Below are 55,691 nucleotides of genomic sequence, written 5' to 3'. Positions count from 1 at the left end.
GGGTTCATAAGTAGTTTTTGAACCAAACTTCGTCCAAATTTTAGTCATACAGACTTGTTCTTGTGGAAATCCAAAGTTCATCCTTTTCGGACTCTTTCTCGAGCTTTGTGCTTACGTTCTTCCACAATGGTACAAACTACTTTCCAGGTTTCCTAAGTACCTTTCTTTACGTTTCCAAAAATAGAAAACTGAAGTTCGTTATTTTTGGACTCTTTCTTGACGTTTTGGTCCCAAGTTCATCAATAATTTTTAACCAAACTTCAACAAAATTTGGATTGAGTACACATTTTGACACGTAGAAACCCAAAGTTCGTCTTTGCGGTCTCTTTCTCGACCTTTTGTTTCAAAGTTCGTCCACAAAGGAACAAAAACCCCTCTCCAGAGTTCATAAGTATCTTTTGAACCAAACTTCTGCCAAATTTGGACTTGAAACACATTTCGATACGTAGAAACCCAAAGTTCATTCTTTTTATACTCTTTTTTGACATTTTGTGCCAAGGTTCATCTTTTCTAATCTCTTTCTTTACCCTTTGTGCCAAAGACGTCCACGTAGGTACAAAATTGTCTTTCTAGGGTTCGTAAGTAACTTTTGAACCAAACATCATTCAAATGTTAGCCATAGCAGACTTTCACTTTTAGAAATCCAAAGTTCGTCCTTTTCGAACTCTTTCTCGGCCTTTTTCCCTAAGTTAGTCCACAATGGGACAAAACTACTTTCCAGGGTTTATAAGTACCTTTTGAAGCAAACATCATCCAAATTTTTAGTCATAACAAACTTCCACTAGTAGATATCCTCATAATTTAATTATTCTCTTAATTTTAAACTTTAATTTAAAGTAAAGTATTATTATTATTTCTTTATAATTTTATCTGTTTTTTTAATTGACTTGGATGATATGATTACAATTTCATAATGATGATTTCTTAGTTGAAAAAAACATATTTGATTATCCTTCTAATTTTAATATTTTTTTTCAAATGTTAATTCCAACAAATATATAATTATTTTCTATGTGAATAGAAACCCTACAAACTTAATATATTTTTATTTGCAATGATCTTCTTCTTGATTTTAAACTATATTTTAGAAATCCAAAGTTCGTTGTTTTCGGACTCTTTCTCGACCTTTTGTGCCTAAGTTCGTCCACAATGGTACAAATACTTTCTAGGGTTCATAAGTACCTTGTGAACGAAACTTCGTCCAAAATTTTAGTCATAGCAGACTTCCACTTGTAGAAATCCAAAGTTCATCGTTTTCGGACTCTTTCTCGACCTTTTGTGCCTAAGTTCGTCCACAATGGTACAAAACTACTTTTCAGGGTTCATAATTACCTTTTCAACCAAATTTCGTCCAAATTTTTAGTCATAGTAGACTTCCACTTGTAGAAATCCAAAGTTCGTCCTTTTCCGACTCTTCATGGACCTTTTGTGCCTAAGTTCATCCATAATGATACAAAACTACTTTCAAGGGTTTACAAGTACATTTGAACAGACCTTCGTCCAAATTTTTAGTCATAGCAAACTTCCACTTGTAGAAATCCAAAGTTAGTCTTGTTCGGACTCTTTTTCGACCTTTCGTGCTTCGTCGACAATGGTACAAAACTACTTTCTAGGGTTCATAAGTACCTTTTGAACCAAAGTTCAACCAAATTTTTAGTCATAGCAGACTTCCACTTCTAGAAATCCAAAGTTTGTTCTTTTCGGACTCTTTCCCGATCTTTTGTGCCTAAGTTCATCCACAATGGTAAAAAACTACTTTTCAAGGTTCATAAGTATCTTTTGAACCAAACTTCGTCCAAATTTTTAGTCATAGCAGACTTCCACTAGTAGAAATCCAAACGTCGTCCTTTTTGGACTCTTTCGCGACCTTTTGTACCTAAGCTCGTCCACAATGCTACAAAACTACTGTTCGTTCCTTTCAAACTCTTTCTCGACCTTTTGTGCCTAAGTTCGTCCACAATGGTACAAAACTACTTTCCAAGGTACAAAGTACCTTTTAAACCAAACTTCGTCCAAATTTTTAGTCATAGTAGACTTCCCCTTGTGGAAATCCAAAGTTCGTTCTTTTTGGACTCTTTCTTGACCTTTTGTGCCTATGTTCGTCCACAATGGTACAAAACTACTTTCCAGGATTGAAAAATACCTTTTGAACCAAACTTCGTCCAAATTTTTAGTCCTAGCAGACTTTCACTTGTAGAAATCGAAAGTTCGTCCTTGTCGGTCTCTTTCTCGACCTTTTGCACCTAAATTTTCCCCAATGGTACAAAAGTACTTTCCAGGGTTCATAAGTAGCCTTTGAACCAAACTTCGTCCAAATTTTTAGTCATAGCAGACTTACACTTGTAGAAATCAACAGTTCGTCTGTTTCGGACTCTTTCTCGACCTTTTATGCCTAAGTTCGTCCACAATAACACAAAACTACTTTCCAGAGTTCATAAGTAACTTTTGAACTAAACTTCCTCCAAATTTTTAGTCGTAGCAGACTTCAAGTTGTTGAAATCCAAACTTCGTCCTTTTTAGACTCTTTCTTAAACTTTTGTCTACTTCTAGAAATCCAAATTTCGTTTTTTTCGGACTCTTTCTCAATCTTTATTATCGAAGTTCGTCAACAATGGTACAAAACTACTTTTCAGGGTTCATAAGGTTTTGAACCAATCTTCGTCCAAATTTTTAGTCATAGCAGACTTCCACTTGTAGAAATCCAAAGTTTGTCCTGTTCGGACTCTTTCTCGACATTTCGTTCCTAAGTTCGTCCACAATGATACAAAACTAATTTCTAGGGTTCATAAGTACGTTTTGATCCAAACTTCGTCAAATTTTTTAGTTATAGCCAACTTCCACTTGTAGATATCCAAAGTTCGTTCTTTTCGGACTCCTTCTCGACCTTTTGTGCCTAAGTTCGTCCACAATGGTACAAAACTACTTTACAGGGTTCATAAGTACCTTTTGGACAAAACTTCGCCAAAGTTTTTAGTCATAGCACACTTCCACTTATAGAAATCCAAAGTTCGTTCTTTTTGGACTCATTCTCGACCTTTTATGGCCTAAGTTCATCCACAATGGTAATAAACTACTTTCTAGGTTTCATTACCTTTTGGCCCAAACCTCGTCAAAATTTTTAGTCATAACAGACTTGCACTTGTAGAAATCCAAAGTTCATCCGTTTCGGAGTCTTTCTCGACCTTTTGTCCCTAAGTTCGTCCACAATGTTACAAAACTACTTTCCAGGGTTCATAAGTACCTTTTGAACCAAAATTTGTCCAATTGTTTGGTCATTGCAGACTTCTACTTGTAGAAATCCAAAGTTTGTTCTTTTCGGACTCTTTCTCTACCTTTCATGCCTAAATTCGTCCGCAATGGTACAAACTAGTTTTGAGGGTTCATAAGTACCTTTTGAAGTAAACTTCGTCAAAATTTTTAGTCATTGCAGACTTCCACTTGTAGAAATCAAAAGTTCGTCCTTTTAGGACCCTTTCTCGACCTTTCGTGCCTAAGTTCGTCCATAACGATATAAAACTACTTTCTAGGGTTTATAAGTACCTTTTGAACCAAACTTCGTCTAAATTTTTAGTCATAGCTGACTTCCATCCACTTGTATTAATCCAAAGTTCGTTCTTTTCGGACACTTTTTCAACCTTTTGTGCAGGTTCATCCAAAAAGGTACAAAACTACTTTCCAGGGTCCATAAGTACCTTTTGAATAAAACTTCGTCCAAATTTTTATTCATAGCAGACTTCCACTTCTAGAAATCCAAAGTTCGTTCTTTTTGGACTCTTTCTGGACATTTTGTGCCTATGTTTGTCCACAATTGTATAAAACTACTTTCCAGGGTTCATAAGTACCTTTTGAACAAAACTTCGTCCAAATTTTTAGTCATAGCAGACTTCCACTTGTATAAACCCAAAGTTCGTTCTTTTCGGACTCTTTCTCGACCTTTTATACCTAAGTTCGTCCACAATGGTACAAAACTACTTTCCACGGTCTATAAGTACCTTTCAAACCAAACTTCGTCAAACTTATTAGTCATAGCAGACTTCCACTTGTAGAAATCCAAAGTTCGTCCTTTTCAGACTCTTTCTCGATCTTTCGTGCCTAACATCATCCACAAAGGTACAAAACTAGTTTTGAGTGTTCTAATATACCTTTTGAACCAAACTTCGTCAAAATTTTTAGTTATAGCAGACTTCCACTTGTTTACCCAAAGTTCATTCTTTTCGGATTCTTTCTCGACCTCTTGTGCTTAAGTTCGTCCACAATGGTACAAAACTACTTTCTAGGGTTCATATATTCCTTTTGAACAAAACTACTTCCAAATTTTGAGTCACAACAGACTTTGACTTGTAGAAATCTAAAGTTCGTCCTTTTTGGACTCTTTCTCTACCTTTCGTGCCTCAGTTTGTGCACAATGGTACAAAACTACTTTTGAGGGTTCATAAGTATTTTCTGAACCAAACATCGTCAAAATTTTTAGTTATAGCGAACTTCCACTTGTAGAATTCCAAAGTTCGTCCTTTTCGGACTCTGTCTCGACCTTTGGTGCCTAAGTTCATCCATAATTATACAAAACTACTTTCCAGGGTTCATAAGTACCTTTTGAACCAAACTTCGTCAAAATTTTTAGCCATAACAGACTTCCACTTGTAAAATCAAATGTCCGTCCTTTTCGGACTCTTTCTCGAGCTTTTGTGCCTAAGTTCGTCCACAATGGTACAAAACTACTTTCCAATGTTCATAAGTGTCTCTTGAACCTAAATTCTTCCAAATTTTGACTTGGAGCACATTTCGACAAGTAGAAACCTAAAGTTCATCCTTTTCAGTCACTTTCTTTACCTTTTGTTCCAAAGTTAGTCCACATAGGTACAAATTCCTTTCTTGGGTTCATAAGTGCCTTTTGAACAAAACTTTGACCAAATTTTCACTTGTAGCACATTTCGGAAAGTAGAAAACTGAAGTTCGTTATTTTTGGACAGTTTCTTGACGTTTTGGTCCCAATTTCATCAATATAGGTAATAAAATTTTGTCCAAAGTTCATAAGTAACTTTTATACCAAATTTCGACCAAATTTGGACTGAGAGCACATTTTGACACGTAGAAACCCAAAGTTCGTCCTTTACGGACTCTTTCTCAACCTTTTGTGTCAAAGTTCGTCCACAACAGTACAAAAACCCCTCTCCAGAGTTCATAAGTATCTTTTGAACCAAACTTCTTCCAAAAGTTCATTCTTTTAGACACTTTCTTGACATTTTGTGCCAACGTTCATCCTTTCTAGTCTCTTTCTTTACCCTTTGTGCCAAAGTTCGTCCACGTAGGTACAAAATTGTCTTTCTAGGGTTCATAAGTATCTTTTGAACCAAACTTCATCCAAATTTTAGTCATAGTAGACTTCCACTCGTAGAAATCCAAATTTCGTCCTTTTCGGACTCTTTCTCGACCTTTTGTGCCTAAGTTCGTCCACAATGGTATAAAACTACTTTCCAGGGTCCATAAGTACCTTTATAACAAAACTTCGTCCAAATTTTTAGTCCTAACGAACTTCCACTTGTGGAAATCCAAAGTTCGTCCATTTCGGACTCCTTCTCAACCTTTTCATCCTAAGTTCATCCATAATGGTATAAAACTACTTTCCAGGGTTCAAATGTGTCTTTTGAACTAAACTTCCTCCAAATTTTTAGTCCTAGCAGATTTCCACTTGTAGAAATCCAAAGTTCGTGCTTTTCGGACACTTTCTCGACCTTTGGTGCCTAAGTTCGTCCACAATTGTACAAAACTACTTTCCAGGGTTCATAATTACCTTTTGAACCAAACTTCGTCAAAATTTTTAGTCATAGCTGAATTCCACTTGTAGAAATCCAAAGTTCGTCCTTTTCAAACACTTTCTCGGCCTTTCGTCCACAATGGTACAAAACTACTTTCCAGGGTTCATAAGTAACTTTTGAGTCACACTTCGTTCAAATTTTTAGTGATAGCAGACTTCCACTTGTAGAAATTCAAAGTTCATCCTTTTCGGACTCTTTCTTGACCTTTGGTGCCTAAGTTCATCCACAATGCTACAAAACAACTTTCCAGGGTTCATAAGTACCTTTTGAACAAAATTTCGTCAAAATTTTTAGTCATAGCATACTTCCACTTGTAGAAATCCAAAGGTCTTTCTTTTCGGACTCATTCTCGATCTTTTGTGCCTCAGTTCGTCTAGAATGGTAATAAACTACTTTCCAGGTTTCATAACTAGCTTTTGGCCCAAACTTCGTCCAAATTTTTAGTCATAGCAGCTTGCACTTGTAGAAATCCAAAGTTCGTCCTTTTCGGACTCTTTCTCGATCTTTTGTTCCTAAGTTCATCCACAATGGTACAAAACTACTTTCCAGGGTTCATAATCACTTTTTGAACCAAACTTCGTCCAAATTTTTAGTCATAGTAGACTTCCATTTGTAGAAATCCAAAGATCGTCCTTTTCGGACTCTTTCTCGACCTTTTATGCCTAAGTTCATCCATAATTGTGCAAATAATTTTCTGGATTCATAAGTACCTTTTGAACCAAATTTCGTCAATATTTTTAGTCCATAGCAGACTTCCACTTGTAGAAAACTACTTTCAAGAGATCATAAGAACCTTTTAAACCAAAGTTCGTCCAAACTTTTAGTCATAGCAATTTTCACTTACAGTAAATCCAAAGTTCGTTCTTTTCTAGACTCTTTCCTTTCATGCTTAAATGTTCATTCCAAAGAGGTACAAAACTACTTTCCAGGGTTCACAAGTACGTTTTGAACCAAACTTCGTCCAAATTTTTCCTCATAGCAGACTTCCACTTGTAGAAATCCAAAGTTCGTCCTTTTCGGACTCTTTTCTCGTCCTTTTGTGCCTAGGCTTGTCCACAATGGTACAAAACTACTTTCCAGGGTTCACAAGTACGTTTTGAACCAAACTTCGTCCAAATTTTTCCTCATAGCAGACTTCCACTTGTAGAAATCCAAAGTTCGTCCTTTTCGGACTCTTTTCTCGTCCTTTTGTGCCTATGTTCGTCAACAAAAGAACAAAACGCCTTTCCAGAGTTCATAAGTACCTTCTGAACCAAAGTTCGTCCAAACTTTTAGTCAAAGCAAACTTCCACTTGTAGAAATCCAATGTTCATCCTTTTCGGACTCTTTCTCGACATTTGGTGCCTAAGTTCGTCCACAAAAGTACAAAACTAGTTTCCAGAGTTCATAAGTACCTTTTGAACCAGAGTTCGTCCAAACTTTTTGTCAAAGCAGACTTCCACTTGTAGAAATCCAAAGTTCGTTCTTTTCGGACTCTTTCTCGACATTTGGTGCCTAAGTTCGTCCACAACGGTACCAAACTACTTTCCAGGGTTTATACTTACCTTTTGAACCAAATTTCGTCAAAATTTTAAGTCATAGCAGACTTCCACTTGTAGAAATCTACTACGTAGTCTTTTAGGGACTTTTACTCTACCTTTTACGTGCCTAACGTTCTTCCACAATGGTATAAAAACTTCTTCTTGAGGAATCATAAGTATTTTATGAACCAACATAGCCAAAATTGTGAGTCATAAGAAGACTTCCACTTGTAGAATTTTAAGTTCGTCCTTTCCGGACTCTGTCTCGACCTTTTTTGTCTAAGTTCATCATAATTGTACAAAACTATTTTTCAGGGTTCATAAGTACCTTTTGAACAAAACTTCGTCCAAATTTTTAGTCACAGATGACTTCCACATGTAGTAATCCAAAGTTCGTTCTTTTCGGTCTCTTTCTTGACATTTTCTGTCTAAGTTCGTCCACAATGGTACAAAACTACATTCCAGGGTTCATAAGTACCTTTTGAACCAAAATTCGTCAAAATTTTTAGTCATAGCAGACTTCCATTTGTAGAAATCCAAAGTTCGTCCTTTTTGGATCCTTTCACCTTTTGTGCCTAAGTTCGTCCACAATGGTACAAAACTACTTTCTGCCTAAGTTCGTCACCTTTTGTACATTTTTAAGCAAACTTCGTCCAAATTTTTTGTCATAGCAAACTTCCACTTGTAGAAATTTAAAGTTCGTCCCTTTCGGACTCTTTCTTTACCTTTTGTGCCTAAGTTCGTCCACAATTTTACAAAACAACTTTCCAGGATTCATAAGTACCTTTTGACCCAAACTTCGTCAAAATTTTTAGTCATAGTAGACTTCCACTTGTAGAAATCCAAAGTTCGTGCTTTTTGGACTGTTTCTCGACCTTTTGTGCCTAAGTTCGTTCACAATGGTACAAAACTACTTTCTAAGGTTCATAAGTACTTTTTGAACCAAACTTCGTCCAAATTTTTAGTCATAGCAGAATTCCACCTGTAAAAATCCAAAGTTCGTCCTTTTTGGACTCTTTCTCGACCATTGGTGCCTAAGTTCATCCACAATGGGACAAAACTACTTTCCAGGTTCAATATACCTTTTGAAAAAAACTTCGTCAGAATTTTTAGTCATTCCAGATTTTCACTTGTAAAAATCCAAAGTTCGTACTTTTCGGACTTTTTCTCGACCTTTCGTTCCTAAGTACCTCCACAATGGTACAAAACTACTTTCCAGGATTCATAAGTACCTTTTGAACCAAACGTCGTCCAAATTTTTAGTCATAGTAGACTTCCACTTGTAGAAATAAAAAATTCGTTCTTTTCGGACTCTTTTTCGACCTTTCGTGCCTAAGTTCATCCAAAAAGGTACAAAACTACTTTTCAGGGTTCATAAGTACCTTTTGAATAATACTTCGTCCAAATTTTTAGTCATTGCAGACTTCCACTTCTAGAAATCAAAAGTTCGTTTTTTTTGGACTCTCTCCCAACCTTTTGTGCTTACGTTCGTCCACAATGGTAGAAAACTACTTTCCAGAGTTCATAAATACCTTTTGAACCAAAGTTCATCCAAACTTTTAGTCATAACAGACTTTCACTTGTAGAAATCCAAAGTTCGTCCTTTTCGGACTCTTTCTCGACATTTTGTGCCTTAGTTCGTCCACAATGTTGCAAAACGACTTTCTAGGGTTGATAAGTACCTTTTGAACCAATCTCGTCCAAATTTTTAGTCATTCCAGATTTCAACTTGTAGAAATCCAAAGTTCGTACTTTTCAAACCCTTTCTGGACCTTTCGTGCCTGAGTTCGTCCACAATGATACAAAACTACTTTTTCAGTGTTCATAAGTACCTTTTTACCCAAACTTCGTCAAAAATTTTAGTCATAGTAGACTTCCACTTGAAGAAATCCAAAGTTCGTTCTTCTCGAAATCATTCTCGGCCTATTGTGTCTTTGTTCGTCCACAATGGTCCAAAACTACTTTCTAGGATTCATAAGTACATTTTGACACAAAATTCACCAAATTTTTTGTCATAGCAGACTTTCACTTGTAGAAATCAAAAGTTCGTTCTTTTTGGACTCTTTCTCAACCTTTTGTGCCTAAGGTCGTCCACAATGGTACAAAACTACTTTCTAGGGTTCATAAGTATCTTTTTAACCAAACGTCATCCAAATTTTTAGTCATAGCAGACTTCCACTTGTAGAAATTTAAAGTTCATCCTTTTCGGACTCTTTCTCCACAATTTGTGCTTATGTTCGTCCGCAACGGTACAAAATAATTTTCCAAGGTTCATAAATATCTTTTGAACCAAACTTTGTCAAAATTTTTAGTCATAGCAGACTGCCACTTCTTTCCAAAGTTCTTTCTTTTCGAACACTTTCTCGAACTTTTGTGCCTAAGTTTGTCCAAAATGGTACAAAACTACTTTCCAGGGTTCATAAGTACCTTTTGAACCAAAATTCGTAAGTTCGTGCACAATGCTACAAAACTAATTTCCAGGGTTCATAAGTCCCTTTTGAACCAGACTTCGTCCAAAGTTTTAGTCATAGCACAGTTCCACTTGTAGAAATCAAAAGTTCGTCCTGTTCGGACTCTTTTTGGATCTTTCGTGCCTACGTTCGTCCACAATGGTACAAAACTACTTTCCAGTATTCATCAGTACCTTTTGGACCAAACTTCGTCCAAATTTTTAGTCATAGCAAACATCCACTTGTAGAAATCTGAAGTTCGTCCTTTCCGGACTCTTTCTCGACCTTTTGTGCCTAAGTTTGTCCATAATGGTACAAAACTACTTTCCTGGATTCATTAGTATCTTTTGACCCAAACTTCGTCAAAATTTTTAGTCACAGCAGACGTCCACTTGTAGAAATCCAAAGTTCGTCCTTTTTGGACTTTTCTCGACCTTCATGTCTAAGTTCTTCCATAATGGTATAAAACTACTTTCCAGAGTTCATAAGTACATTTTGAACAAAACTTCGTCAAAATTTTTAGTTATAGCAGAGTTCCACTTATAGAAATCCAAAAAATTCATCCTTTTTGGACTCTTTCTCGACCTTTTGTGTCTAAGTTCGTCCACAATGGTACAAAACTACTTTCCAGGGTTCATAAGTACCTTTTTAACCAAACCTTGTCAAAACTTTTAGTCATAGTAGACTTCCACTTATAGAAATCCAAAGTTTGTTCTTCTCGGAATCATTCTCGGCCTATTGTGTCTTTGTTCGTCCACAATGGTACAAAACTACTTTCTAGGATTCATAAGTACATTTTGACACAAAATTCACCAAATTTTTTGTCATAGCAAATTTCCACTCTTAGAAATCCAAAGTTCGTCCTTTTCTCACATTTTCTCGACATTTCGTGCCTAAGTTCGTCCATATTGGTACAAAACTACATTCCAAGGTTCATAAGTACCTTTTGAACCACACATCGTCCAAACTTTTAGTCATAGCGTACTTCCCCTTGTGGAAATCCAAAGTTCGTTCTTTTCGGACTCTTTCGCGACTTTTTGTGCCTAAGTTCATCGACAATGGTACAAAACTACTTTCTAGGCTTCATAAGTACCTTTTGAACTAAACTTCGTCCAAATTTGTAGTCATAGTAGACTTCCACATGTAGAAAGCCAAAGTTCGTCCTGTTCGGACTCATTCTCGATCTTTTGTGCCTAAGTTCGTCCACAATGCTACAAAACAACTTTCCATTGTTCATAAGTGCTTTTTGAACAACACTTCGTCCAAATTTATAGTCATAGCAGACTTTCATTTGTAGAAATCCAAAGTTTGTCCTTTTCGGACTCTTTCTCGACCTTTTGTTCCTAAGTTCGTCCACAATGGTGCAAAACTACTTTCCAGGATTCATAAGTACCTTTGGACCAAAACTTCGTCCAAATTTTTGTCATAGAAGACTTCCACTTGTAGAAATTAAGAGTTCGTCCTTTAAGAACTCTTTCTCGTCCTTTTGTGCCTAAGTTCGTCCACAATGGTACAAAACTAATTTCCAGAGTTCATAAGAACCATTTGAACCAAACTTTGTCCAACTTTGGATTTGTACCATTGTGGATGAATTCCGCACGATAGGTCGAGAAAGAGTCCGAAAAGTACGAACTTTGGATTTGTGCAAGTGGAAGTCTGCTATGACTAAAAATTTTGAAAAAGTTTGGTTCAAAAGGTACTTATGAACCCTAGAATGTAGTTTTGTACCCTTGTGGACGAACTTAGGCACAAAAGCTCGAGAAAGAGTCCAAAAAGAACAAACTTTAGTTTTCTACAAGTGGAAGTTTGCTATGACTAAAAATTTGGACGAAGTTTTGTTCACAAGGTACTTATGAACCTTGGAAAGGACCATTGTGGACGTACTTAGGCACAAAAGCTCTAGAAAGAGTTCGAAAAGGACAAACTATGGATTTCTATAAATGGAAGTTTGTTATGACTAAAAATTTGGACAAAGTTTGGATCAAAATTATCTTATGAACCCTGGAAAGTAGTTTTGAACCATTGTAGACGAACTTAGGTACAAAAGGTGTGGAAAGAGTCCGAAAAGAACGAACTATTGATTTCTACAAGTGGAAGTCTGCTATGAGTAAAAATTTGGACGAAGTTTGGTTCAAAAGGTACTTATGAACCTTGGAAAGTAGTTTTGTACCATCGTGGACGAACTCAGGGATAAAAGGTCGAGAAAGAGTCCGAAAAGAACGAACTTTAAATTTCTAGAGATGGAAGTCTGCTATGACTAAAAATTTGGACGAAGTTTGGTTCAAAAAGTACTTATGAACCCTGGAAAGTAATTTTGTACCATTGTGGACAAATTAAGGCACAAAAGGTATAGAAAGAGTCCGAAAAAGACGAACTTTGGATTTCTACAAGTGGAAGTCTGCTATGACTAAAATTTGGAGGAAGTTTTGTTCAAAAGATATTTATGAATCCTAGAAAGTAGTTTTGTAACATTGTGGACGAACTTAGGTACGAAAGGTAGAGAAATTGTCCGGAAAGGGCAAACTTTCTATTTCTACACGTGGAAGTTTGCTATGACTAAAAATTTGGAGAAAGTTTGTTTCAAAAAGTAGTTTTGAACCCTGGAAAGTAGTTTTGTACCATTGTGGATGAACTTAGGCATAAAAGGTCGAGAAAGAGTTCGAAAAGAACGAACTTTGGATTTCTACAAGTGGAAGTCTGCTATTATAAAAAATTTGGACGAAGTTGGGTTCAAAAGAAACTTATGAACCAGAAAGTAATTTTGTACCACTGTGGACGAACTTAGGCACAAAAGGTCGAGAAAGAGTTCGAAAAGAACAAACTTTGGATTTCTACAAGTGGAAGTCTACTATAACTAAAAATTTGGACAAAGTTTGATTCAAAAGGTACTTATGAACCCTGGAAAGTAGTTTTGTACCATTGTGGACGAACTTAGAAACAAAAGGTCGAGAAAGAGTCCGAAAAGGACGAACTTTGGATTTCTACAAGTGCAAGTCTGCTATGACTAAAAATTTGGGCGAAGTTTGGGCCAAAAAGTAGTTATGAAACCTGAAAAGTAGTTTATTACCATTGTGGATGAACTTAGGCTCAAAAGGTCGAGAAAGAGTTCGAAAAGAACGAACTTTGGATTTCTACAAGGGGAATTCTGCTATGACTAAAAATTTGGACGAATTTAGGTTCAAATAGTACTTATGAACCTTGGAAAGTAGTTTTGTACCTTTGTGGACGAACTTAGGCACAAAAGGTCGAGAAAGAGTCCGAGAAGGACGAACTTTGGATTTCTACAAGTGGAAGTCTTCTATGAGTAAAAATTTTAACGAAGTTTGTTTCAAAAGGTACTTATGAACCCTGGAAAGTAGTTTTGTCCCATTGTGGACAAACTTAGGCACAAAAGGTCGAGAAAGAGTCCGAAAAGGATGAACTTTGGATTTTTACAAGTGGAATTCTGCTATGACTAAAATTTTGGACGAAGTTTGGTTCAAAAAGTACTTATGAACCTTTGGAAGTAGTTTTGTACCATTGTGGACGAACATAGGAACAAAAGGTCGAGAAACAGTCCGTAAAGAACGAACTTTTGATTTCTACGAGTGGAAGTCTACTATAACTAAAAATTTGAACGAAGTTTGGGTCAAAAGGTACTTATGAATCCTGGAAAGTTTCTTTGTACCATTATGGACGAACTTAGGCACAATAGGTCGAGAATGAGTCCTAAAAGAACGAACATATGATTTCTATAAGTGAAAGTTTTCTGTGATAAAATTTTTTTACGAAGTTCGGTTCAAAAGATACTTATGAACCCTGGAAAGTAGTTTTGTACCATTGTGGACGAACGTAGGCACAAAAGGTCTAAAGAGTTCGAAAAGGACGAACTTTAAATTTCTACAAGAGGAAGTCTGCTATGACAAAAAAATTGGACGAAGTTTGGTTAAAAATGTACTTATGAACCCTGAAAAGTAGTTTTGTACCATTGTAGACAAACTGAGGCACAAAAGGTGAAAGGGTCCGAAAAGGACGAACTTTGGATTTTTACAAGTGGAAGTTTGCTATGACTAAAAATTTTGATGAAGTTTGGTTCAAAAGGTACTTATGAACCCTGGAATGTAGTTTTGTACTATTGTGGACGAACTTAGGCAGAAAAGGTCGAGAAAGAGTCCGAAAAGGACGAACTTTGGATTTCTACAAGTGGAAGTCTTCTGTGACTACAGATTTGGACGAGGTTTGGTTCAAAAGGTACTTATGAACCCTGGAAAGTAGTTTTGTACCATTGTGGATGAACTTAGGAAAAAAGGTCGAGACAGAGTCCGAAAAGGACGAACTTTAGAATTCTACAAGTGGAAGTCTGCTATGACTAAAAATTTTGACGAAGTTTGGTTCATAAAATACTTTTGAACCCTGGAAAGTAATTTTGTACCATTGTGGACGAGCTTAGGCAGAAAAGCTCAGAAAGTGGTCGAAAAGAACGAACTTTGGATTTCTACAATTGGAAGTCTGCTATCACTAAAAATTTGGACGAATTTTGATTCAAAAGGTACTTATGAACCCTGGAAAGTAGTTTTGTACCATTGTGGACGAATTTAGGAACAAAAGGTCGAGAAAGAGTCTGAAAAGGACGAACTTTGGATTTCTACAAGTGCAAGTCTGCTATGACTAAAAATATGGACGAAGTTTGGGCCAAAAGATTCAAATACAATTAATTGCAAAATGTAGAATAATAACACCTAGAAACTTGAAATTTAATTGCATACTAATTTATAAGTCAGAATGAAAAAGTAGAAATGTAGAAAGTCTTTAAATTTTCTTAAATATCTCCTCTAGAAGGTGACAAAGTAAATGTGCATGTTTGACTGTTTGACATCACATTTCTCCTTGCATTGCACACTTGACAACATTTTTTTCACAAAATCTACACACTTTTTTTTACCACCATAGCAGAATTCCACTTGTAGAAATCAAAAGTTCGTCCTTTTCAGATTCTTTCTCGACCTTTTGTGCCTATGTTCGTCCACAATGGTACAAAACTACATTCCAGAATTCATAAGTACCTTTTGAACCACACTTCGTCCAAATTTTTAATCATAGCAGATTTCCACTTGTAGAAATCCAAACTTCATCCTTTTTGGACACTTTCTCAACCTTTTGTACCTAAGTTCGTCCATAACTGTACAAAACTACTTTCTAGGATTCATAAGTACCTTTGAACCAAACTTCGTCCAAATTTTTAGTCATCGTAGACTTCCACTAATAGAATTCCTAAGTTCGTTCCTTTTGGACTCTTTCTCGACCTTTTGTGCCAAAGTTCGTTCACAATGGTACAAAACTAATTTCCAGGGTTCATAAGTACCTTTTTAACAAAACTTTGTCAAAACTTTTCGTCATAGCAGACTTTCACTTGTTATCCAAAGTTCGATCTTCTCGGACTCATTCTCGACCTATTGTTCCTAAGTTCGTCCATAATGGTACAAAACTACTTTCTCGGATTCATAAGTACCTTTTGACCCAAACTTCGTCAAAGTTTTTAGTCATAGTAGACTTCCACTCGTAGAAATCCAAAGTTCGTCCTTTTCGGATTCTTTCTCGACCTTCTGTGCCTATGTTCGTCCACAATGGTACAAAACTACATTCCAGGGTTCATAAGTACCTTTTGAACCAAACTTCATCTAAATTTTAAGTCACAGTAGACTTCCACTTGTAGAAATCCAATGTTCGTTCTTTTCGGACTCTTTCTCGACCTTTTGTGCCTACGTTCGTCCACAATGTTACAAAATAACTTTCCAGGATTCATAAGTACCTTTTGACACAAACTTGGTCAAAATTTTTAGTCATAGCAGACTTCCACTTGTAGAAATCCAAAGTTCGTTTTTTTCGGATTGTTTCTCGACCTTTTGTGCCTAAGTTCGTCCTTGTATAAAACTAAGCCAAGGTTCATAAGTAACTTTTGAACCAAACTTCGTCCAAACTTTTAGTCATTGCAGACTTCCACTTTTAGAAATTAAAAGTTCATCCTTTTTGGACTCTTTCTCGACCTTTCGTGCCTAAGTTCGTCCACAATGGTACAAAACTACTTTCCAGGATTCATAAATACCTTTGAACCAAACTTCGCCTAAATTTTTAGTCATAAATGACTTCCACTTATAGAAATCCAAAGTTCGTTCTTTCCGGACTCTTTCTCGACATTTTATGCGTAAGTTCGTCCACAATGGTACAAAACTACTTTTCAAGGTTCATAAGTACATTTTGAACGAACATCGTCAAAATTTTTAGTCATAGAAGACTTCCACTCGTAGAAATCAAAGTTCGTCCTTTTCGGACTCTTTCTCGACCTTTCGTGCCTGTGTTCATCAACAATGGTACAAAACTACTTTCCAGGGTTCATAAGTACTTTTTGAATAAAACTTCATTAAAATTTTTAGTCATAGCAGACTTCCACTTGTAGAAATCCAAAGTTCGTTCTTTTCAGACTCTTTCTCGACCTTTTTATCCTAAGTTCGTCCACAATGGTACAAAACTACTTTCTAGGGTTCATAAGTACCTTTTGAATCAAACTTCGTCAAAATTTTTAGTCGTGGCAGACTACCACTTGTAGAAATCAAAAGTTCGTTCTTTCCAGACTTTTTCTCTACCTTTTATGCCTAAGTTCATCCGCAATGGTACAAAACTATTCCCAGAGTTCATACTTACGTTTTGAACCAAACTTTGTCCAAATTTTTAGTCATAGCAGACTTCCACTTGTGGAAGTCCAAAGTTCGTACTGTTCGGACTCTTTCTCAACCTTTCGTGCCTAAGTTTGTCCACAATGGTACAAAACTACTTTCCAGGGTTCATATGTACCTTTTGAACCAAACTTCGTCCAAGTTTTTAGTCATAGCAGATTTCCACTTGTAGAAATTAAAAGTTCGTTCTTTTCGGACTCGTTCTCGATGTTTTATGCCTAAGTTCATCCACAATAGAACAAAACTACTTTCCAGGGTTCATAAGTACCTTTTGAACCAAACTTTGTCTAAATTTTTAATCATAGCAGACTTCTACTTGTAGAAATCCAAAGTTCGTACTTTTCGACCTCTTTTCGACCCTTTGTGTCTAAGTTCGTCCACAATGGTACAAAAGTACTTTTTTATTGTTCATAAGTACATTATGAACCAAACTTGGTCAAAATTTTTATTCATAGCAGACTTCCACTTGTAGAAATTCAAAGTTCGTTCCTTTCAGACTCCTTTTCATCCTTATATGTCCATGTTTGTCCACAAAGGTACAAAATTTTCTTTCTAGGGTTCATAAGTACCCTTTGAACAAAACCTGGTCCAAATTTTTAATCATAGCAGACTTCCCTTGTATAAATCTAAAGTTCGTTCTTTTCGGACCCTTTCTCGAGCTTTTGTTCCTAAGTTCATCCACAATGGTACAAAACTACTTTCTAGGGTTTATAAGTACTTTTTGAACCAAACTTCGTCAAAATTTTTAGTCGTTGCAAACTACCACTTATAGAAATCCAAAGTTCGTTCTTTTCGGACTCTTTCTCGACCTTTTGTGTCTAAATTCGTCCCCAATGGTACAAAACTACTTTCCAGGATTCACCAATTCCTTTAGAACCAAACTTCGTCCATATTTTTAGTCATAGCAGACTTCCCCTTGTGGAAATCCAAAGTTCGTTCATTTCGAACTCTTTCTCGACCTTTTGTGCCTAAGTTCGTCCACAATGGTACAAAACTACTTTCCAAGGTTCATAAGTACCTTTAGAACCAAACTTCATCCAAATCTTTAGTCATAGTAGGCTTCCCCTTGTGGAAATAAAAAGTTCGTTCTTTTCAGACTCTTTCTCGACCTTTTGTACCTAAGTTCGTCCACAATGGTTCAAAACTACTTTCCAGGGTTGATAAGTACCTTCTGAACCAAACTTCGTCCACATTTTTAGTCATAGGAGACTTCCATTTGTAGAAATCATAAGTTCGTTTTTTTCGGACTGTTTCTCGACCTTTTGTGCCTAAGTTCATCAACAATGGTACAGAACTACTTTCTAGGGTTCAAAAGTACCTTTTGAACCAAACTTCGTCCAAATTTTTAGTCGTAGCAGACTTCCACTTGTAGAAATCCAAAGTTCGTTCTAGTTGTACTCTTTTCATCTTTTGTGCCTAAGTTCTTCAACAATGATACAAAACCACTTTCAGCATTGATAGTCAAAGAACACTTCCACTTTTAGAATTACAAAGTTCGTCCTTTTCAAACTCTTTTTTGAACTTTTGTGCCTAAGTTCCTCCACAATGGTACAAAAGTACTTTCCAGGATTCATAAGTATCTTTTGAACCAAACTTCATCCAAATTTTTTGTCCTAGCAAACTCTCACTTTTAGAAATCCAAAGTTCGTTCTTTTCGATCTCTTTCTCGACCTTTTGTGCCAAAGTTCGTCCACAATGGTATAAAACTACTTTCCAAGGTTCATAAGTACCTTTTGAACAAAACTTCGTCAAAATTATTAGTCAATTTCATACTTTTCGGACTCTTTCTCAACCTTTTGTGCCTAAGTTCATCCACCATTGTACAAAACTATTTTCAAGGGTTGATAAGTACCTTTTGAACCACACTTCGTCCAAATTTTTAGTCATAGTAGACTTCCTCTTGTAGAAATCCAAAGTTCGTCATTTTCGGACTCTTTCTCGACCTTTTGTGCCTTAGGTCGTCCACAAAGGTACAAAATTACATTCTAGGGTTGATAAGTTATTTTGAACCAAACTTCGTCCAAATTTTTAGTCATAGTAGACTTCCTCTTGTAGAAATCCAAAGTTTGTTCTTTTCGGACACTTTCTCTACCTTTCGTGCCTAAGTTCGTCCACAATGGTACAAAACTACTTTCCAGGGTTCAAAGTACCTTTTGAACCAAACTTCGTCCAAATTTTTAGTCATAGCAAACTTCAACATGTACAAATCCAAAGTTCGTTCTTTTCGGACTCTTTCTCGACCCTTTGTGCCAAAGTTCGTCCACAATGGTAAAACATCCAGGGTTCATAAGTACTTTTTGAACCAAACTTCGTCAAAATTTTTAGTCATAGCTGAATTCCACTTGTAGAAATCCAAAGTTCGTTCTTTTCGGACTCTTTCTCAACCTTTTGTGCCTAAGTTCGTCCACAATGGTACAAAACTACTTTTCAGGGTTGATAAGTACCTTTTGAACCAAACTTCGTCCACATTTTTAGTCATAGGAGACTTCCACTTGTAGAAATCATAAGTTCGTTCTTTTCGGACTCTTTCTCGATCTTTTGTGCCTAAGTTCTTCCACAATGGTACAATACTACATTTCAGGGTTCATAAGTACCTTTTGAATCAAACTTCGTCAAAAAATTTAGTCATAGCACACTTCCACTTGTAGAAATCCAAAGTTCGTTCTTTTCGGGCTCATTCTTGACCTTTTGTGCCTAAGTTCTTCCACAATGGTAATAAACTACTTTCCATGTTTCATAACTACATTTTGGCCCAATCTTCGTCCAAATTTTTAGACATATAAGACTTGCACTTGTAGAAATCCAAAGTTCATCTTTTTCGGACTCATTCTCGACCTTTTGTGATTAAGTTCGTCCATAATAGTAATAAAATACTTTCAAGGTTTCATAACTACCTTTTGGCCTAAACTTCGTCCAAATTTTTAGTCATAGCAGACTTGTACTTGTGGAAATCCAAAGTTCGTCCTTTTAGTCATAGCAGACTTCCACTTGAAGAATTCCAAAGTTCGTTCTTTTCGGACTCTTTCTCGACCTTTTGTGCCTACGTTCATCCACAATGATACAAAACTACTTTCCAGAGTTCATAAGTACCTTTTGAACTTGTTCATCAAAACTTTTAGTCATAGCAGACTTCCACTTGTAGAAATCGAAAGTTCGTCCTGTTCGGACTATTTCTCGACCTTTTATGTCTAAGTTCGTCCACAGTGCTACAAAACTAATTTCCTGGGTTCATAAGTACCTTTTGAACTAGGCTTCGATCAATTTTTTTGTCATAGCACACTTCCATTAGTAGAAATCCAAAGTTCGTCCTATTCGAACTCTATCTGGACTTTTCGTGCCTACGTTCGTCCACAATGGTACAAAACTACTTTCCAATGTTCATAAGTACCTTTTGAACACAACTTCATCCAAATTTCATAGCAAACTACTTTCCAATGTTCATAGCAGACATCCACTTGTAGAAATCCAAAGTTCATTCTTTTCGGACTCTTTCTCGAGCTTTTGTGTCTAAGTTCATCAACAATGATACAAAACTACATTCCAGGGTACATAAGTACCTTTTGAACCAAACTTCGTCCAAATAGTCATAGCAGACTTCCACTTGTAAAAATCGAAAGTTCGTCCTTTTCAGACTCTTTCTCGAGCTTTTGTGTCTATGTTCGTCCACAATGGTTCAAAACTACTCTCCAGAGTTCATAAGTACCTTTCTAACCAAATTTCGTCAAAATTTTTAGTCATAGTAGGGTTCCACTTGTAGAAATCTAAAGTTCGTCCTTTTTGGACTCTTTCTCGAGCTTCTGTGTCTAAGTTCATCCAAAATGGTACGAAACTACTTCCCAGGGTTCATAAGTAGTTTTTGAACCAAACTTCGTCCAAATTTTAGTCATACAGACTTGTTCTTGTGGAAATCCAAAGTTCATCCTTTTCGGACTCTTTCTCGAGCTTTGTGCTTACGTTCTTCCACAATGGTACAAACTACTTTCCAGGTTTCCTAAGTACCTTTCTTTACGTTTCCAAAAATAGAAAACTGAAGTTCGTTATTTTTGGACTCTTTCTTGACGTTTTGGTCCCAAGTTCATCAATAATTTTTAACCAAACTTCAACAAAATTTGGATTGAGTACACATTTTGACACGTAGAAACCCAAAGTTCGTCTTTGCGGTCTCTTTCTCGACCTTTTGTTTCAAAGTTCGTCCACAAAGGAACAAAAACCCCTCTCCAGAGTTCATAAGTATCTTTTGAACCAAACTTCTGCCAAATTTGGACTTGAAACACATTTCGATACGTAGAAACCCAAAGTTCATTCTTTTTATACTCTTTTTTGACATTTTGTGCCAAGGTTCATCTTTTCTAATCTCTTTCTTTACCCTTTGTGCCAAAGACGTCCACGTAGGTACAAAATTGTCTTTCTAGGGTTCGTAAGTAACTTTTGAACCAAACATCATTCAAATGTTAGCCATAGCAGACTTTCACTTTTAGAAATCCAAAGTTCGTCCTTTTCGAACTCTTTCTCGGCCTTTTTCCCTAAGTTAGTCCACAATGGGACAAAACTACTTTCCAGGGTTTATAAGTACCTTTTGAAGCAAACATCATCCAAATTTTTAGTCATAACAAACTTCCACTAGTAGATATCCTCATAATTTAATTATTCTCTTAATTTTAAACTTTAATTTAAAGTAAAGTATTATTATTATTTCTTTATAATTTTATCTGTTTTTTTAATTGACTTGGATGATATGATTACAATTTCATAATGATGATTTCTTAGTTGAAAAAAACATATTTGATTATCCTTCTAATTTTAATATTTTTTTTCAAATGTTAATTCCAACAAATATATAATTATTTTCTATGTGAATAGAAACCCTACAAACTTAATATATTTTTATTTGCAATGATCTTCTTCTTGATTTTAAACTATATTTTAGAAATCCAAAGTTCGTTGTTTTCGGACTCTTTCTCGACCTTTTGTGCCTAAGTTCGTCCACAATGGTACAAATACTTTCTAGGGTTCATAAGTACCTTGTGAACGAAACTTCGTCCAAAATTTTAGTCATAGCAGACTTCCACTTGTAGAAATCCAAAGTTCATCGTTTTCGGACTCTTTCTCGACCTTTTGTGCCTAAGTTCGTCCACAATGGTACAAAACTACTTTTCAGGGTTCATAATTACCTTTTCAACCAAATTTCGTCCAAATTTTTAGTCATAGTAGACTTCCACTTGTAGAAATCCAAAGTTCGTCCTTTTCCGACTCTTCATGGACCTTTTGTGCCTAAGTTCATCCATAATGATACAAAACTACTTTCAAGGGTTTACAAGTACATTTGAACAGACCTTCGTCCAAATTTTTAGTCATAGCAAACTTCCACTTGTAGAAATCCAAAGTTAGTCTTGTTCGGACTCTTTTTCGACCTTTCGTGCTTCGTCGACAATGGTACAAAACTACTTTCTAGGGTTCATAAGTACCTTTTGAACCAAAGTTCAACCAAATTTTTAGTCATAGCAGACTTCCACTTCTAGAAATCCAAAGTTTGTTCTTTTCGGACTCTTTCCCGATCTTTTGTGCCTAAGTTCATCCACAATGGTAAAAAACTACTTTTCAAGGTTCATAAGTATCTTTTGAACCAAACTTCGTCCAAATTTTTAGTCATAGCAGACTTCCACTAGTAGAAATCCAAACGTCGTCCTTTTTGGACTCTTTCGCGACCTTTTGTACCTAAGCTCGTCCACAATGCTACAAAACTACTGTTCGTTCCTTTCAAACTCTTTCTCGACCTTTTGTGCCTAAGTTCGTCCACAATGGTACAAAACTACTTTCCAAGGTACAAAGTACCTTTTAAACCAAACTTCGTCCAAATTTTTAGTCATAGTAGACTTCCCCTTGTGGAAATCCAAAGTTCGTTCTTTTTGGACTCTTTCTTGACCTTTTGTGCCTATGTTCGTCCACAATGGTACAAAACTACTTTCCAGGATTGAAAAATACCTTTTGAACCAAACTTCGTCCAAATTTTTAGTCCTAGCAGACTTTCACTTGTAGAAATCGAAAGTTCGTCCTTGTCGGTCTCTTTCTCGACCTTTTGCACCTAAATTTTCCCCAATGGTACAAAAGTACTTTCCAGGGTTCATAAGTAGCCTTTGAACCAAACTTCGTCCAAATTTTTAGTCATAGCAGACTTACACTTGTAGAAATCAACAGTTCGTCTGTTTCGGACTCTTTCTCGACCTTTTATGCCTAAGTTCGTCCACAATAACACAAAACTACTTTCCAGAGTTCATAAGTAACTTTTGAACTAAACTTCCTCCAAATTTTTAGTCGTAGCAGACTTCAAGTTGTTGAAATCCAAACTTCGTCCTTTTTAGACTCTTTCTTAAACTTTTGTCTACTTCTAGAAATCCAAATTTCGTTTTTTTCGGACTCTTTCTCAATCTTTATTATCGAAGTTCGTCAACAATGGTACAAAACTACTTTTCAGGGTTCATAAGGTTTTGAACCAATCTTCGTCCAAATTTTTAGTCATAGCAGACTTCCACTTGTAGAAATCCAAAGTTTGTCCTGTTCGGACTCTTTCTCGACATTTCGTTCCTAAGTTCGTCCACAATGATACAAAACTAATTTCTAGGGTTCATAAGTATGTTTTGATCCAAACTTCGTCAAATTTTTTAGTTATAGCCAACTTCCACTTGTAGATATCCAAAGTTCGTTCTTTTCGGACTCCTTCTCGACCTTTTGTGCCTAAGTTCGTCCACAATGGTACAAAACTACTTTACAGGGTTCATAAGTACCTTTTGGACAAAACTTCGCCAAAGTTTTTAGTCATAGCACACTTCCACTTATAGAAATCCAAAGTTCGTTCTTTTTGGACTCATTCTCGACCTTTTATGGCCTAAGTTCATCCACAATGGTAATAAACTACTTTCTAGGTTTCATTACCTTTTGGCCCAAACCTCGTCAAAATTTTTAGTCATAACAGACTTGCACTTGTAGAAATCCAAAGTTCATCCGTTTCGGAGTCTTTCTCGACCTTTTGTCCCTAAGTTCGTCCACAATGTTACAAAACTACTTTCCAGGGTTCATAAGTACCTTTTGAACCAAAATTTGTCCAATTGTTTGGTCATTGCAGACTTCTACTTGTAGAAATCCAAAGTTTGTTCTTTTCGGACTCTTTCTCTACCTTTCATGCCTAAATTCGTCCGCAATGGTACAAACTAGTTTTGAGGGTTCATAAGTACCTTTTGAAGTAAACTTCGTCAAAATTTTTAGTCATTGCAGACTTCCACTTGTAGAAATCAAAAGTTCGTCCTTTTAGGACCCTTTCTCGACCTTTCGTGCCTAAGTTCGTCCATAACGATATAAAACTACTTTCTAGGGTTTATAAGTACCTTTTGAACCAAACTTCGTCTAAATTTTTAGTCATAGCTGACTTCCATCCACTTGTATTAATCCAAAGTTCGTTCTTTTCGGACACTTTTTCAACCTTTTGTGCAGGTTCATCCAAAAAGGTACAAAACTACTTTCCAGGGTCCATAAGTACCTTTTGAATAAAACTTCGTCCAAATTTTTATTCATAGCAGACTTCCACTTCTAGAAATCCAAAGTTCGTTCTTTTTGGACTCTTTCTGGACATTTTGTGCCTATGTTTGTCCACAATTGTATAAAACTACTTTCCAGGGTTCATAAGTACCTTTTGAACAAAACTTCGTCCAAATTTTTAGTCATAGCAGACTTCCACTTGTATAAACCCAAAGTTCGTTCTTTTCGGACTCTTTCTCGACCTTTTATACCTAAGTTCGTCCACAATGGTACAAAACTACTTTCCACGGTCTATAAGTACCTTTCAAACCAAACTTCGTCAAACTTATTAGTCATAGCAGACTTCCACTTGTAGAAATCCAAAGTTCGTCCTTTTCAGACTCTTTCTCGATCTTTCGTGCCTAACATCATCCACAAAGGTACAAAACTAGTTTTGAGTGTTCTAATATACCTTTTGAACCAAACTTCGTCAAAATTTTTAGTTATAGCAGACTTCCACTTGTTTACCCAAAGTTCATTCTTTTCGGATTCTTTCTCGACCTCTTGTGCTTAAGTTCGTCCACAATGGTACAAAACTACTTTCTAGGGTTCATATATTCCTTTTGAACAAAACTACTTCCAAATTTTGAGTCACAACAGACTTTGACTTGTAGAAATCTAAAGTTCGTCCTTTTTGGACTCTTTCTCTACCTTTCGTGCCTCAGTTTGTGCACAATGGTACAAAACTACTTTTGAGGGTTCATAAGTATTTTCTGAACCAAACATCGTCAAAATTTTTAGTTATAGCGAACTTCCACTTGTAGAATTCCAAAGTTCGTCCTTTTCGGACTCTGTCTCGACCTTTGGTGCCTAAGTTCATCCATAATTATACAAAACTACTTTCCAGGGTTCATAAGTACCTTTTGAACCAAACTTCGTCAAAATTTTTAGCCATAACAGACTTCCACTTGTAAAATCAAATGTCCGTCCTTTTCGGACTCTTTCTCGAGCTTTTGTGCCTAAGTTCGTCCACAATGGTACAAAACTACTTTCCAATGTTCATAAGTGTCTCTTGAACCTAAATTCTTCCAAATTTTGACTTGGAGCACATTTCGACAAGTAGAAACCTAAAGTTCATCCTTTTCAGTCACTTTCTTTACCTTTTGTTCCAAAGTTAGTCCACATAGGTACAAATTCCTTTCTTGGGTTCATAAGTGCCTTTTGAACAAAACTTTGACCAAATTTTCACTTGTAGCACATTTCGGAAAGTAGAAAACTGAAGTTCGTTATTTTTGGACAGTTTCTTGACGTTTTGGTCCCAATTTCATCAATATAGGTAATAAAATTTTGTCCAAAGTTCATAAGTAACTTTTATACCAAATTTCGACCAAATTTGGACTGAGAGCACATTTTGACACGTAGAAACCCAAAGTTCGTCCTTTACGGACTCTTTCTCAACCTTTTGTGTCAAAGTTCGTCCACAACAGTACAAAAACCCCTCTCCAGAGTTCATAAGTATCTTTTGAACCAAACTTCTTCCAAAAGTTCATTCTTTTAGACACTTTCTTGACATTTTGTGCCAACGTTCATCCTTTCTAGTCTCTTTCTTTACCCTTTGTGCCAAAGTTCGTCCACGTAGGTACAAAATTGTCTTTCTAGGGTTCATAAGTATCTTTTGAACCAAACTTCATCCAAATTTTAGTCATAGTAGACTTCCACTCGTAGAAATCCAAATTTCGTCCTTTTCGGACTCTTTCTCGACCTTTTGTGCCTAAGTTCGTCCACAATGGTATAAAACTACTTTCCAGGGTCCATAAGTACCTTTATAACAAAACTTCGTCCAAATTTTTAGTCCTAACGAACTTCCACTTGTGGAAATCCAAAGTTCGTCCATTTCGGACTCCTTCTCAACCTTTTCATCCTAAGTTCATCCATAATGGTATAAAACTACTTTCCAGGGTTCAAATGTGTCTTTTGAACTAAACTTCCTCCAAATTTTTAGTCCTAGCAGATTTCCACTTGTAGAAATCCAAAGTTCGTGCTTTTCGGACACTTTCTCGACCTTTGGTGCCTAAGTTCGTCCACAATTGTACAAAACTACTTTCCAGGGTTCATAATTACCTTTTGAACCAAACTTCGTCAAAATTTTTAGTCATAGCTGAATTCCACTTGTAGAAATCCAAAGTTCGTCCTTTTCAAACACTTTCTCGGCCTTTCGTCCACAATGGTACAAAACTACTTTCCAGGGTTCATAAGTAACTTTTGAGTCACACTTCGTTCAAATTTTTAGTGATAGCAGACTTCCACTTGTAGAAATTCAAAGTTCATCCTTTTCGGACTCTTTCTTGACCTTTGGTGCCTAAGTTCATCCACAATGCTACAAAACAACTTTCCAGGGTTCATAAGTACCTTTTGAACAAAATTTCGTCAAAATTTTTAGTCATAGCATACTTCCACTTGTAGAAATCCAAAGGTCTTTCTTTTCGGACTCATTCTCGATCTTTTGTGCCTCAGTTCGTCTAGAATGGTAATAAACTACTTTCCAGGTTTCATAACTAGCTTTTGGCCCAAACTTCGTCCAAATTTTTAGTCATAGCAGCTTGCACTTGTAGAAATCCAAAGTTCGTCCTTTTCGGACTCTTTCTCGATCTTTTGTTCCTAAGTTCATCCACAATGGTACAAAACTACTTTCCAGGGTTCATAATCACTTTTTGAACCAAACTTCGTCCAAATTTTTAGTCATAGTAGACTTCCATTTGTAGAAATCCAAAGATCGTCCTTTTCGGACTCTTTCTCGACCTTTTATGCCTAAGTTCATCCATAATTGTGCAAAATTAGTTTCTAGGATTCATAAGTACCTTTTGAACCAAATTTCGTCAAAATTTGTAGTCATAGCAGACTTCCACTTGTAGAAAACTACTTTCCAGAGTTCATAAGAACCTTTTAAACCAAAGTTCGTCCAAACTTTTAGTCATAGCAGATTTTCACTTACAGAAATCCAAAGTTCGTTCTTTCTAGACTCTTACCTTTCATGCTTAAGTTCATCCAAAGAGGTACAAAACTACTTTCTAGTGTTCATAAGTACCTTTTGAATAAAACTTCGGCTAAATTTATAGTCATAGTAGACTTCTACTTGTAGAAATCCAAAGTTCGTTCTTCTCGGACTCTTCCTCGACCTTTTGTTCCTATGTTCGTCCATAATATTACAAAACTACTTTCCAGGGTTTATAAGTACCTTTTGAACCATCTTTATCCAAATTTTTAGTCATAGCAGACTTCGACACAAAGTTCGTTCTTTTCGGACTCTTTCTCGTCCTTTTGTACCTAAGTTCGTCCATAATGGTAAAAAAACTACTTTCCAGGTTTCATAAGTACCTTTCGAACCAAACTTTGTCCAAATTTTACTCATAGTAGACTTGCACTAGTACAAATCCAAAGTTCGTTCTTTCGGACTCTTTCTAGACCTTTTGTGCCTACGTTCGTCCACAATGGTACAAAACTACTTTCCAAAGTTCATAAGTACCTTTTGAACCAAAGTTCGTCCAAACTTTTAGTCATAGCAGACTTCCACTTGTAGAAATCCAAAGTTCGTCCTTTTCGGACTCTTTCTCGACCTTTCGTGCCTAGTTCATTCACAATGGTACAAAACTACTTTCCAGGGTTCATATATACCTTTTGAACAAAACTACGTCAAAATTTTTAGTCACAGTAGACTTCGACTTGTAGAGATCTAAAGTTCGTCCTTTTAGGACTTTTACTCTACCTTTCGTGCCTAAGTTCGTCCACAATGGTATAAAACTACTTTTGAGGAATCATAAGTATTTTATGAACCAAACATCGCCAAAATTTTGAGTCATAGCAGACTTCCACTTGTAGAATTTTAAGTTCGTCCTTTCCGGACTCTGTCTCGACCTTTTGTGTCTAAGTTCATCCATAATTGTACAAAACTATTTTTCAGGGTTCATAAGTACCTTTTGAACAAAACTTCGTCCAAATTTTTAGTCACAGATGACTTCCACATGTAGTAATCCAAAGTTCGTCCTCTTCGGTCTCTTTCTTGACATTTTCTGTCTAAGTTCGTCCACAACGGTACAAAACTACATTCCAGGGTTCATAAGTACCTTTTGAACCAAAATTCGTCAAAATTTTTAGTCATAACAGACTTCCACTTGTAGAAATCCAAAGTTCGTCCTTTTCGGACTCTTTCTCGACATTTTGTGCCTTAGTTCGTCCACAATGTTGCAAAACGACTTTCTAGGGTTGATAAGTACCTTTTGAACCAATCTCGTCCAAATTTTTAGTCATTCCAGATTTCAACTTGTAGAAATCCAAAGTTCGTACTTTTCAAACCCTTTCTGGACCTTTCGTGCCTGAGTTCGTCCACAATGATACAAAACTACTTTTTCAGTGTTCATAAGTACCTTTTTACCCAAACTTCATCAAAAATTTTAGTCATAGCAGACTTCCACTTGAAGAAATCCAAAGTTCGTTCTTCTCGGAATCATTCTCGGCCTATTGTGTCTTTGTTCGTCCACAATGGTCCAAAACTACTTTCTAGGATTCATAAGTACATTTTGACACAAAATTCACCAAATTTTTTGTCATAGCAGACTTTCACTTGTAGAAATCAAAAGTTCGTTCTTTTTGGACTCTTTCTCAACCTTTTGTGCCTAAGGTCGTCCACAATGGTACAAAACTACTTTCCAGGGTTCATAAGTATCTTTTTAACCAAACGTCATCCAAATTTTTATTCATAGCAGACTTCCACTTGTAGAAATTTAAAGTTCATCCTTTTCGGACTCTTTCTCCACAATTTGTGCTTATGTTCGTCCGCAACGGTACAAAATAATTTTCCAAGGTTCATAAATATCTTTTGAACCAAACTTTGTCAAAATTTTTAGTCATAGCAGACTGCCACTTCTTTCCAAAGTTCTTTCTTTTCGAACACTTTCTCGAACTTTTGTGCCTAAGTTTGTCCAAAATGGTACAAAACTACTTTCCAGGGTTCATAAGTACCTTTTGAACCAAAATTCGTAAGTTCGTGCACAATGCTACAAAACTAATTTCCAGGGTTCATAAGTCCCTTTTGAACCAGACTTCGTCCAAAGTTTTAGTCATAGCACAGTTCCACTTGTAGAAATCAAAAGTTCGTCCTGTTCGGACTCTTTTTGGATCTTTCGTGCCTACGTTCGTCCACAATGGTACAAAACTACTTTCCAGTATTCATCAGTACCTTTTGGACCAAACTTCGTCCAAATTTTTAGTCATAGCAAACATCCACTTGTAGAAATCTGAAGTTCGTCCTTTCCGGACTCTTTCTCGACCTTTTGTGCCTAAGTTTGTCCATAATGGTACAAAACTACTTTCCTGGATTCATTAGTATCTTTTGACCCAAACTTCGTCAAAATTTTTAGTCACAGCAGACGTCCACTTGTAGAAATCCAAAGTTCGTCCTTTTTGGACTTTTCTCGACCTTCATGTCTAAGTTCTTCCATAATGGTATAAAACTACTTTCCAGAGTTCATAAGTACATTTTGAACAAAACTTCGTCAAAATTTTTAGTTATAGCAGAGTTCCACTTATAGAAATCCAAAAAATTCATCCTTTTTGGACTCTTTCTCGACCTTTTGTGTCTAAGTTCGTCCACAATGGTACAAAACTACTTTCCAGGGTTCATAAGTACCTTTTTAACCAAACCTTGTCAAAACTTTTAGTCATAGTAGACTTCCACTTATAGAAATCCAAAGTTTGTTCTTCTCGGAATCATTCTCGGCCTATTGTGTCTTTGTTCGTCCACAATGGTACAAAACTACTTTCTAGGATTCATAAGTACATTTTGACACAAAATTCACCAAATTTTTTGTCATAGCAAATTTCCACTCTTAGAAATCCAAAGTTCGTCCTTTTCTCACATTTTCTCGACATTTCGTGCCTAAGTTCGTCCATATTGGTACAAAACTACATTCCAAGGTTCATAAGTACCTTTTGAACCACACATCGTCCAAACTTTTAGTCATAGCGGACTTCCCCTTGTGGAAATCCAAAGTTCGTTCTTTTCGGACTCTTTCGCGACTTTTTGTGCCTAAGTTCATCGACAATGGTACAAAACTACTTTCTAGGCTTCATAAGTACCTTTTGAACTAAACTTCGTCCAAATTTGTAGTCATAGTAGACTTCCACATGTAGAAAGCCAAAGTTCGTCCTGTTCGGACTCATTCTCGATCTTTTGTGCCTAAGTTCGTCCACAATGCTACAAAACAACTTTCCATTGTTTATAAGTGCTTTTTGAACAACACTTCGTCCAAATTTATAGTCATAGCAGACTTTCATTTGTAGAAATCCAAAGTTTGTCCTTTTCGGACTCTTTCTCGACCTTTTGTTCCTAAGTTCGTCCACAATGGTGCAAAACTACTTTCCAGGATTCATAAGTACCTTTGGACCAAAACTTCATCCAAATTTTTGTCATAGAAGACTTCCACTTGTAGAAATTAAGAGTTCGTTCTTTAAGAACTCTTTCTCGTCCTTTTGTGCCTAAGTTCGTCCACAATGGTACAAAACTAATTTCCAGAGTTCATAAGAACCATTTGAACCAAACTTTGTCCAACTTTGGATTTGTACCATTGTGGATGAATTCCGCACGATAGGTCGAGAAAGAGTCCGAAAAGTACGAACTTTGGATTTGTGCAAGTGGAAGTCTGCTATGACTAAAAATTTTGAAAAAGTTTAGTTCAAAAGGTACTTATGAACCCTAGAATGTAGTTTTGTACCCTTGTGGACGAACTTAGGCACAAAAGCTCGAGAAAGAGTCCAAAAAGGACAAACTTTAGTTTTCTACAAGTGGAAGTTTGCTATGACTAAAAATTTGGACGAAGTTTTGTTCACAAGGTACTTATGAACCTTCGAAAGGACCATTGTGGACGTACTTAGGCACAAAAGCTCTAGAAAGAGTTCGAAAAGGACAAACTATGGATTTCTATAAATGGAAGTTTGTTATGACTAAAAATTTGGACGAAGTTTGGATCAAAATTATCTTATGAACCCTGGAAAGTAGTTTTGAACCATTGTAGACGAACTTAGGTACAAAAGGTGTGGAAAGAGTCCGAAAAGAACGAACTATTGATTTCTACAAGTGGAAGTCTGCTATGAGTAAAAATTTGGACGAAGTTTGGTTCAAAAGGTACTTATGAACCTTGGAAAGTAGTTTTGTACCATCGTGGACGAACTCAGGGATAAAAGGTCGAGAAAGAGTCCGAAAAGAACGAACTTTGGATTTCTAGAGATGGAAGTCTGCTATGACTAAAAATTTGGACGAAGTTTGGTTCAAAAAGTACTTATGAACCCTGGAAAGTAATTTTGTACCATTGTGGACAAATTAAGGCACAAAAGGTATAGAAAGAGTCCGAAAAAGACGAACTTTGGATTTCTACAAGTGGAAGTCTGCTATGACTAAAATTTGGAGGAAGTTTTGTTCAAAAGGTATTTATGAATCCTAGAAAGTAGTTTTGTAACATTGTGGACGAACTTAGGTACGAAAGGTAGAGAAATTGTCCGGAAAGGGCAAACTTTCTATTTCTACACGTGGAAGTTTGCTATGACTAAAAATTTGGAGAAAGTTTGTTTCAAAAAGTAGTTTTGAACCCTGGAAAGTAGTTTTGTACCATTGTGGATGAACTTAGGCATAAAAGGTCGAGAAAGAGTTCGAAAAGAACGAACTTTGGATTTCTACAAGTGGAAGTCTGCTATTATAAAAAATTTGGACGAAGTTGGGTTCAAAAGAAACTTATGAACCCTGGAAAGTAATTTTGTACCACTGTGGACGAACTTAGGCACAAAAGGTCGAGAAAGAGTTCGAAAAGAACAAACTTTGGATTTCTACAAGTGGAAGTCTACTATAACTAAAAATTTGGACAAAGTTTGATTCAAAAGGTACTTATGAACCCTGGAAAGTAGTTTTGTACCATTGTGGACGAACTTAGAAACAAAAGGTCGAGAAAGAGTCCGAAAAGGACGAACTTTGGATTTCTACAAGTGCAAGTCTGCTATGACTAAAAATTTGGGCGAAGTTTGGGCCAAAAAGTAGTTATGAAACCTGAAAAGTAGTTTATTACCATTGTGGATGAACTTAGGCTCAAAAGATCGAGAAAGAGTTCGAAAAGAACGAACTTTGGATTTCTACAAGGGGAATTCTGCTATGACTAAAAATTTGGACGAATTTAGGTTCAAATAGTACTTATGAACCTTGGAAAGTAGTTTTGTTCCTTTGTGGACGAACTTAGGCACAAAAGGTCGAGAAAGAGTCCGAGAAGGACGAACTTTGGATTTCTACAAGTGGAAGTCTTCTATGAGTAAAAATTTTGACGAAGTTTGTTTCAAAAGGTACTTATGAACCCTGGAAAGTAGTTTTGTCCCATTGTGGACAAACTTAGGCACAAAAGGTCGAGAAAGAGTCCGAAAAGGATGAACTTTGGATTTTTACAAGTGGAATTCTGCTATGACTAAAATTTTGGACGAAGTTTGGTTCAAAAAGTACTTATGAACCTTTGGAAGTAGTTTTGTACCATTGTGGACGAACATAGGAACAAAAGGTCGAGAAACAGTCCGTAAAGAACGAACTTTTGATTTCTACGAGTGGAAGTCTACTATAACTAAAAATTTGAACGAAGTTTGGGTCAAAAGGTACTTATGAATCCTGGAAAGTTTCTTTGTACCATTATGGACGAACTTAGGCACAATAGGTCGAGAATGAGTCCTAAAAGAACGAACATATGATTTCTATAAGTGAAAGTTTTCTGTGATAAATTTTTTTTACGAAGTTCGGTTCAAAAGATACTTATGAACCCTGGAAAGTAGTTTTGTACCATTGTGGACGAACGTAGGCACAAAAGGTCTAAAGAGTTCGAAAAGGACGAACTTTAAATTTCTACAAGAGGAAGTCTGCTATGACAAAAAAATTGGACGAAGTTTGGTTAAAAATGTACTTATGAACCCTGAAAAGTAGTTTTGTACCATTGTAGACAAACTGAGGCACAAAAGGTGAAAGGGTCCGAAAAGGACGAACTTTGGATTTTTACAAGTGGAAGTTTGCTATGACTAAAAATTTTGATGAAGTTTGGTTCAAAAGGTACTTATGAACCCTGGAATGTAGTTTTGTACTATTGTGGACGAACTTAGGCAGAAAAGGTCGAGAAAGAGTCCGAAAAGGACGAACTTTGGATTTCTACAAGTGGAAGTCTTCTGTGACTACAGATTTGGACGAGGTTTGGTTCAAAAGGTACTTATGAACCCTGGAAAGTAGTTTTGTACCATTGTGGATGAACTTAGGAAAAAAGGTCGAGACAGAGTCCGAAAAGGACGAACTTTAGAATTCTACAAGTGGAAGTCTGCTATGACTAAAAATTTTGACGAAGTTTGGTTCATAAAATACTTTTGAACCCTGGAAAGTAATTTTGTACCATTGTGGACGAGCTTAGGCAGAAAAGCTCAGAAAGTGGTCGAAAAGAACGAACTTTGGATTTCTACAATTGGAAGTCTGCTATCACTAAAAATTTGGACGAATTTTGATTCAAAAGGTACTTATGAACCCTGGAAAGTAGTTTTGTACCATTGTGGACGAATTTAGGAACAAAAGGTCGAGAAAGAGTCTGAAAAGGACGAACTTTGGATTTCTACAAGTGCAAGTCTGCTATGACTAAAAATATGGACGAAGTTTGGGCCAAAAGATTCAAATACAATTAATTGCAAAATGTAGAAAATAACACCTAAAAACTTGAAATTTAATTGCATACTAATTTATAAGTCAGAATGAAAAAGTAGAAATGTAGAAAGTCTTTAAATTTTCTTAAATATCTCCTCTAGAAGGTGACAAAGTAAATGTGCATGTTTGACTGTTTGACATCACATTTCTCCTTGCATTGCACACTTGACAACATTTTTTTCACAAAATCTACACACTTTTTTTTACCACCATGCCATCTTTTGAACTATAAGACTTTTCTCGTGTCATCTTCATGTCATTTTCTTCTTGACTCATTGAACTAACTTTATATAAAACTTCGGTCTCAAAATTATTTGTTGGTTATTGTGAATTTGCTAGTTTTTGAATATTTAGTGTGAATGCCTCTTGAATCTTCTTTGTCTTACTTCTTGTAATTAGTCCTTTAAGTATATGCAATGGTTCAATGGTTGAATTATCATCCCCCCTTTCTTAAAAAGGATTTATCCTCAAATCAAGGTCTTCATCAAAAGGAGTTAAATCAGCCACATTGAAAGTAGAACTTACGTTGTACTCACGTCGAAGATCTAATCTGTAGGCATTATCATAGATCCGCTCTATCACTTGAAATGGACCATCACCTCTTGGTTGAAATTTAGACATCCTTTGATCTGGTAACTTTTCCAAGTAGATGAACCCAAAGCCAGTCACCGGGTCTAAAAATAATTTTCTTTCTCCCTTTGTTCTTGCTATTGACAAGCTTTTTATTCTTCTTTTCAATCCTTTCTTTGACTTCTTTATGCAATTTTTTGATATATTATGCCCTTGAAATAACTTCATCACTAGTAAACATATTAGGTGGCAAGAGATCTAAAGGAGTTAATGATTAAAGCCATGCACAACCTCAAAAGGTGAACAATGAGTGGTGCTATGTATTGCTTTATTGTAAACAAACTCTATTAAAGGTAGAGTATCCTCCCAAGATCTAGATGTTTAGACATTAGTCACCTAAGCAAAGTCCCCAATGTTCTATTAACCACCTCAGTTTGCTCGTCGGTTTGTGAGTGACAGGTTGTTGAAAACAAAAGCTTAATTGAAATTTACCCCACAAAACTTTCCAAAAATGACTTAAAAATTTTGCATCTCTATCACTAACAATGGCCTTAGGAATTGCATGCAGTCTAACCACTTCCCTAAATAAAAGATTAGCTATGTTAGTAGCATCATATGTTTTATTACATGGTATGAAATGTGTCATTTTACTAAACCTATACACTATCACAAAAATGCTATCATGATGTCTCCTAGTCTTTGTTAGTCTTAAAACAAAATCCTTGCTAATGTCAACCCAAGATTCACTAGAAACATCTAAAGGTGTGTAAAGACTATGTGGTTGTGTCTTAGTCTTAGCCTCCTTACATTTGAAATAATTTTTGCACACTTTATTCACATCCTTTCTCATTTTCAACCAATAAAAATGTTCAGCCGACATGATTCCCTAAAATTCCCCATTAATCCTTTCCCATGAGCTTCTTTCACAAGTAACTCTCAAATGGAACATTTAAGAATAATAAGTTTTCCTTTCATAAAAAGCATTTCATCAAACACAATATGATTATACACGTTTTTCCCTTCTAAACATTGAATATACACATCATGAAACTCAGATGTCTCTACTTTGTACAAATCAATCATGTATTTAAAACCAAGAATTTTTGCACTAAGGGAGAAAGCAATGCATATCTTCTTGATAATGCATCAACCACTACATTATCCTTACCTTTCTTGTAATGAATGACATATGGAAATGTCTCAATGAACTCTACTCATTTAGCATCCTTTTGTTCAATTTTTTTTTGGCTTTTGAAGTGCTTCAAGCTTTCATGATCCGTGTGGATGATAAACTCTTTTGATCACAAGTAATGTTTCCAAACTTGCAAAGCCCTTACAAGTGCATGTAATTCCTTATCATATGTCAGGTAGCTAAGTTGTGCTCCATTTAGCTTCTCACTAAAGAACATGGCTGGCCTCTTTTCTTGCATAAAAATAGCTCCAATCCCTGTCTCACTTGCATCACATTCAATTTAAAAAGATTGGTAAAAGTTAGGAAAGCAAGACAAGGTGCATTAGTCAATTTATCTTTCAATTCTTTGAATGCATTTTCTTTCTTTTATTTCCATTCAAATTTCACATTCTTTTTAACAAGTTCATACAATGATGAGGCTATGCTACTAAAATACCTAATAAACCACCTATAAAAACTAGCCAAACCATGAAAAGATCTCACTGCAGTTGCATTGGTGGGTGTTGGCCACTCTCGAATAACCTTGACCTTTTCTTCATCAACTTTCACCCCATCCTTTCCAACAAGGAATCCTACGAAATTGACTTGGTCTATACAAAAGATACACTTTTTAATATTGGCATAAAGCTTTTCTTCTCTAACTTTAAGTAAAATTGTCTTGACATGCAAAATATGTTCATTCAAATTTTTAGACTAAACAAGAATATCATCAAAGTATACCATAAAAAATTTTCCAATGTATTCTCTCAAAACATGATTCATTAGGCTCATAAAAGTATTTGGTGCATTAGTAAGACCAAATGGCATAACAAGCACTTCATAAGGACCAAATTTTGTTTTTAAAGTCGTTTTCCACTCATCTCCCACATGCATTTGAATTTGATGGTAACCAATTTTAAGATCAATTTTGAAAAACAAGTTTGTACCATGTAATTCATCTAGTATATTATCCAATCTAGGAATAGGATGTCAATACTTTACCGTTACTTTGTTGATGGCTCGACAATCAACACACATCCTCCATGTTCCATCTTTCTTGGGTACTAAAATGACTGGAGCCGAACAAGGATTCCTACTTTCTCGAACATTACCTTTATCCATGAGTTCTTCCACTTGTCGTTGAATTTCCTTGGCCTCGATTGGATTGGTCCTGTAGGCCGCCATATTTGAAAGTGTTGCCTCAGGTATGAAGTCATTTTTATGCTCAATTCCTCTTAAGGAAGGTAGACCCATAGGTGCATCTTCATGTGAAAATATGTCATTAAATTCCTATAAAAGAGATTTAAAAGCACTAGTCAAACGAATTAGAGTTAGGTTCAGTTACTTAATATTCCTTTGCACAGGAGTACAAAGTTTGGTGCTTCGGATGAAAATATATTCCTCTCTTCCCCCTTTCTCATAACCAAATTAACACTCTTTCTTTTTTCCTCAAAATCACTCCTTTTTCCCTCTTAGTTTTCACTACCTTTTGCCCCTCACTTTTCTCTCTCTCTCTCTTTTTTTTTTTTTTTTTTGCTCTTCTCCTTTAACTTACTTTCTTCTCTCCTCTCTTGATCCTTAAATTATTTTCTTTTCTTTTCTAATTTCATTTGATCACATTGTACTTCATATATGGAAGCAAAGTAAAATTCTTCTCATTCAAAGTAAATGTGTACTTGTTCGACAAACGATCATAAGTGACTTCTCTATCATATTACCAAGGTCGTCCCAATAACATATCACCCACATGCATAGGTACTACATCGCAAAGAACCTCATCCTTATATCTTTCCAAAGTAAAAGAAATAAGAACTTGGGAGTTTACCTTCAATTTTCCTTGGTTTGTTAACCATTGAAGTTTATATGGTTTTGGATGTGGATGAGTAGTGAGTTAGAGTCTTTTTACAAGAGAACTACTTACTACATTTGTGCAACTTCCACTATCAATCACCAAGCTACATGGGGTTCCTTCAATTAAGCACCTTGTGTGAAACAAGTTCTCCCTTTGATCTTTAACTTTCTCCTCCTTCATCTGCACATTAAGTACTCTTCTTGCAACTAAGGATATGGAGTTACCTTCTTCAATGTACTCATAATCAAAGGCTTCGAATTCTTTCTCAAGTTGGCCACCTTGTTCATCACATTCATCTTGCGAATCAATAATTTCATTTCTTGTCCATGACTTTTTTATTGACACAATCTTTGATAAAAAGAAATACCTCAATCAAGTTTGAGAACTTCCCCCTAAACAAAGATAAACCCCCACAACAGTAATAAGAGTAACCTCGATTAACTTAGTAAGCAACCCCAACAAAGCTAAACAGATTTGGGCTTGGAAGATTAATCGATGATCAAGAACAAAGGAGAACTTGTTCCTAACTTCAAGATTTCAAACTTTTCACAATCTAATTGATCAAACTAGATAGAAAGTCCTAAAATATGCATTCTAAACACAAGAATTCATGCATAAAGCTTGAGAGAATAAACTTTAATGAAATTTCATTCAAATTCAAAGTCTTCTTTAAATGTACAGATTACAGCCCTATTTAAACTAACTGAACAGACACCATGAAAGGATGCAACCTTTCACCTACATTGGCTACATTCATCTAATACCCTTTCAACTACTCTAATAAATGAAAATTCATAACATTAATTAAATATATGGGATGCTAGTAATGTAAATGAATATGAATTTTTAGATTCATGATGACTTTTGGATGCACAAATGACTATTGGAGCTTTAATGGTTACAACTCTTCACCATTGGCTAGAAACTTATTTTCAAAGCAAGCATTTAATCCTTCTAGAAGTCTTTTAGCGAGCTCATCATTAGTTTTTGGGCATAATGATTGCCTCATGATTAGATTGACTTGGAAAGCTCTCCCATAGATTTTCAGCATGAGCTTCGATTAAGCTGGATTGAGCTTGTTGACCTTCATTTTTCTCTTGTAAAACTTCATGTACTCCTATGATTGTCAGCTTCTTATCATTCTCCCATTCTTCAAGAAGATACATCCTCGAATCTTTAGGATAATCTTCTAAAGCAACTTTGTAATCATCGTGTTGAGCTCTTTCAAACAAGTGGATTGTAACATATTCATGTTTATGGAATATGAACTTTATGTATTGTGTGATGCGCTTCTTTCGCCATGTCGTCAATGATCCATTACGAACATGAGAAAAAAATTGGAAAGAACATTAGTTGGATAATAAATCCGACATGCATGATTTTCTTGATGATTTTTTTCTGCAGCAACTCTTATGTGTTTCTTTTGCCTCACTTTTCTCTCTTGTTTTACCCTTTTCTCTCTCCTCACTCCTATCTAATTTTCTAGACTTCATATTGCCTCCACTTTTCTTTAGAGAATTGGTTATGATCTCATTCTCTACACATACTTCAAATATTTCCTCACTCTCCATAACAACTTTACCTTTTAATTCCTCTCCCAAACTTTGATGATTAGAATCATTCATCTCAACAACCCCATCATTGGAACCTTCCTTTCTTAGGTGGTGCATTTCTCTCATCTTGAAAATGGTTGGATCAATTTCTGGTAACGAATCATCTTCTTGATTTTTAATAGCTCACATGGCATGATTCCTTCTTACTAGATTTTGCAACTTTAACTTTTCATTCAATCGAGATATGTAATACATCGAATTACGTAACTCAACCAAACTTCCTTGAATATTCTTCCAAAAATTATCATCACTATTGTCGGACACACGATGATTTCTTCTTTTGTGAAACATACCATAAGACTTCTAGTATCTTAAACATACCACAACTTTATCTTTTAATTCCTCTCCCAAACTTTGATGATTAGAATCATTCATCTCAACAACCCCATCATTGGAACCTTCCTTTCTCAGGTGGTGCATTTCTCTCATCTTGAAAATAGTTGATCAATTTCTGGTAATGAATCATCTTCTTGATTTTTAATAGCTCACATGGCATGATTCCTTCTTACTAGCTTTTGCAACTTTAACTTTTCATTCAATCGAGATATGTAATACATCGAATTACATAACTCAACCAAACTTCCTCGAATATTCTTCCAAAAATTATCATCACTATTGTCGGACACACGATGATTTCTTCTTTTGTAAAACATACCATAAGACTTCTTCTTAAACTTTAGCAAATCTTATAGTATTCTTATGAGAATCATGCAAGAAATTCCAATCTTGCTTAGAACGCGAAAAGTCAAAATCTCAAAGTTTTTCTTTTAAAAAACCTTATGGAAAGATGCAAAAGACAATTTCTTTTTCTAATTTTTTCAACAAGTATAATATCAAGGAAATAAAAGAAGATGAAAGGTCACTTTTTTTTCCTATTTTTTTCACTTCTTCCTTCCCTTTTTTTTTTGCCGCAAGCATAAATAACGTATGAAGCAAGAAAAATGAGAAGATAAAGAGTCACAAGAAATATGAATATAGATGAAACTAAAGAAAAAAAGATGGCATAGTAAAGAAAACAAGGATAATCTATTTAGAGTCAAAGCTCGATACCAAATGATAAAAGAAACTATTTCAATCACGTTTGAGAACTTCCCCCAAACAAAGGTGAACCCCCCACAACAGTAATAAAAATAAGTCCGATTAACTAATTGGTAAGCAACCCTAAGAAAGATAAATAAATTTGGGCTTGGAAGATTGATCGGAGAACTTGATCCTACAAGATTTCAAACTTTCAACAATCTAATTGATCAAACTAGATTGAAAGTCCTAAAACATGCATTCTAAATACAAGAATACAAAGAAAAAGCATAAAGTTTGAGAGAATAAACTCTAACAAAATTCCACTCAAATTCAAAGTCTTCTTTAAATGCACAGATTACAACCCTTTTTAAACTAATTGAACAGACACCATGAAAGGATGTAACCTTTCACCTACATTGGCTACATTCATCTAATACCCTTTCAACTAGTCTAATAAATGTAAATTCATAACATTAATTAAATACATGGGATGTTAATAATGTAAATGAATCTGAATTTTTAGATTCATGATGACTTTTGTATGCCCAAATGACTCTTGGAGCTTTAATGGTTGCAACTCTTCACCATTGGTTGGAAACTTATCTTCAAAGCAAGCATTTAATCCTTCTAGAAGTCTTTTAGCTCTAGATCATCATTGGTTTTTAGGGTATAATGATTGCATCATGATTAGATTGACTTGGAAAGCTCTCCCATGGATTTTCAGCATGATCTTCAATTGAGCTAGATTGAGCTTGTTGAGCTTCATTTTTCTCTTGTAAAACTTCATGTTCTCCTATGATTGTCAGCTTCTTGTCATTTTCTCATGTGCCCAAATCCTTTGCACTTCCAACATTGAATAGAACTAGATTTCTCTCTTTCCTCCTTTGAAGCTTCATTCTTTTTAGTATAGGTGCTCCCGATGTCCACTCTTTTAGGTGCAACAAACTTCCCTTTTGCTTCACCCCTATTCACAAAACCATCCTTATTCAAAACATTAGAATTTGAAAAGGTATTAGCTTTAGAATTATACCTCTTGGAATGTTCCTTTTCTTCTTCCAAGTATAGTTGTGGATATATATCAATGAGATGAGCAATTTCTCGATTTAAACCTCCAAGGAATCTAGACATGGTGTCTTCTTCTTCTTATCGAATATTTGCTCTTTTCATCAAAGTTTCCATTTCTTGATAATATTCAACAACACTTTTTGTTCCCTGCCTCAAAACTTGCAATTTATTTCTCAAATCTCATTCATAATGTTTTGGAATATACTTCTTTCTCAAGGCGTCTTTAAGTTCTTCCCAAGTTTCAATGGGATCCTCCTCTTTCCTTCTTCTCTTGGATTGGCAATGGCAAGTCTCATCTTCTTATTCTCACTAAATGTGTTGCAATCAAACACATATCTTCCTTTCTCATTCTAAGTATGCCTCCGCATCCAACGTTCCACAAAATGGTGGAATTTTGAGGTTGACTAAACTAGCTATCTTCATGGATTATTTCTCCTCGTCTAGGGTGCATATTATTTCTTCCTCTTCCTCTAACGTTTCCTCTTTCTCCAATTTGTCTTTCTTGTTCAACTAAGTCAAATACTCCCTCATCTTCTTGTAAGACTCTTTGTTGTTGTGCCCTCCTTTCTTGCCTATCTTCCCTCATCATTTCCATCATGGCTTGAATGGCTTGAAGAATAGCCATATTATTATCTTGTACTTGTGGTACCCCTTCACCCTGTGACATTTTAAAGTTAGTAATAAAAGGACCTCACCACACTTCTCACCAATTTTATTCAAGAACACGTGTTTATTACTCAAGGGTAGGCTTGTGGTACTAGGTCAAAGATGTAAGGGTTGGCTTATATTTTTGGTGCATTCTCACTAAAATTTTGATAAAAACCAATCAAAATGATCAACTCTCACAAACTAAGACTAGAGTAACTAAAAGTAGGCTAAAAAAAAAAATCTAGATTTTTTTCTTATGACAAGAAACTTTCATGTGCCATGGATCTTCAATTTCTTTTAATCTTTTTTTTCCTACTATTTTTTTCTTCTTTCTTTTTTTTTGCCGACTTTCTTTTCCTTTATGATCCAAGAGCTGATTTGAAGAAGTTTTCAAGAAAATTTGTAGTATGTCTTGTAGTACAAGATGTGAGCGAATTGCTTTGGAGAAAAAACATTGAAATAAAATAAAGATAACACCTCTAAATGATAAGCGCCCGCGATGCTTGTTGGATGCAAAGCTAGTGGTCCTTCTTGGATCCTTGAAAACACTCACAGAGAAAGCTAACATAGATCGAACTTAGTGATAACTTGTAGAAATACAAGTTATTTATATCGAGAACTTAGAATATGCGGCAATAGGAAGGAAAAGTTGCTTCGAATGTAGTAAAATTGACTTAGAAACGTGAAACTTGTAAAAGTATCGCAAACACACCCGCTGACCACATTGCGAGGGTAAAAAGGATGTCCAAACCTATGTTTTGCAGGTTGCAGGTATCACCGCATGTTGCAATTGCTCATGGACAATAAGATTAATGTATTCTCGGGGATTACTACAATCGTACAGCTTTTTCTGACATACGGGCTGACAAATGGAACGTGGAGCAGATCGGACATTCCCACCAGCCGCGACAGGAAAAACCAACTTTTCAGAGTGGGACCACTGAGGCAAGAGGCGCTAGAATCTATAAATAGCAACATTCAATACAAACTGAAGAGGGGAAGAATGGGGAGAGAGAGAAGGGGAGACGAAGAGATGGGGGAGATGGGGAGACTAACAAAAGGAAGTTCTTTACAAGGAAAACTCTTCTCCCAAGAACTTTCCTAAGAAGAAAGTTCTCCACCTCATTCCTCCACTCATCCAACGCGCCAGCAAGCAAATAGCTCCAATCGAGATCCGTGCCAGGACATTGACACACAGCTCTCGACTGTTCTTACTTTCTGTTCATCGTTTGTTGTTCATTTTCTGTCTATCATTCATATCTCTGTAACAAACGCTTTACCAATTAATATCACTACCATGTTCATCTTCATCTCTCTGTTCACCATTATGCATCCATCCTTCATTTCTTTCACAACGAGTCACTAAACTTTTAGGGTGTGGGGGAAGGATTGAGCGAGTGGGTCAATCCATGTTGAAGATGTCAGCTAAGTTTATTTAACGTATGCTCAATGGCATCTTCATCTGCGGGAGCATAAATGAAGATGTTAATCCACCTCTCAAAAGAAGTTTGATAGAATATGTTAACTAAAGCAAGAAGTATTTCTAGAAATGGAAACAACCTTGCATTTGGAAATGTTCGTCCCTAATTATCATAGAAATATGGTGCACAGGCGATCACCGAGAGTTGTAAGCCAAGGGAAGACGGAACCTTAGTTGCATCCTTAACAGGATTGACAAATTTGTGATAATCTTTTCCCCTAACCCGTTTCACCCTACGTTTCTATCCACAAGACTTCCCATCACATTCACTCACACATACCTTGCACAATTTCAGCTTTATTTGTTACCTGTTTCTTCATTTACTATCACATTTTACTCTCTCACTATTTGTTCATTTACCACATTTTACTCTCTAGCACTTCACAATCATAATTTGTTTACGATCGCACATATCACCTCATTGTCACACAAACATCGCAAATCCCCGCAAACCTCGAATCATTTGAGAAACTCACGGTGGAATTATACTTGGCTTCATCCCGAGAAAACTAGTGACACAATCACTATCTGAACACATCAATTGGTATTTACAACAAACTCTGTAACATCGCATATCATTTATCATCTGTTAGTGCAATTAAGACAGAAGATAGATCACCCCAATTACAGAGACAACAAATAATTTTTGTGTTGGCATATTCTAAGAATAAGCTTTTGGCACCGTTGTCGGGGATTTGTCACGACTTTAGTGCTGATATTTTTGTGATATAATAATTTTTTTTTTTTGAAAAAATTATAAATATAATATATAATTGGTCATATAATCGTGGTTACATAGATGCTTTTTATAGCCTATCCTTAATTGGGGGTATAAGAGTATTAGCTGAATTAACTTCCTTTTTTGTTTGACGGGTAATTGATGGAATTACCAATGCGGTTGGTATGAGCAGGATAAGATTTTGGAGTACAATGTGCTTAAGCGAAGAGCCGTTGACGGTGTATGAGTACTGGGATGGATCCAGAATTCAATGTCGACCAAAAAATCGAGAGAATCTTTTGTAGGAGAGCACGCCAAAATCGTAATAGGCGTTGCAGAAATATGGAACACAACAATAATGACATGGCTGAAGTAAACTAAGGAATGAATCAGCTGCCGCAAGACCTAGTCTTCTTGGCCGTTGATCGCAATATTCCTATGAGGAACTATGCTGCACCCAACTTATATGATTTTTCACCTGGTATCGCAAGACCAATGGTAGAAGAAAACGCCAGGTTCGAGATTAAATGATACAAAACGCGGGCCAAGTTAGAGGTTTGCAAGGAGAAGACCCGCATGCACATCTCACCAGTTTTGTCGTGATGTGCTATATGTTCTCCATTCCTAGTGTGACACCCAAAGGCATTAGACTTTATCTATTTCCTTAAACACTTCGAGATGAGGCCAAGAAATGGGCCCATTCTTTGGAGCCAAACGAAATTAACTCATGGGATCAGTTGGTAGAAAGATTTATGAAGAAGTTCTTCCCTCTCGCCATTAACGCAAGAAGACGATAGGAAGCACTAAATTTCGAGCAGGCAGACAATGAACTCTATTCTATCAACCTTCAACATGGCTTTTACTATTAAAAAAATCATTCTTAAAACGAAATGCATAAGCGCAAAGTTCAATTTTTAACCAAAATTGGTCCAAAAGCATCAAAACGTCAACATGAATTTCGAAAAGGACGAACTTCTTGTTTCTATTTGTTGCAAGATGTCCAAAGTCTAAATTTGGACTAAATTTGGTCTAAAATGATCCAAATGAATCTTGGAAAGGAGGTTTTACCTATGTGGACGTCCAGACCATCAATATAAAGAACAAAAAGGATGAACATCGTATTTCTATTTGTCGAAAGGTACCTTGAGTCCAAGTTGGATGAAATTTGGTTCAAAATGATAAAACGAAGCTTGGAAAGGAGTTTCTAGCTGTGTGGACGAACTTTGCTTCTAAGGACGAACTTCCTGTTTTTTTTATTATTGAAAGGTGCCCCAAGTTCAAATTTGGGCGAAATTTGGTCCAAAAAGAATCAAAATGAAGCTTGGAAAGGACTAAATACTATGTTCATAGAAGCACGAAATTCCTATTTCTACTTGTTGAAAGGTGTCCTAGGTCCAAATTTACATGAAATTCGGTAAAAAAAAGGTTCAAATGAAGCTCGAAAAGGAATTCATACATTTGTGGATGAACTTTGCTACAAAACATCAACACGAAGTGCCTACTATTACTGTTTTGGTTAATGGATTAATCCTGTTTCAATTTTGTCATAATGAATCTCGGGACTGGGTGCTAGAAAACGACCCTTGGCATCTAGGAGGCAAACCTATTTTGCTCCAAAAATGGTTTCTAGGTATTGTTCCCGTAACCTTTGTTTTGATTCTATGCCCATATGGATTCGTTTATCTCGTGTTCCTTTAGAGTTGTGGGTTGATGAGGGGTTGGCGGTGGTAACGAGTGTTATGGGTAAACCCATTCATCTGGATGAGACTACGAAGAGGTTGTCGTATGCCCGTGTTTGTGTGGAGGTTGATGGAGATGCTTTGTTGCCCCCATCGGTTACGATCAGGATTATGTGGTTCCCATGTCTTATGAGTGGAAGCCGCGTAAATGCTCGGGGTGTGGTTCTTTTTGGGCATAGTGATGGAGGTTATTCGTTGGTGAAACCTGATTCTGGTCACTCTGGAGGGGTTGAGAGGGATGCTGGGGTCATGTCTGGTGAGGAGGGGAGGGTAAAAAATGAAATGAAAAATGAAAATGGAGGAAAGGCTGATATGGCTAAGAATGATTTTGTAGTGGTTTTCTGGCGTGGGCGGGATCAATCAGGGAGTGGTTCGCCAGTTGCTGGTGGTGTGGGGGGGTCACCGATGAAGAAGCAGTTTGGGGGTCATAATCAGTTTGAGGTTCTTGGGGATGAGGATTTGCATCTGTTTGCTTTAGCTCTTATTCCTGATGAGCTGAGCCTTGTAGAGGTTGGGAGGTTGGGGGTGTTATGAATGGGTTAGATGATTCTGCTAGGGTAATGGCCAGAGGTGGTTTTGTTAGTCCGTCATGATCTGGTGTTCATGGAATATAAGGGGTCTGAATGACCCGATGAAGAGTAGAGTGATTTGTGATTTTCTTTCTTCTGCTTCTATTTCTCGAGACATGGGTAAGGCAGGAGAATTTTGATGCAGTTTTTCGTGAGTTTGGGGATATGTGGAGCTGTGTGTGCAGTTACAGTCCTACTGGTGTGGGGAGGATTTTGGTGACATGGCGGAAGAATGTTTATGACTTTAGCAGTGTTGAGTGTGGGGACCATTTTTAGGACTTTGGTGAATGTTGCTTCTTTTGTTAGAGTGAGTGTTGGTGCCATTTATGGTTCGAATCTGGGGAGGGATAGGAGGAGTTTGTGGGGTCGGGTGGTTTTTACTTGTCCGACTTGGCAGTGCCTGAGAGTTATTATGGGTGATTTTAATGCTATTCGAAATTGCTTAGAGGCTCATGGTAGCTGCCCTAGTGTGGGTGAGATGGAGGACATTGATAGGGATCTCTTGGATGTTGACCTGGTAGAGTTGAGAGTGGTCGGGAATTGGTTTTCTTGGACGAGTAAGGTTCAGGGATGTGATATTTTACGCAAGTTGGATCTTTGTTTGGTGAATGAGTCGTGGAAGGTGGCTTTCCCTTACTCAGAGGTTAGGGTAGGTCAGTGGGGGATTTCTGATCATAGTCCTCTTTTAGTTTCTTCAGGTGAGGTGAGATCCCGTCCTCTTCCTTCATTTTGCTATTTCAGCCATTGGGCACAGAAAAATGGCGTTAGGTCTGTTTGGAGAAGATATCCAAAGGTTTCACCTATGGTGAGTTTTGAGAGGAACTTGAGGTCTTTGAAACCTGTTTTGTGCACTACTTTTGGGAGACATATAGCTGGGTTGTCTAATGAGGTGCGTGTTGCTAGGCGGTGTATGGAGGAAGTGTAGGCCACTGTTGAGAGGAATCCTTCGTTTGAGTCTATTTTTTCAGAGGCTGCCCGGGCCACTGAGGTTTTCTGGTCGGTGGCCAAATTGGAGGAGGCGTCGCTCCCTCAGAAGTCTAGGGTGAGGTGGTTAGAGATGGGTCATCTGAACATGACCTTTTTTTATCGTTGTGTTTTCTCTCGTTGTAATAGCAGTGGTTTGTTTTCGGTTGTGGATGGGGGGGGGACTCGTCAGACTGTTCATGAGAGCGTGGCGGTTGTGGCTATAGATTTCTTCCGTGATAGTTTGGGGGCTCAGTCTATGGAGTATAGGGACCTTACTGCCTGGATTGAGAATATTGTGTAGTTTCACTGGCCTGAGGAGTGTGTCGAGGCTCTAGGTCACCCTGTGGATAGGGATGAGATTCAGAAGGCCCTATTCTCTATGAAATCTGGCAAGGCTTCAGGTCCTGACAGGTTTTCAGTAGATTTCTTTCGTTCTGCTTGGAGTGTGGTTGGAGTTTATTTTTGTGATGCTATGCTGAATTTCTTTGAGTTATATTTTCTGCCTAGTGTTGTTGATGCTACTGCTATTAATTTGAACCAAACTTCTTTCAAATTTGGACTTGGAGCACATTTTGACAAGTAGAAATCCAAAGTTCGTCCTTTTCGGTCTCTTTCTTTACCATTTGTGGCAAAGTTCGTTCACATAGGTACGAAATTCCTTTCTAGGGTTCATAAGTACCTTTTGAACAAAACTTTGTCCAAATTTTGACTTGCAGCACAGTTCGAAAAGTGGAAACATGAAGTTCGTCATTTTTGGACTCTTTATGGACGTTTTGGTACCAAGTTCATCAATATAGGTACTAAACTTCTGTCTAGAGTTCATAACCAAACTTTGGCCTTGGAGCACATTTCGACTAGTAGAAACCCAAAGTTCGTCTTTTTTTTACTCTTTCAGACCTTTTGGTCCAAAGTTCAACTATAGAGGTACAAACTCTTATCCAGGGTTCATAAATAACTTTTAAACCAAACTACAAAAAATTTTTGAGTGAAAGCACATTTCGATACCTAGAGACCCAAAGTTCGACCTTTTCAAACTCTTTCTTGACCTTTTGTGTCAAAGTTCATCCACACTGGTACAAAACTCCTCTCCAGGCTTGATAAGTATATTTTGAATGAAACTTTGTTCAAATTTGGCCTTGAAGCACAAGTAGAAACCCAATGTTTGTCCTTTTCAGATTCTTTCTTGACATTTTATGCCAAGATTCATCCTTTCTAGTCTCTTTCTTTACCCCTTATGCCAAAGTTCGTCCACACAGGTACAAAATTGCTTTCCAGGGTTCATAAGTACCTTTTGAACCAAAGTTCGTCCAAATTTTTAATTATAGCAGACTTCGACATGTAGAAATCCAAACTTCGGTCTTTTCAGACCCTTTCTCGACCTTTTGTGCCTAAGTTCGTCAACATTGGTACAAAACTCCTTTCCAGGGTTCATAATTGTCTTTTGAACCAAACATCTTCGAAATTTGGACTTGGAGCACATTTTGACAAGTTTACCCAAAGTTTGTCCTTTTCAGACTCTTTTTTGACATTTTGTACCAAGGTTCATCGTTTCTAGTCTCTTTCTTTACCCTTTGTGCCAAAGTTCGTCCACATAGGTATAAAATTGCTTTCCAGGGTTTATAAGTACCTTTTGAACAAAAGTTCGTCCAAATTTTTAATTATAGCAGACTTCAACATGTAGAAATCCAAAGTTCGTCTTTTTCGGACTCTTTCTCGACCTTTTGTACCTAAGTTCGTCCACACTGGTACAAAACTACTTTCCAAGGTTCATAAGTGTCTTTTGAACCAAACTTCTTCCAAATTTGGACTTGGAGCACATTTCGACAAGTAGAAACCCAAAGTTCATCATTTTCAGTCTCTTTCTTTACCCTTTGTGCCAAAGTTCATCCACATACATACAAAATTGCTTTCCAGGGTTCATAAGTATCTTTTGAACAAAACTTCGTCCCAATTTGAACTTAGAGCACATTTTGACAAGTAGAAACCCAAAGTTCGTCATTTTTTTACTCTTTCTTGACCTTTTGGTCCAAAGTTCATCCATAGAAGTACAAAATTCTTATCCAGGGTTAGTAAATAACTTTTAAACAAGACTATGAACAAATTTTGACTGAAAGCACATTTCGACATGTAAAGACCTAAAGTTCGTCCTTTTCGAACTCTTTCTTGACCTTTTGTGTCAAAGTTCGTCCATATAGGTATAAAACTCCTCTCCAGGCTTCATAAGTATCTTTAGAACCAAACTTCGTCCAAATTTTGACTTAGAGCACATTTCGAAAAGTAGAAACTAGTTCGTCATTATTGGACTCTTTCTTGACATTTTGGTCCTAAGTTCATTAATATATGTACTAAACTTTTGTCCAGAGTTGATAAGTAACTTTTAAACGAAACTTCGACCAAATTTGGACCGAGAGCAAATTTTGACATGTAGAAACTCAAAGTTTGTCCTTTTCGAACTCTTTCTCGATCTTTAGTGCCTAAGTTCGTCCACACGGGTTCAAAACTCCTTTCCAAAGTTCATAAGTGTCTTTTGAACCAAACTTCCTCCAAATTTGGACTTGGAGCACATTTCGACAAGTAGAAAACCTAAAGTTCGTCCTTTTCAGTCTCTTTCTACCCTTTGTGCCAAAGTTCATCCACATAGGTACAAAATTTCTTTCTAGGGTTCACAAGTATCTTTTGAACAAAACTTTGTCCAAATTTTGACTTGGAGCACATTTCGAAAAGTAGAAACCTGAACTTCGTCATTTTTGGACTATTTGTTGACGTTTTGGTCCAAGTTCATCAATATAGATTTAAACTTCTGTCCAGAGTTCATAAGTAAGTTATTTAAACCAAATTTGGACTCAGAGCACATTTTGACACGTAGAAACCCAAATTTGGAAGAAGTTTGGTTCAAAAGACACTTATGAACCCTGGAAAGGAGTTTTGTACCAGTGTGGACGAACTTATGTACAAAAGGTCGAGAAAGTGTCCGAAAAAGACGAACTTTGGATTTCTACATGTTGAAGTCTGCTATAATTAAAAATTTGGACGAACTTTGGTTCAAAAGGAACTTATGAACCTTGGTAAGCAATTTTGTACCAACGTAGATGAACTTTGGCACAAAGAGTAAAGAAAGAGAATAGAAAGGATGAACCTTGGCACTAAATTTCAACAAAGAGTCTAAAAAAGACGAACTTTGGGTTTCTACTTGTCGAAATGTGCTTCAAGTCCAAATTTGGACAAAGTTTGGTTCAAAAAATACTTATGAATTCTGGAGAGAAGCTTATGTACCTATGTGGACGAACTTTGACACAAAAGGTCGAGAAAGAGTTTGGAAAGGACAACTTTGGGTTTCTACAGTCAAAATGTGCTCTAAGTCCAACTTTGGTTTAAAGTTACTTAAATCTCTGGACAAAAGTTTAGTACCTATATTGATGAACATGGGATGAAAACGTCAAGATAGAGTCAAAAAATGACGAACTTCAGGTTTCTACTTTTCGAAATGTGCTCCATGTCAAAATTTCGACAAAGTTTTGTTCAAAAGGTACTTATGAACCCTAGAAAGGAATTAACTGTACCTATGTGGACGAACTTTGGCATAAAGGGTAAAGAAAGAGACTGAAAAGAATGAACTTTGGGTTTCTACTTGTCGAAATGTGCTCCAAGTCCAAATTTGGAAGAAGTTTGATTCAAAAGACACTTATGAACGGGAAAGATGTTTTGTACCACTTAAGCACAAAAGATCGAGAAAGAGTCTGGAAAGAACGAACTTTGGATTTCTACATGTGGAAATCTGCTGTGACTATAAAAATTTGGATAATTTTTTGTTCAAACCATACTTATCAACCCGGGAAAGAAATTTTGTACCTACGTTTACGAACTTTGGCACAAAGGTTTGATGAATTTTGGCACAAAATGTCAAGAAAGAGTCTGAAAAGGATGAACTTTGGGTGTCTACTTGTCGAAATGTTCTTCAAGTCCAAATTCGGACAAAGTTTGGTTCAAAGAAACTTATGAAGGTCTGGAGAGGAGTTTTGTAATCGTGTAAACGAACTTTGACACAAAAGGTCGAGAATGAGCCCAGAAAGGACGAACATTGGGTTTCTACGTGTCAAATGTGCTCTCAGTTCAAATTTGGTCGAAGTTTGGTTTAAAAGTTACTTATGAACTCTGGACAGAAGTATAATACCTATATTGATGAACTTGGGACCAAAACATCAAGAAAGAGTCCAAAATTGACGAACTTCAAGTTTCTACTTTTCGAAATGTGTTCCAAGTCAAAAGGAATTTTGTACCTATGTGGATGAACTTTCGCACAAAGGATAAAGAAAGAGACTAGAAATGATGAACCTTGGCACAAAATGTCAAGAAAAAGTCTGAAAAGGACGAACTTTAGGTTTCTACTTGCCGAAATGTGCTTCAAGTCCAAATTCAGACCAAGTTTGGTTCAAAGATACTTATAAATCCTGGAGAGGAGTTTTGTACCCCTGTGGAAGGACTTTGACATAAAAGGCCAAGAAAGAGTCCGAAAAGGACGAACTTTGGGTCTCTACGTGTCGAAATGTGCTTTCAGTCGAATTTTGTTCGTAGTTTGGTTTAAAGATTATTTATGTACCCTGGATATGAGTTTTGTACCTCTATGGATGAACTTTGGACCAAAAGGTCAAGAAAGAGTAATAAAATGACGAACTTTAGGTTTCTACTTCTCAAAATTTGCTCCAAATCCAAATTGGACGAAGTTTTGTTCAAAAGATACTTATGAACTCTGGAGAGAAGTTTTTGTACCTTTGTGGACGAACTGTGACACAAAATTTCGAGAAAGAGTCCGAAAAGGACGAAGTTTGGGTTCCTAAGTGTCGAAATGTTCTCTCAGTCCAAATTTGATCAAAGTTTAGTTTCAAAGTTACTTATGTACTCTAGACAGAAGTTTTGTACCTATATATATGAACTGGGGACCAAAACGTCAAGAAAGTGTCCAAAAATGATGAACTTAAGAGTTTCTACTTTTCGAAATGTCCTTCAAGTCAAATTTTGGATAAAGTTTTGTTCAAAATGTACTTATGAACCCTAGAAAGGAATTTTGTACCTATATGGACGAACTTTGGCATAAAGGTTAAAGAAAGAGACTGAAAAGGACGAAGTTTGGATTTCTACTTGTCGAAATGTGCTCCAAGTCGAAATTTGGAAGAAGTTTGGTTCAAAAGATACTTATGAATCCTGGAAAGGAGTTTTGTACTAGTGTGGACGAACTTAAGCACAAAAGGTCGAGAAAGAGTCCAAAAAGGACGAACTTTGGATTTCTTAATGTGGAAATCTACTATGACTAAAAATTTGGACGAACTTTGGTTCAAAGGGTACTTATGAACCCTGGAAAGCTATTTTGTACCTACGTGGACGAACGTTGGCACAAAGGGTAAAAAAAGAGACTAGAAAGGATGAACCAGAACAAAATGTCAACAAAGAGACTGAAAAAGGACGAACTTTGGGTTCTACATGTCGAAATGTGCTTCAAGTTCAAATTTGGAAGAATTTTGGGTTCAAAAGACACTTATGAACCCTAGAACGGAGTTTTGTACCAGTGTGGACGAACTTAGACATGAAAGGTCGAGAAAGAGTCCAAAAAGGACAAACTTTGGATTTTTACATGTAGAAGTCTTCTATAATTAAAATTTTGGACGAACTTTGGTTCAAAAGGTACTTATGAATCATGGAAAGCAATTTTGTACCTATGTGGACGAACTTTGGCATAAAGGCTAAAGAAAGAGACTAAAAAGAATGAACCTTGGCACAAAATGTCGAGAAAGAGTCTGAAAAGGACGAACTTTGGATTTCTACATGTCGAAGTCTTCTATAATAAAGAATTTTTAAAAACTTTGTTCAAAAGGTACTTATGAACCTTGGAAAGAAATTTTGTACCTATGTGAACGAACGTTGGCACAAAGGGTAAAGAAAGAGACTAGAAAGGACGAAACTTGGGTTTCTACTTGTCGTAATGTGCTTTAAGTCAAAATTTGGACGAAGTTTAATTCAAAAGATACTTATGAAGCCTGGAGAGGAGTTTTGTACCTGTGCGAATGAGCTTTCACACAAAAGGTCATGAAAGAATTCAAAACGGATGAACTTTGGGTCTCTAAGTGTCGAAATGTGCTTTCAGTCAAAATTTGTTCGTAGTTTGGTTTAAAAGTTTTTTATGAACCCTGGATAAGAGTTTTGTACCTTTATTGACGAACTTTGGACCAAAAGGTCAAGAAAGAGTCAAAAAATGATGAACTTTTGGTTTCTACTTTTCGAAATATGCTTCAAGTCCAAATTTGGATGAAGTTTTGTTCAAAAGATACTTATGAACTCTAGAGATGAGTTTTTGTACTTTTGTGGACGAACTTTGACACAAAAGGTTGAGAAAGAGTTCGGAAATGACGAACTTGAGGTTTCTACGTGTCAAAATGTGCTCTCAGTCCATATTTTGTCGAAGTTTGGTTTAAAAGTTAATTATGAACTTTGGACAGAATTTTAGTACCTATATTGATGAACTTGGGAACAAAACGTCAAGACAAAGTAAAAAAATGACGAACTTTAGGTTTCTACTTTTCAAAATGTGCTCCAAGTCAAAATTTGGACAAAGTTTTGTTCAAAAGATATTTATGAACCCTAGAAAAGAATTTTGTACCTATGTGGACGAACTTTGGCACAAAGAGTAAAGAAAGAGACTGAGAAGGACAAACTTTGGGTTTCTACTTGTCGAAATTTGATCAAATTCCAAATTTGGAAGAAGTTTGGTTCAAAAGACACTTATAAACCCTAGAAAGGAGTTTTGTACCATTGTGGACGAACTTAGGCACAAAAGGTCGAGAAAGAGTCTGAAAAGAACAAACTTTAGATTTTTACATGTGGAAGTCTGCTATGACTAAAAATTTGGACGAACTTTGGTTCAAAAGGTGCGTATGAACCCCGTAAAGTAATTTTATACCTATGTGGACGAACTTTAGCACAAAGGGTGAAGAAAGAGAATGAAAAGGACGAACTTTGGGTTTTTACTTGTCGAAATGTGCTCCAAATCCAAATGTGGATGAAGTTTTGTTCAAAAGATACTTATAAACTCTAGAGAGGAGTTTTTGTACCTGTGTAGACGAACTTTGACATAAAAGGTCGAGAAATATTCTGAAAACGACGAACTTTGGGTTTCTACGTGTCAAAATGTGCTCTAAGTCCAAATTTGGTCGAAGTTTGGTTTAAAAGTTATTTATGAACCCTGGATAAGAGTTTTGTACCTCTATGGATGAACTTTGGACCAAAAGGTCAAAAAAGAGTCAAAAAATGACGAACTTTGGGTTTCTACTTGTCGAACTGTGCTCCAAGTCTAAATTTGGACGAAGTTTTGTTCAAAAGATACTTATGAATTCTGGAGAGGAGTTTTTGTACCTATGTGGACGAACTAGGAGAAAGAGTCTAGAAAGGACGAACTTTGGAGAAAGAGTCTAGAAAGGACGAACTTTGGGTTTCTACGTGTTAAAATCTGCTCCCAATTCAAATTTGGACAACTTTGGCACAAAGAGTAAAGAAAGAGACTAAAAAGGACAAACTTTGGTTTTCTACTTGTTGAAATGTGCTCCAAGTCCAACTTTTGAAGAATTTTGGTTCAAAAGACACTTATGAATCCTAGAAAGGAGTTTTGTACTAGTGTGGACGAACTTCGGCACAAAAGGTCGAGAAAGAGTTCAAAAAGGACGAACTTTGGATTTCTACAAGTGCAAGTCCGCTATGACTAAAAATTTGGACGAAGTTTGGGCCAAAAGGTAGTTATTAAACATGCAAAGTAGTTTATTACCATTGTGGACGAACTGAGGCACAAAAGGTCGAGAATGTGTCCGAAAAGAACGAACTTTGGATTTCTAAAAGTGGAAGTGTGCTATGACTAAGGACTTTGACGAAGTTTGGTTCAAAAGGTACTTATGAACCCTGGAAAGTAGTTTTGTTCCATTGTGGACGAACTTAGGCACAAACGGTCGAGGAAGAGTCTGAAAAGGACGAACTTTGGATTTCTAGAAGTGGAAGTCTGCTACGACTAAAAATTTTGACGAAATTTGGTTCAAAAGGTTCTTATGAATCCTAGAAACTAGTTTTGTACCATCGTGGATGAACTTAGGCAAAAAAGGTCGAGAAAGAGTTCGAAAAGGGCAAACTTTGGATTTCTACAAGTGGAAGTGTGCTATGACTAAACACTTTTACGAAGTTTGGTTCTAAACGTACTTACGAACCCTGGAAAGTATTTTTGTTCCATTGTGGACGAACTTAGGCACAAAAGGTCGAGGAAGAGTCTGAAAAGGACGAACTTTGGATTTCTACAAGTAGAAGTCTGCTATGACTAAAAATTTTGACGAAATTTGGTTCAAAAGGTACTTATAAACCCTGGAAAGTAGTTTGGTACCATTGTGGACGAACATAGGCACCAAATGTCGAGAAAGAGTCCGAAAAGGACGAACTTTAGATTTCTACAAGTAGAAGTCTGCTTTGACTAAAAGTTTGGATGAACTCTGGTTCA

General features: G+C 36.4%; 1 pseudogene; it reads right to left on the bottom strand.

Annotated features, from left to right (window-relative positions):
- Positions 1-35,181: 35,181 nt before the first annotated feature.
- Positions 35,182-38,518, bottom strand: LOC150033921 (uncharacterized; annotated as a pseudogene).
- Positions 38,519-55,691: the final 17,173 nt, after the last annotated feature.

This window comes from Benincasa hispida, chromosome 9, assembly GCF_027475165.1.
Source record: "Benincasa hispida cultivar pf3 chromosome 9, pf3_genome.v1.1, whole genome shotgun sequence".
NCBI classification, from domain to species: domain Eukaryota; kingdom Viridiplantae; phylum Streptophyta; class Magnoliopsida; order Cucurbitales; family Cucurbitaceae; genus Benincasa; species Benincasa hispida.
Note: the sequence above shows the minus strand (reverse complement) of the source record. Positions and strands in the feature narration are given on the sequence as shown.